Genomic DNA, 72,089 nt, shown 5'->3' on the forward strand with positions numbered 1-72,089 from the left:
GGCCCAAATTGCATTTATCCTATAATTACAATTCCAGTCCCTTAAGTTTAATTAATCTCTTTTAGTCACAAAACTAATTACCAATTAATTATTGACTAATATTAATTAAACAATATGATTTCTCCTTTAATATATTATTCCCATAATATATTAATAAATCATATTTAATCCTTACTCTCCATAATTCATCCTATCAAGTTGCTTTGGTGAAGCCAACCCAAAAGGACCATGCACCATCGGGTCAAGTACATACGAAAATAGTTATGGACTTAGACACTAATCCAACAGTCTTCCACTTGGATAAGTCTAACAACTATTCTGCGTATGACTTCAGATCCCAATCTGCAATCGTAGCTTTCCAAAGCCGCTGTCAACTCTGATCATATCAGATACGCGTGTCCTTAGATAAGGGATCATATATTCCTCCATTCTAGATATCATATGAGATATGATTTAAAATCATTCTCTTTGTACTATATCTCGATTTCTGATTTATGACGACAGACTAATTGAACAAATCAAATTAGCCCTAGCCCGGCCGAGCATTTACGTATGTCATCACTAAACCATCGAGGGGCCCAAAGATATCGCTTTTATTCTTTGAATAAAAGGAACGGATAAACTTTGATACAATGCTTGCTTGCACTCACTAACCAAATCACACACAACAATATATTTTATAACACCAAGTTACTAGTGCGTTTACATATTATCAATGTGCAACCGATTAGCAAGATACAACTCACACATCTCAGTTTGAAGAATATAAGATGTTATCGTCTCACTAATCACTCGAGATAGTGATCCAAGTGAGCGTGGGTTTAATCCAATGCTCAAATCATATTCATAAGCACTCATGAACGTTGCAGCAAACATTTGCTTATGTATAATACTCTTTTAGACAATCCACACACCAATTCATGACAGTCTTCATTCATATCTACTTCCAACATATGAACGACTATGGCCCGTTTGAATAATTCGATTATTCTTAATAAACTCAATTATTCTGGAAGTCAAAACATGCAAGGTGAAACACAAGAATAATACTAATCCCATATGGCCTCAAACCATTGAGTATAAACAAAACACATTTTATTTATCACCATATCGATTACTCATTATTTGTCGTTTCGGGTAATCAACTTTATACTTGAATTATTACACTTGTCCCATGCTCCTAGCATGCACACAATGTTTACCTATGGTTCTTACTTTTGTGAAATAGACAAATTGAACACATTTCCAATCATTCTCATTTTAGAACTCCAAATCCATTTTCATAAGTGAAAGAATATCAAATTCTTGCTACTTATAGAATATGCTAGATTCTAACATCCTATGCAATGATTCTTTCGTAATGTCACTGCACCAAAGTCTCAAAGACTATTGCCAATGATATTACAAAGTCCTCTAACGTAGATTGTTACAAGACAATTCCTTAGATATGATGTCTCTCACTCAAAGTACATTCCTTTGAACATCCTTTTGCATAAAGGTTTCTAATCTAGTCATAGATTTTCAATATTTACTTCCCAATATGGACACACTTCCATATTTTTCCATATGACAACTAATTTCTGAATAGAATCTTATCTATTCGTAATGATGTCGATATTGTCCATCCAATATGGAAACATTTCCATAATTTCCAATACTATACTTCCAACTACTCACAAGCGACCAATCCTCGTTGAACTTTGGATTGTCCTTTGATAGTTGTTTAATTATTTTTAGTCAAAACCGATTCTAGTCCCTTTTCCCTCTAAATGCGCTAGACATTTGGAAAATTTTAGAATGATCAAACATTAAAGCATTTTCAATCCATCCTATACCCGAAGCGTATGGGACACGACGCACAATGTTTTATTTTCTATGTTCTCAAAATTCGAATTGTGAAGAGGAATGCCGTAATCATAATCGAAATTTTAAGAACACACTATATACCTTTGACTAAATTTATTAACATTCCACAACCTAATCCTTTAGATTTGAAATGAAGCATAATATTCTCTCCCTTAATTATAGCAAAACAACTATACAACCCTTACGACTTTGCAAGGTATAACTCTTGTTTTTCTATAATTAATATTGCCAACTTGCAAAACTTTCCATAATAATCATACAATCATAACTTTTATGCTCCCACTATCATGATGATTATTATAAAACTTAACACTTATGCTCCCACTAGCTTCGACATGTATTAATAAACATCTTAACTTTCAGAAAAAACAATACTTATTGAATTTCTTAAGTTCATGTTTCTAATACTTAGTGCTTTGATAATCTTTTATCAAGGCTTCTTGAACTTATACACTTTTGCCTTAGATAGTTCATATGTGTGTCTTGATAATTAAGACTAATTGCCAAACCTCACAATTCAAATTATGGAAAGGGATGCCGTAACCATGATCGAATTCGAGAATGCAATTTTACAATCACTATCTTTTAAAATCTTTCTTAGTGAAAGCATTTTCTCACAATCATTTTCATGAAGGAGGAAATCTTATGACACTTAGATTTAAACAGTGTATGTGTTCCTATCCATGTGAATTTGTTAAAAAACAAAGTTTACGACAAATTCAAACTCATATGGATCGAACTTTCTTAATCTTGATTTCTTGCCTTATGGTAGCACAAGTGCCCACCACGTCTTCCAAGTAGTTAAGCAGCTCACCTTTTCCTATCAATGTACTTTCCATTGATGAAGGTCCTTGCCTTTTATGCATTCAAATGAGAACTCATAGGACTCACATGCATAATTAACTCGATTGGATTGGCACAGAAACAAAATAATGTCTTCACGATAGGTTGTAAACCTCAACTCATGTGATAGTGATAATCGATAAGGTTTATTTGATTTGTTCTTGAAAATTTTAAAGACTATTAAGACTCCCACTGACTCCTTGACATATAAGATTCTCTTGTCAATAAACATTTGTTGACAACCAAATGTTCAAGAGTTAGTGTAGATTTTATCAAAACAAAACACTTCATAATTTTGGTCTTAGTTGGTCTTTGTCTTATCTAAGACATCACAACTTTCCACAATTGATGAATGTTATACTATTCACTCAATGTCACAATCTTGACTTTAAGACTTGTGTTGGAACGAAGTATGATTGACTTCTTTATTTGACCATTTCTTCAATATTTGATTCCTCTTCTTGGACATACAATTGTACCAAGACTCACTTAGAGGATCAATTGAGATATGGTTCTTAATCATTAAGACCTATCATAAAGCATAAAAGCTACTCTCCCTTCTTCTTAGAATGGAGAAACTCTTATCTTTCTGCCTACTTGATTCTTCTTCTTCGTTTGCTATTGATCTAAACCCTTTAATCAATTCAAAATTACACTTAATCTTGTAAGTGTAATCATATTTACTAAGCCTTTAGTAAATCATGACGAATATCTTTGTTACTCTTATGGTGAACTTGATCAACACACAACTTTGTGTACTCGATCTCCTAGTCCTTCACTTGACACTTTGTCAATGAATTAGTCTAATTTCCAAATATGAAATTTCTCATTCATCGTGCAACCAGGTTGTATGATTCCAAGTTTCTGTCCAATTGAAACTTGGGCGATGAGAAACTCTCCCTATTTGGTAAATTCTTGACTTTCCATAACACAATAAGAAACAAATCCATTATTGCTAATAATTTTAACATCAATTTTTCATACACGCCATTGTAAGGATAAATAAATAAAATTTAAAATCAAAAATTTATTTTATTGCGGAAAAGTTTGTCCTTACAATGCAACTCATTGAAAGACTTATGCTAATACATCTTTCTTAGCAATCTAATTCTAACGCTAAGTAGTAGCTCAAGAATCTAATCTTCGAGAAACGCGATCGAAATCCATTCCTTCACGGTTAGATTCTGCTCACTTCTTCCCTTAAGCTTCTTTACTTTTCTTTGATCCTTCTAAACATCAATTGTAATCTTATCACATTATGTATTCAGAATCTAGGATGAAGCTTAAAAGAGTTAGTCAATGGATTTTACCTAAATTAGAGTCATACGTTTCGACTCTCCCATCTCTTAGATCTCTTAGGTAAATAGGGCAACTTCGTCTCCAATGCCCCTTCTCTTGGCAATAAAAGCAAACTGACTCTTTTGGAACAACACATGGAACTACCTCAGACATCGCCTTTCTCTTATGATCAAACTTTTCGATTATTGTATGTCTTTCATTTCCATTGTCTATATCCATAGAGGTCTATAAGGGTCACGTCGTAGCTCATTGTTGATTCAGCAGCAACAAGCATATAGGTGAGATCTATAAGGGTCACGTCGTAGCTCATCATATAGTACTCTCTTACGAACTTACTATATGAGTTGGGAAATGACTGAAGAACCCAATCAACAGCCATCGCTTCACCGACAACGGATCCCATCATTCTTAATCTATCAATGTGTGACTTCATCCCTAAGACGTGTGCACACACCGACTTGCCCTCTTTATGTTTACTTGCTAAAAGGGCTTGAGTGATATTGAACCTTTCAATTTTACAATCTTGTGGGTTAGGGAGAATAATTGGAGGAGGAGGAGGAAGTGAAGCATGATTTCTTGTTCCTCGATCGAATCGTGGAATATCATCTTCATGTGGAATACTTGTTCCACGGGATTTGAGAAGACCATAGTTGTCGAACTTTGACATCGGGAGAAAAACGAATTCAAGTTAGTTGATTGATTGAGTCCTTGGTAAATCACCCAAATGAAATTCCAAGGCTAGGACCCAACACAATATCCTACAACTCGGGAGAGGGATGTCGTAACCCAAATTGCAGAACATTTGAAGGTAAGTGAATGACGATTCACTAATTTACACCATGAAAAACAAAAAATAAATTTAAGTTTTAAATCTATGAAAACTCCTAGATCCTTTGAGATTCATTGAACATTTCAATGACATGTTTAAATCTCGATATGCCCCTCTTGTTTGTGACTGGGATGCCGAGGATCACAAAGCGGGTGTGAATAACCATGCAAACTACATGGTGCCCTCACATGTTACAATCACCTATTCGATGTGCCGGTAAACCACACACGCTCCACCGAACTATGACAAACATTGAGTCACCCTTTGCTACCTTTGCTTAGAACCATTTAGTGTGCCGGTAAACCACACACGCTCCACTAACGTCTTCGCAAGGGCACAAAGTGTAATTTTATGGAATTGCATCAATTCACTTTTTCCTAAGTAACTAAGATTGGGAATTTGAAAAACATTTAGTTACTTTGTATTTCATTATACTTATAATGGAAGGTTTCGTCCTATCCTACCCGTTCGGCTAACGACCCTCCACTAGTCAAGAGTGCGGTGGGTAAGAGTGGATACCCATTCAATCGCCATTTTATAGGCAATTTCCTTAAACACCCCTTATAGACCAGCTTCGTGAATGAGGCCTACTAACGGTAAGACTGACTTTTACTCATACATATATATAATGTTAGACTTTTAATGTTATATATAGTATAGGGTGTATTTTATACTTTTAAAATACTATGTGGTTAACTTTAATAATTACACTTTTAATTCAATTAAATTGTTAACCTAAACTTTTATGGATTTATTAAACCTCTTTTAATTATACTCCTTAATTAATTAATAAAACCATAAGGGTGTGATTTGAACTTTTCAAAACATTACTAGGGTTTCAGAATTTAACATTCCTAATTAAACTTTTAATCAACTTTTAAATTCTAAAACTTGAGGGCAAGTTTTGAAACATTTCAAAACATTAGGGTTTTAACTATTTAAATTTCAAAACTTCAAAACTTTTTGGGTTCAAATTTAAACTATAAAACCTACAGGGGAAAATATGAAACTTTTCATAACAACAAGGATCAAATAACAAATAATCTAAACTAACATTTAATTACATAATTATCCATATTTGATTTGTTTAATGATTTCTTGCAAAACAATTTATCAATTTACTCAAAATAATTAATCAATTATCTTATAAGGAAACAATTATCTTATTAATTGATAATTATCTTTAATTAGATCAAGAATATAGTCATATATATCATAAAATCGGATTTATATTGATCTAACATGATAAGGTAACTATCCATATGCAAAAACAACAAGAAATCCCGAGATAAGCATTATCTGACGAGTTGACTCGTCGAGTCAGGCATGGACTCGTCGAGTCTGCATGGACTCGGCGAGTTCAGCCATGGACTCGGCGAGTTCAGCCATGGACTCGGCGAGTCCAGCCTCCAGAATCCAAAAAATCAAATTTTCTAGTTATAAAATGCATCAATACAATTGAAACCAACCTGGCTCTGATACCACTGATGGGTTTTGGTCAAAAGACATCCTATGTGCTCATACAAACCCTAATGCTTGGATCTAGGTTTCTCTATTGTACATGCTTTGAATCCAAGACTATAAACCCTAATTCTAGCATACAAGTAATCATATTAATATGTAATTAGGTTTAAGATCATACCTTGATTGTTATGTAGCAATAACAATCCCAATTCCTCCTTGAATTGACTTTGGAAGGCTTAGAGTCACAAGTGTCACTCCTCTAATGGCTCACAAACACCATAAGCAAGAGGATGAAGAGGAGAGAGGTTGGAGGCTGCCAAAAACGTGTAGAAACCCTAACAAGAGGCTTAGCCATGTTTTTGAGCCTTAAGGGGTCTTTATATAGTTAGGCTATTAGGGTTATCTAACAAGGAAACCCTAATTTGGATGCTTAAGCCCTAAGCAACCCATAGACACCTTTTAATCAAGCCCTTGGACGATTTCCTTATGGGTTTCACCATAGAATTCGTCCAACCCTTGATACAAGGCAATCCATGGCCCAAATTGCAATTATCCTATAATTACAATTCCAGTCCCTTAAGTTTAATTAATCTCTTTTAGTCACAAAACTAATTACCAATTAATTATTGACTAATATTAATTAAACAATATGATTTCTCCTTTAATATATTATTCCCATAATATATTAATAAATCATATTTAATCCTTACTCTCCATAATTCATCCTATCAAGTTGCTTTGGTGAATGCAACCCAAAAGGACCATGCACCATCGGGTCAAGTACATACGAAAATAGTTATGGACTTAGACACTAATCCAACAGTTTAGACTCTGATATTTAGACATGTGACTTTGATACACTATTTTGATATGATGATTTTGATGGGTTTTGAGCACTATAACATTCCCATGGCGTACATGTAACCCTAATGCTTTGGAACTAGGTTTTTCTCAAGTTATACATGCAAATTATTATCCAGAGCATAAACCCTAGTCTAGTATACAATTTTCAAAAATTATAACTAGAACAAAGTTAGATGAATACCTTTTCCTTGTAGCTTGTAGATCTTGACCTTCAAGAGCTTAGTGCCTCGATTTTTGCACCTTTAATAAGTCACAAACACCAAGTAGCAATTGGAAGAATAAGAGAGAGATGGTGAGGCTTTAAAAATCGGCTAGGGTTCTCTTGCTTAATGTATTGACCGATTTCAAGGAGCCAAGGGGTTCCTTATATAGTTGAGCTGCTAGGGTTTCAAGTAAAAGCCTAATCTGATTGCTTAAGCCTTAAGCAGTCCAATAGATCCTTCCAGAAGGCCCCCTTTGGATGAAATCTATATGGGCTTGTTAAGACCGCTGTTGTACACGATTTAAACAAATAAAAATAATAAATAAAGTGCTTTATTTCACTAATAGATAGTACATGTAAGCTTAGGGACACGTCCTAATCTTTTAACCTCTTTGCATAAGATTTGATCTAATTATTGATGAATGCAATAAACAAAGAAGGGGGGGGGGGGGGGTGTATTTCTGAAAATTAAACTAATAGAAATAAAAAATGACAAAAGAATAATTGAATTTAAAATGGTGAAAATTCAAATAAAAGAAAGCAATTCCAGTTTCGCGGTGACTCCCCTAATCATATAATTAACCTTCAACACAGTATTTGACTATGCACTTGTTTAAACTGGTACTAAGATTCATTAACAAGCTCTAATGACCTTTATTACAAAAATCGTTTAATCAAAATAAGTTCTTTGATTTAAACCTATATTTTTACTAAATTAACCAAACAAGCTCTTGAATAATAAAGAAAAGTTGCATTAGATACAGTGTAATTCCCAGTAAAGTTTAATATCTCTCATAAGCTCGGAGGTGTTAAAACTTGTTTGATAATTTCATATTAGAGTTAACCCTAAGCTCAGAATTAATCCAATACTTGTCACTTTTTACTAATTAATCTAGACAATTACGGATCTAAACAATTAGATGATTGGAATGATTCACAAACAATTTAAGTGGCCAACAGAAACTGAAATCAAAATCAAACATTCAATTTAACACATAACTGATCAAACTAAACAGTAATCATAGTCAAACATAGTGCCTAATGAATAATCATACGAAAAGGTTATGTCTTGCGAAACTGAAATATGAGTTTTTAGCCTGACATGGATAAAAACGGATTACAAACAGTGGAAATAGAATCTAAACGATAAATCTTACTAAAATATGAATTGGAATTGAATCATCTCCTTTAGATCTGCGTTCTTCACTCGAAAACTCCGAAAATCGCCTCTAAATCACCAATTTTAGGGTTACTGGAAGAGTATTAGGCAGTATTTATACGTCTAGCTGTCTAAACGCCGAACTTGCGATCACATGTATCACCCAAAAACGTGTCACGAGATTATTTAATGAAGTACGTTGCCATTTCGATGCAAATTGACCAACCTGCGATCGCAAGGGCCCAACCTGTGATCGCATGTTTCTTTTTTTTTCTTAGATGGTGAATTTTTTGGCTCGACAAAACCTCGTAAACAACCTGCGACCAAACCTACGATCGCAAGGGCAAACCTGCGATCGCAAGGAGACAAGGTGTGATCGCAGGTTGCTTTTTTTTGGCTCTTTTGATTGTTGTTCCTCCTTCCAAGTAGTTCTTCATCATTTCCTGACATCCTTCCTTGGTCTAGACTCCAATTAAGCTCCTAAGCATCCACAATCACATCCTGAACTTGTGCAATCATCCATGTGCTCCAAATGGCCCTGAAAAGTCATAACAAACGTGAGCAGTATGGACATTCTACAAAATAATCATGAAACACGAAATACATAAGAATAATCGGGAATTAGTTAACTTAATTTATAATTAAATACGTAGGAAATTGTGCTTAAAGATGCATATAAAATGCATCTAATAGGGCTACACATAGAATTTTGTCCACCCTTCGCAGGGATCCATAAGCCCAACTTGCAACTATCATATAATTGCAATATCAGTCCTTGTAATTTAATCAGTCTCTTTTGATCACCAACTTAATTTCTAATCATACCAATTAAATAATATGATTTCCTAATTAATATATTAGTCTTATAATATATTAATAAATCAAAAGTAATCTCTTTCTCCATAATTCATTTTATCAAATTGTTATGGTGAAGGCAACCCAAAAGGATCATGTTACTATCAGGTCAATGTAACAGCCTGAAATTTCCAGGTATTTATTATTGGTGTATTTTTGGAGAATTGTGAGTGGACTCGGCGAGTTGGAGCTCAAACTCGCCGAGTAGGATCGCGATTTTGGACGCGGGTTCGCGTCTGGACTCGACGAGTCCAAGAGTGGAGTCAGCGAGTCCACGCTGTGTAATAAACCCCTAATTCCCAGGGTTTGAGACCTATTTAAAGGACCTTATGGCCGTCATTTGTGCTCACCAATCCATAGAGAGAAACCCTAGAGTGCTTGAGCGTTTTGAGAGAGAAAGGAAGCCATTCTTGACCTTTGTGGTGTTGTTTAGCAAGAAGAAGGAGGTCCTAGCCAAGAGGAAGCAAAGGAGGTTGCTATACTGTGGATTTGAAGCTTAGATCATCGCACTTGAGGTATCATTTCAGCTCATCTTCTGTTTTATGAAGTATATTTGGATTTAGGGTTTCCTTTGGCCTTTGTTGGGTTGATTTGATGCCCAAATAGTCCCTTTCTAGTTATGAGGCTTTGGATCTGGATCCATAGAGGTCCATAGAACCTCAGTCATCAAGCTTTATGAAGAGCAATGGAGGTTATGACCTTGAGTTGTGGTATTTGGGGCTAAATCATTATATATGGTCATATAGATGTTGTATGTACATCAAGATAGCAACTTTACGTGATAAATAAGATTGGAAGGACTGGATCTATGAGTTAGTGGAATAGATCTGACCTCAGGAGTGAGTTTGAGTCGTTGCATGGCATGGACTCGCCGAGTCCAAGAACAGACTCGGTGAGTAGCATGAAGATTGCCCAGCACCACTCAGCGAGTGGTCTTGCCGAGTTGAGGGATTGACTCAGTGAGTCAAGGAGAGTCAGAGTGGGTTGACAGGTGGACTGAGTCAAGCTGGGACTCGCCGAGTTGTTCTTGAGACTCGGCGAGTTGAGTTGTGGAGGCCCCACAACTCATGCCAGGTGGAACTTGTCGAGTTAGGAGAATACTCGTAGTGTCAAGTGAGGATCCCAGGGAAATCAGTGTATGCGTATAGACTCGCCGAGTCGTTATAGTTCACTCGCCGAGTCCGGTCAAAGTTGACTGTTGACCATGGACCAGTGTTGACCTATGTTGACTTGTTAAGGGACAGTCAACCTTAGTTGGGAAAGTGTTAATTAGAGATGTATTGTGTTATAGGAGGACTATAGCTCGGGAGATCGAGCACTAGTGATTTCAGGGATTTACAAATTACCGAGATACGCAAGGTGAGTCTTCTCACTATACTTTACCTTGAGTAGGTAAACAGAGTTATGTGATACAGTGCTTGTATGCTATATTTATATGATATGTGTTGCACTGCATTATTCTTTGTGATTTATGTTGTGCATGTTTACATAGTTAAAACCTGAGGGTTCACAGAGTTTGGGTGCACAGACCCACAGAGTTATAGCCTCGAGTGGCTAATATGTGTTATATGTGGTATTTTGGGGAACTCACTAAGCTTTGTGCTTACAATGTTTGGTGTTATTTATTTCAGGTACTAGTGACGACCGTGGGAAGGCGCCGGCTTGATCAGTACACACCCACGGAATTTATGATTTTGAGATCTTGGGATTTTTGTATTACTTGGATTGAATGTTCAAATATGGTTGTTTTATGAATATTAAGTGAATTATGTTTTATAAAATTTGAAAAATTTGTTTTGAAATTTACGGTGTTACAGTCAACTAGATACAAATTATAGTTATGAGATTAGACATATAATCCAACAGTCTCCCACTTGGATAAGTCTAATAACTATAACTGCAAGTACGACTTCAGATTCTGATTAGCAATCGTAACTCTCAAAAGCTGTTGTCGAACTCTGACCTAGTCAATGACACGTCCTTTAGATAAGGGATCATATAATCCTCCGTTCTGCAAGATATCGTGTGGACAATGATATGGAACATAATCATTCTCAATATCCAACAGTTTGTTGCACGACTTCTGATTCGTTTGACATATATGCTTGCACTATTTACTCATCAAATCGTACACAACGACATATTTTATAACATCAAGTCATAGATGCGTTTACGCATTATCAATGCACAACCAACTCGTAAATAACTCATATACCTCAGTTTAAAGTTTATATGATATTATCGTCTCACAATCACCTTCGGCCTAACTGAACCGCCTCGTAGGGCCTTTAGTCTATCCGGACATCCCTGGGTATGTTGGCCTTTAGCACAAAGCAGGACAACCTCAACCCAACCCCCAATCAAACAATAGTTTAGGTTACCACATGTGATGATTGGTCTTTGTGTATGAGGAAATGAAATTGGGTTCTTTATGTTCAGTGCAAGTGGTCATAAGATCCATTGATGTGACATGAAATTAGGTTGTCTGGTCTTTATGTATGAGGAGATGGTTAAGTCTTGGACCAACCCAGTTTAGGCCCAACTAATTAGGGGTTAGATTGTATAAGCTTAAGTGGCTAGGTTATATGTGTTTTAAAGACCTAGCAACACAGCCTAACCCATGACTAGTTGAGACTAAACTGGGTTAGACCAAGCCTAACCTAATTATTCATTGACTGTCGGAGCCTGATCCCAGGGTACACAATCCCTGAGACGGTTCTTGTCCAATATTATCAAAATTGGTAAGAAACTTTGGTTTTTGTCCATATTTAGGTAACCATGTTTTTTTTTTCGTACACATTTGACCAATAAATTTGTTTCACCTATTCATAATATGGTAAAATTACCGTAATTACCAATCATATTATCTTATATTAAACAGGTGAAACAAATTTAATGATAAAATGTTAAACAAACCACAAAGACCAAATCCGTAATTTACTCTAAACAAGATAATATTCTTCTATAAATAAAAAGATAATCAATTACAGTATTAGATAGTAACCTAATGGGTTTGATATTATTAATGGGCTGTGGAACCCCAACAGGCGAACACTAACATGGCCCACAAAAAGTTTTTTTGGCTGTTGCCATTTGGCAGCATGCATAATCCTCTAGTCTCAAGTGTGCTCCACGTGGCATCACCTCCTTAATTTATTTGATATCTTCATTGGAGAACCTTTAGTCGTTATCAAGCCAGTTATTTGACGTTAAAAAAACGCCCGTGGTATTCGAATAGGAACAAAATTGCATTCAAGTCCCCACATGTTATAGGTATTTTTCATATACCACCCTCACACTTCGTTAATCATTCATTATACCATATTTTACCAATTGTAGTTCAAGATTTATCTTCAAGGCAATGAAAGTTACATGGTCATTTCATGGCTGAATTAATGTAATAGTATTTGACATGCAAATCATTAACTTTTTAAATATAAAAATAATAATCCATGTTATTAACACATTACAATGGTCATGACAAAATAATAAATAAGTTTTAGTTGAAACGACATGTAAATAAAAAGTTATACATTTTTTTTAAATTTAAAGATTTTTTTTTTTCTAAACGTATACATATTAATTTATAAGTAATATGATAATTGTTGATTGAATTAATGCTAATTGAGTCAGACACAATTTTGAATTTAACCAAGTAAGAAATATATTAAATGAGCTAAGATCGAATCAAATGGTGCTAAGGATGATATCAAACACCATGAATTTGGCTGACTCATCTTTTTATTAGACTCAATAAAAGACATATCAAACAATTATTTTAGTGAAAATTGAGTAATTGATTTATTTGTTTTCATTGTTCTAATTCAAGGGGTAAAACTTGCAACTTTTAAAACATGAGGGGCAGTTTTTGTAGAATCGCTTTGTATAAATAATACTTTGACGAGAAAAAAAGTCAACCATTTTAGCGCAGACGTTATCCATTGCTGGCCACGGCGAGCTCTGGACGGAGAAACAGAGAAACAAGAACATGTACACGAAGCAAAAGCAATTAGGGCGGAGGCTTGAACGAAGAAATGCATTCAAAAATGTCGATTATGACGCTTCTACATCGACCTCATCATCTTCTTCTTCGTCTTCGCCCTTGTTTGATATTCAATCAGCTAATCAAACTCAATCACTTGATATTCGTTTGTTATCGGATGGAATTAGTCACCGGGTTGAAGGAAATGAAGGCGAGGTCGACCTGATTTGCCGGTCTCTAGGGCTGTCTGGGCCGGAAGATTTTGCAATTCCGGCGGCTGATTGGGAAGCTCACAAAGCTTTCTCTCCAACGGGTAGTAATTATTTCATTGGTTCTAGATTTGGTTGTTTTACTCCGGATTCAACCAATCAATCTCCAAGGAGTGATTTCTCGGAGGGTTTTGAATCTCCAGCTACGGTTAATTACGACGAGGTCCAGCTTGATATTGGATATTTGCGATTAACCAAGGCGGATGAAGTTAGGGTTTCGGTGGACAATGGAGGTAGAAATGGTGGAGATGACGTGATCGGAACTGGAATCAGTGAGATCAAGCGTGTAAACGAGTGTTCGGAAGGTAAAGGTAAAGGTAAAGGTAGAATCAAGGGTATCCGACCGCCGTTACTTGCTCGTCCTCCTGCTATGCCACGAGTGATTGTCGATAATCATGGTTCCGTTGGGGTTTCAGTTCGTCGTTTTGCTCCAGTTATCAGCTCGTTAACTGAAGATACGGCGGCGATTGTAAAACCTCCGGTTGTTAAAAATGCAGTGCCAAATGAAACGATGACATTAAGATCCATTCTTCCTCAATCTATCTTGGATACATCCGATTGTGAGGATGATATTTGCTCTACTGCAACCCCTGAACTCGATTTTTTTGTTTCACCAAATGGATCTGTGAGGTTCAATATCAAAAACTGGCAGAAGGGCGATTTTCTTGGAAGTGGGTCGTTTGGAACTGTTTATGAAGGCTTCAATGAGTAAGTGATGCAATTCTCTATTCCATCTTCACTTTCCAGTTCCTGAGAGGAACTTATACGTTTATTTGCAGGTATGGATTCTTTTTCGCAGTGAAGGAGGTCTCTTTGCTTGATCAAGGAACCCAAGGACAGCAGAGCATTCTTCAACTTGAACAGGTGATTTATAATAACCATAATTTATGGTTTACATAATCATTGACCCTTGATTTGCTGCACATCGAGTTGTTTTCATACTCCACATTGTTTCAGGAGATATTTTTATTAAGTCAATTCCAACATGATAACATAGTTCGATACCTTGGGACAGATAAGGTATGCTTCTTGTTTCTTATCAATGAAACTAGTTTGCTATTTGTAGCATTTAAACCCTAAAAACATGATGAAATGGTGTTTCAGGATGATGGGAAACTATACATCTTTCTTGAACTTGTGCCCAAAGGTTCTTTAGCAAATCTTTATCAAAAGTATCACTTGCGGGATTCCCAAGTGTCTACATACACAAGGCAGATTTTGAGTGGTTTGAGTTATCTTCATGAACGAAATGTAGTACATAGGTAAAACGTCATGCTCCTAAAAAATTTATATACATGTATATGTATATATATATAAATATAAATTTCATATTAATCTTTCAGGGATATAAAATGTGCTAATATATTGGTCGATGTTAGCGGATCTGTAAAGCTTGCAGATTTCGGGTTGGCAAAGGTAAATGCCACATATAGTTATTTATTTATTTATTTATTCTCTATGAGTATATATAAATATATCTACTATATTTAACACCTTTTTTTATCATAGGCGACAAAATTAAATGACATCAAATCTTGCAAGGGGACTCCATATTGGATGGCACCCGAGGTTATTTCTATTCTCTTGATAACATATGTCTGTTGTCTGTTGTTTGCTTTCTGCTGTCTGCTGTCAGTGTCTGAAACAATTTTGTTGTGCATCCCAGGTTGTTAATAATCGAAAAAACAAGGGATACGGACCTGCAGCCGATATATGGAGTCTCGGGTGTACTGTGTTGGAGATGCTAACAAGTCGAGTACCATACTCCCACTTAGAAGGGGTACATACAACACTCACATCAATAATTCCTTTTTTTTTTTTTTTTAATATCTATATAATCCTTTTAGCAAATATTTCTTCTTTTTACTTTTTTTTTAACCAAGTTTATGTTATTGTAGATGCAAGCATTATTCAGAATTGGTAGAGGCGAACTACCTTCCATTCCTAAAACATTGTCTGAAGAGGCCCGAGATTTCATACTTCAATGCTTACAAGTTAACCCAAACAATCGGCCTACTGCTTTCCAATTATCGAATCACTCATTTGTGAAGAGCGCAGTGTGCATGAACTTAAGCCCTGTTTCTCCACTATGTGGGGCCCGGTTACCTTGAGCATATTTGTAGAAATGGTCAAGGGTTATAGTCTCAACAACCATATTGGGTATTGGGCTTTAAGTCAGCCCGTTAGCTAGACCTAGATGGTTGTTGTGTGCATCTGATGAACATCTCACATGATTCTTATTGGATTGAGCTGTGAGTCTGTGACAGAACAGAGATTGCTGGATAAACAACTCGTTTTGCAGCGGTATCTTGTAAATAGTGATTGTGTTTGGTAGTTATGTTTTTTTTGGTAAACGGGGGAGTCATTCACATTGTTTTATGAAATAAGAAAGTAGTAAACTAATGAGATAAATTGCGAAGGATTCAATCTTTTTGTGTGTTCTCCGTGTTTAACTTTATCATAACCAATGTTCTAAAAAGCTCATTAGTTCCGCTATGACGCACCATGTCCAATGCTTGTATTTGACGTCAAACTTTGATAAAATGTCGTCTTAAATTACAAATGTATATATAAATGAATAATAATAGAAAATACATAAGATTTTTAATTATATATAAAACTGCCGCCTTAAGTCACGCTTTACAAACGACATAGCTCGCCACGACTCAAAAAAGTTTGAGGCTTGACATTGTCGTTAAGTTACGTCTTACGTTATTTAGAATCTTGATCATAAGTAATGAGAGAAATCACAAAGTAGTCGACAACTAATGAGTAATGAGAGATATTACAACTATTCATAAATAGTTTCCGGTGGTAGTTGGATTTGTGTTTCAAAAAAGAAAAAACATCATAAATGGTACCTGTGGTTTTTCTAGATCTAAAGTTTAGTCATCGTGGTTTAAAAACATCATAGATGGTCCCTATGTTTTCCGAACTTTTGATGATTAGTCCTTATTGTTAACTCCATTAAGTTTTGTCCGTTAACTAAATGACATTTTCGTCATTTTACTACCACAGGAACCATTTATGATGTTTTCACTTATTTTTTTTAATTAAATATAATTATTTAATATATAAAAGCTCTCTCTCTCTCTCTCTCTCTCTCTCTCTCTTTCTCTCTCTCTTCTGAATCATCGCCTTCGTCTCACCCTCCCTACAATTCACTACACTAACCCACCTCTGCCGGTAAACCAACGCCACCACCAATCAATCGACTCCCACAACCCATATCCTCTCATTGACCTTTCCTTTTCCATCGTGTTTTTACATCTTGAAATCAAATTTGAGAACCACTGAAGCGTCTAAACCCCTTGATTACTCGTCCAACCCAAGGCCAAGGTTCTCAGCTGGTGAGATGGTGGAGCAAGGCTGATGATGGTGGTGAGATGATTTCTTCCCATATTAACTGATAATGCTTCAATGTTTTCTTCTCCCCAAAAACGCACTTCGATTCTCGATGTCAACAAAAATTTTGCCATTATTTAGTGATGAAATCAAATCTGCAAAGAATCTGATGAAACCTCTCCATCTCCGTCGTCGATTTAATGGTAAATCCTCTCAATCTTCATCATCTACGTATTGTTGCTCCTTTTTCTCATATTTCATCCGCACAATTCATCAAATCCATCTACAGCCATGAAAATCCCTCCCAAGAATCATCAATATGTTCCCCCAAATCTCTCATCCACCATCACCTACAATCTCATTATGAATCTCGTGACAAGTTAATTAGGGATTGAAACGATTTCAACTTGATAACTTTGGGTGAATGTTTTGTTTGTGAAGATGATTTCTTTAACATCACAATACCATGTTTCTTTAAACATCTCTTTTTAATTTCAAAAATTAATTTACTCATGTACAACTCTGGTGTAGGTTCTTCTATCTTACGTTGTGACTTTCAAAGATAATGTGCTCCCTTCATTTTATGATCAAGTTCACGTTTTTTAGTATGTTATTTTTGAATGGCATTATCATAATTAATCATGAAATTTAGATTGAAAATTTCACTTTGTGAATATGAATTGAAAAAGAATTCATACTCCTAGACCTTGATATTGTCTTCATCAATCCACACCTTGGAAAATCTGTAAAATATGCAGGTATCCATAATTCCCTATTTTGAAAAATATCTTTGAACCATGTCTTCTCTTCAAGATTAAATTCTTTCATCAACAATTCCCAATTCCTCTCAAAGACATCATGTTTGATATACACGTCCCAAATAAGCTTATTGAATCATTTCTTAAAATTTGTGCTTTTAAGAAATTCCAGATAGCTATAATAATCAAATGTGATTCACATTTTACAAATTAATATTAAAATATATCGAGGCAATACACATGTGTATAATCACATGTGATTATGCATATAAACAACCAACAATCTGATTTAATCACATGTGATTAGCATCTATTATGAACACTTACATTTAATAATACACAACTTTTTAATAATAAGATTGTCTTTGAAGTTAATTTTCTTTTAATAACATATGATTACACATGTCTTGTATACATAATGATATTCAATCACATTTTATTAGCATTTTCCATGAACAATGTATTCTTTTGTTTATCATGATTTGATTTAATCATATGTGATTTTCTTATTAACTTAAAAAGTCTGCGTAGAATCACGAGTGATTATACACATCTGAGTAAACAAAATCAAATATAGACAAAACATACCTTTTAGGCAGTTTCTTCATCATAAGCCATATCCACAATTTTGTGCTTTGAATGAAAAAAAAAAAAAAAAAAAACAGAGTCAACGGCTTGCTTTAGTGTTGCATCTTGATCTTAAAACTAATAATGATTGTTTATTAGAATGAGCCTTCAAAAAATATTGAAGTAATCACTTATATGAATCCACATCATCTATGCTTAACAAATCAGCTCAGGCTATAACATACGATTTATGATGGTCAATAACATTGAATAGAACAAAAACAAATCCATACCTGTTTAAAAAACACATAATCACATATGATTAACCATATTTAGGACTTAGCTATAAATAAAATATAATGATTTTAATCACATATTGAACATTGATAAATCACATTTGATTAGAAGCATAATCACATCAACATGCTTGTTGAGCAATGATTAAACACAATCACATCGAAATACTTGTTGATCATTTATCAATCACATGTGATTACAATCATAATCACCTCATCATACTTGTTGTTAATTAATTAATCACATGTTTAGAAGGATAATAACGTCATCATACTTTTTGAGCATTGATCAATCACATGTGATTAGAAGCTTAATTATATAAGCAAAACTTACTTATTTATGCGAAAGGTTGCATCAAACGACATAACATCTTCAAATTCATTGTAGTATGTTTTCTCTGTTTTATCAGCCCAAAACATTGTATTCAAAACTTTATTTTCATCGCATCTATAAGAAAATAACAATCTGGAGAATTATTTTTCCAATCAGTCATCTTGTTTATGATAAGTTGAGCATCTTTGTAGCCGATGATGGAGCTCATTTCCTTCTTGAAGTTTCTATAATCTATAGTCTTTACCCTTACATGCTGATAATTGTCTTTTAAAGTTGATTTAAGTTTGTAAGCTTTTTGTAGTACTAGTTTTCACTGTGGAAGCCCAAACAATGAACTCCTTGTCAAAATATGACAGATTCCTTATATTATATTTGTAGAGAAATTAAAATAAGACAAAACTGCAAAATTGGTCCTTGTGCTTTCGCAAAAACTGTAAATGGAGTCCAAAAGTTTCGACTTGCATGGAAGGTCCAAAATCAAAAATTTTACGTGGTTTTAGTCCTAAATGATTTTGGTCCCTGGAAAACTTAAAAGGATGGTTTTGCCCTTTTATTTTTTTTGTAATTTTTTTATTTATTTTTAGTACTTTATTATTTAATAAATAAAAAAGTAAACCCCCCAACCCAACCCACCCCACCCCTCTCCGTTGTACCCTTGACTCTTTTTTCTCTTTATTCATATTCATCCTTATATTTGACCTGCAAATAAGATGAAAAAACCCAGATCATCAAGTTCTTGCACGTCCCCACTCCAACCATTTTCTCCTGAAGAAGCCATATTGTCCATAAACCCCAACGGGCCACAACTAGATAAGACACCGTGTATCTCCCCTTTCCTCCTCCTTTTGTAGCTACCAACGCTAACATTATCACCATCACCAACGGAGACCCCACCCCTCTCCCATTTCCTATTTCCTATCTCATAATCTCCCATCTCCCCTCTCAATCTCTGTTTATTGTTTATCTTTCAAGATTTAATTGAGAAAAGCAATGACCGAAAGGAACACCAAGGTTGTTCTCACATACTAATAGATGCAACAAACAAGTACCTTCACCCCAAATAACTTCATGTTTCCTGTGTTACTAAAAGCAGCTTCTACTCTTCCGAATACAAGACTTGGTTTATCCCCCCTTGCCCTGATATCAAAAACACCCTTAGAGAACCATATGTTGGTCAAAACTTCCCTTATCAACATGTAGTCATCGATTCTAATCTTCCGAATACAAGATGATGATAAATCGGGAGGAAAAAATCTTGATTTGAACTTACTTTATTTACAAAGAGGGTAAACTAAGAGTGGATGAAGATGATTAATGTTCTTGTTGAATAGATTTCGCAATGGCAAATCGCCATGAGATCAAGGTTAAAAGTGGTGGCTCTAATAGAGGTTTTTCGATAGTGCCATGTTCATCATCAAGAAGGGGTAAACATGTACCATGTTCATCAACAATTTGGATGCAGGTGCAGGTAGAACGGGTGGTAGCTTTTGAATTGTTCGTTAATGGAAAGAAGGCAGTGAAAAAAGAATTTCTTCACTACAAAGATCGATAAAGGTACCTAGAACCTTTTCCGGTTGGGTTGTGGATGTACGATGACACTCTGGTGTGTATACAAAGAAGACGGTAGGAAGGAGGGATGGTTGAGGTTCCGATGACGATGCGGACAGTGAGAGTTGTGTGTTTTTTAGAGAAAGAGAGTGAGAGAGAAAGTGGGTTAGGGGATTTTATTTTTTATATTTTTATAACTATTAAAATATAAAAGTAAATAAAGAAAATGTAAAAAAATAATATGGGCAAAATAGTTATTTCAACATTTTTAAGACCAAAACCACATGAATTTTTTGATTTTGGACCTTCCATGCAAATCGGAAACCTTTTGGACCATATCTACAGTTTTTACGAAACCACAGGGACCAATTTTACAGTTTTGTCTAAAAGTAAAAAATATTAGTATCTTTTTTATATTTTTATATTAAATCTAATGTATAATATTATATTTTTTTAGTTTAAAAGAAAAACAAAAAATACAAAGCACTAATGACATAATGTCATGTGGCATTTTACGTCACAATCGGCCGTGATGGAGTTGCCACTAGACTCAAATTGCAACCATTAAATGTACATATGTGTATTTTTTAATTATTTTGGAGGATAAATTGTCGCTATTTCTTAGCAATAAACATGGTCTAAATATTTACCTTTTAAGTTTTTTTTTAGTTCACCCCAATATCTCAAACAAGGATAAAACTTTGTAATATTTTCCAAAACATGTTTCAACATTTGATAAACAAATGTATCAACCACTAATTAAATGTTATAATATCACCAAAGGATTTTTATCACAGCGGTATCGATGTTGTCGTTCCTCCTTAAAATTAAGGGTTTAAATTCCGTCATAAACATAGATGTAATTAATGATTAGTTTAAAAGCATATTAGATTTACCATTTCAAAAAAATATATATGATAATATCTTTGCATTAAGAGAGGAAAGATGAAGTGAAGATGAGTAACTTAGTAAGGAGATCATTGCTTCCAACTCATTTATAAGAAGTCATACTAAAGTTGTTAAATACTTAAATTGAATTTGAAGTTAAAATGGCGTGACTTGGTTAGTTGTTTTATTTCAGAACATGGATTTTGCATTCATTTGGTAGTTATAAAAGTAAACCACAAAAATAACTGATTTATACATACGTAATATTGCAATATGACTCCTTTTAACAGCATTATATTACATTGGTAGTTTAATTTCACTATTTAATAAATCAAACAATAACCATTCCATATGTTGTAATAAACTTAGATAGCACACATCTTAACATATATATTGTTAAAGTGATATCGAAACAACAAATTCAAAACAAGATACAACACATGAACACCATACATTCAAGTTTTTTCAAATAGACTAATTACACTAGATATAAAAAGAAATTCATCATATTTGATATTTTGCATAAAAACCCTACTAAAAAGGAGGAATTGTTTTAGTTTTCATAAATCGGGATGTTTGAAGTGGTTAATGAAGCCTTGTGAATGTGTGCTATAGCAAGTGCGGTTTCCGAGACTTGGTTTTTGATTTGTGAAATTGTTGAAAGCATGGATTCTTTGTACTTTGAGATGGAATCAATCGATGCTAAAAGCTCATGAGCACATTTTTGAATTTCTTCTTCGTTTCTCTTCATTGTTTCTTGTAACTTTGCTTTTGAATTCTTCACAAAAATGCATAAATATATATATATATATATATACTTTGTTAGATAATTAGTTGACATTTTAATATAAAAACTAATAGAAAATGAGAAATTACCTTAGCAAGTTCAAGAGCTTCTTTTTCAACAACATCCACTTTATGAGACTCGGCTTCAAAATTTTCTATCAATTTCTGAGCTTCCATTGCACATCGAGAGGTGTGTTCTTGTGTTTCCTTCTTTATCATGTTTAATTGATTTTCCACCTGATCAAACAATTTGTTAAAAAGATAACAAAATATACTTATAACTTCAATGAAATAGTCTTATAATATGTTTAGTTATTTAACTTAAATAATAAGTTTTGGTCCAAAATGGAATCTTTTTTTTTTTGGTTCCTATTTTATATGGTTGGAAATTGGGACTTACTTCATCAATTCGCGATTGAAGTACAGCAATACGATTTCTTTTGGCATCAATTTTTGCATTAATGTCACGGGATAATTGCTGAAGAGATATCAAACTTTCAAGATTTTCCATTGAACTTTTCTTTACATCATCACTAGCAGACTTTAGTGCAGGCTTCAGTGTTGATTTATAATCCATCCCAAGCACCTCAGCAGGTGTTAAACCTTTGTCATTCAATTCATACTGGAAATCGTTTCCTAGTTTCAACCTAAAAATTCAACAAGAAAACAAGAAAAATATATGAATAAGGGTTGTGATAAAGATGATTCATATTTGAAAAAAAGTTTACCTCCTCATAGTCTGGTTGCATTCGATCTGAAGTGCCTCAAGCTCCTTTAAATTTGTCCCCATGACAGCATTAAGATCCCAGCATTTCTCCTCCCATTTGTTCCTTTCAATCTCTGCCTCTCCTATATCTCTTTCCACTGATTGTAACTCTCTCTTCATCCTCTCTGCATCTCTCATATTCATAGCCTGTTCTTCCACTTTCTTCTTCAATTCTTCATTCTCCTCACACATCCTAACCCTCTCCTCTATTTTAGTTCCCAATTCCTTCTCTTTTTCTTCCAATAGCTTCTCCACAGACACAACATGTGTCTGCAACTGTTCGATTAATTCGTTGAACTTCTTAATATCCTTTTCCAACATTCCCTGTTCCTCCTCCTTTGATTCCCTCAGTGATGGCCCAGACTTCATTGCCTCCAGTTTTGCCTCCAGATCCTTCACATCTCCTGATTTGACCTTTATATTCTCCTCCAGAGAGATTTTCTCCTATTGTCAACGTTTCAGGAACCCAAATCAGCATATGAGTAAACTAATTTTTAGGTATTTTGATAATACGAAGAAAAGTGATATTAATACCTGGTGTAACTTCTCCATGAAATTTTCATCTTCCCTTTCCATTGCATCGTCGTCTCCCCTTATGTAAAGCAGGTAAGTATTCAGAGTATAGATGAACATGCTGTCGCCAGAAATCGACTGTGATTGAGTGGAATTTGCAAGGTGCTCGTTATACATTGCAATCTGTACAAGCCAATGAATCACGGCTAAAACAGTAGGAAACATGTGAGGCGTTCCAGGGGATTTTAAGGCCGACTTGTTCATCTTAATCGGGCAATTCAACCATTTCAAAACTACAAACAAATCGTCCTCGATCTTATTACCAGGCGGATATTCGAGGCGAGTGAGAACGAATTTTAGGGTTTCGGTGATGTCTTTGCCAGACGGGAGGGGTTTAAGTTTGAAGAAGATCGGGAAGGAACATGCGGATAGGTAGGAATTGATGGTGGAAACAGCGAGGCTTTGGTAGGAGCGGTCGTTGACAACGACGGTAGAGGCCGGACGGTGGTGATTGACGCCAGCAGAGTAACTAGAAGAGGGACGGCTACTGCAGAAACTACCGTCGGAATCTCGGCGGGTTCCTCCAACGCCAACATTGAACTGCCGTGGATCTACAGATGTTGGAGTGGTGATGCGGTGGTCGCCGACGAAGCGCTCCGTTGGAGGGCGGCGTCCGGCGGGGCCTCTCATGAATGATGATAGACTTGTGTGAAATTAGAGTTTTCCCGCCCTAGAAATTTGGAATCAGGGAGGTGTAGATCGGCGTTCTGTATGATACACTATTTTATACCGCCGTAGGCCCGTACGCATCGGGTAACTGTTTATATTTGATACTTTATTTATAATCTCATGTTTCTCTCCTTATTTATTTATTTATTTATTTTTTAAATTTTTTTATAAGTAAAAATTTGACAGAAACAGATATTTTTAACTTTTTATATGAAAATAGGCAAAACTAAAACAAGAAAATGTTCTCTAACACTCTTAACAAATCGGCTCTTTATGATTATCACTTAATATTTAGATTAACTCTCCTACCAAACACTATCTAATAACAATAGTATTATATAAAAACTATTCATAAATATCATTCACTTTCTTATCCTTTTGTTATCAAAATAATGTATGTGAGGCTATTCAAGAAGTCCGAGAAAAGAAATCCTATACAACCTATTATGATAACTTCGTAAGGTATTATTGCAAAGACGAAGAATACTATTGTTTTATTTTAATAACGGCTATATCAAGAAGTCATTTAGTCAATAGGACTAAGTCACTGGAATTAGTCATATTAGTCCTGGTATTCAGGATGTGTGCTTCACGTGCCTATGTATGTGGGTTTAGTTTGTTTGCTGTAGCTTGTCTCTGTATATATATACTTGTATCATTCATCACTTTGATATATGAAAAAGATTAACTTTCAATTCTCATAAAATCTATATGGTATCAGAGCTTTGGTAGCTCATATCAATTTTTTTTTCTCCTTTTTTCAATTGTTCTTCCTGCGATCACCACCATGTCGCTCAACACCACCAATCAACAATTACTTGCTGCTGCTACCATGGCTTCCACCCATATGAACTTCCAGATTCCTCCACTCAGCATTAAGCTAGATCGTCACAACTACCCCCTGTGGCGCACCACCATCATCTCTGCCCTGGAGTGCTTTGACCTAGACTCCTTCATTCGTAATCCCCAACCTCCATCTGCAACTCTTCCTGCTGCGGCAGTTGAAAGTATAGAGGCTGCCCCTGCACCCACTCCAAATCCGAAATTTGCCACCTGGAAACAACGAGACAGATTCGTCCTTCTCTGGCTCAAATCAACCCTATCTGAGCGGTGTCTTGCATCTGTGGCTCGCTCCCTATACTACCCACAAAATGGAGTTTCGCTCTCTTCCTTGTGTTTTTATCGGCTATAGCGCCTCTCACAAAGGTTACCTCTGTTTCCATCGCCCAACCTTACGCATTTATATCTCACGACATGTAATCTTTAATGAATCTGTCTTTCCATATGCTATAGCTTCCCCCCTCCTAACTCCTCCTTCTCCAATTCCCCACCTGTACCATCCGACACCACTATTCTTACTCATGCTCTACATTTACCAACCACTCCGATCATACCATCTCCTACCGCTTCCCACCCAACTCCCACACCTTCTTCCTCATCCTCTCCCTCTTCTTCCACTCCTTCCCATCGCCGACCCACCATAAGTTCCCAAGCAAAACAAAATGCCCCTCGTTTCTTCCGTCCCGCTGCCAACACACAACATCAAATGGTTACTCGGGCACGAACAAACTCTCTAAAACCAAAAGCATTTCTCCATACCATTTCACCTTCACCCACCACTGAACCCCGTAATGTCCCTTAAGCTCTTCAAAACCCAGCTTGGTTAAATTGCAATGCGATGTGAATTTGATGCTTTAATGCGTAATAAGACTTGGTCTCTCGTACCACGTCCCCCTAAGGCTAACATTGTTGGATGTAAATGGATTTTCAGGATCAAACGCCATTTTGATGGTACCATTGAACGTTACAAGGCCCGCCTAGTCGCTAAAGGTTTCAGCCAAGAAGAGGGTGTCGACTTCTTTGAAACCTTTAGTCCAGTCATCAAGCCAACTACCATTCGCTTAGTCATCTCTGTAGCTCTCTCTCATGGCTGGAATATCCGACAACTCGACATTAATAACGCTTTCTTAAATGGTGTACTTTCCGAAGAGGTTTATATGGAACAACCTCGTGGCTTCGAAGACAAATTACAACCTAATGCCGTTTGCAAACTTCATAAGGCCTTGTACGGACTGAAGCAAGCTCCAAGAGCTTGGTTCAATCAGCTCAAAAACCATCTTGTCACCCATGGGTTTCGAGCCTGCCATTCCGACACATCTTTATTTGTTCACACATCTAACATTGCCATTGTCTATGTTTTAGTTTATGTAGATGATTTGATTATTACAGGAAATAATCCATCCTTTATTCAAAAGATCATCAACAATCTACATCACACATTTGCTCTCAAAGACCTAGGTGATTTACATTACTTTCTTGGAGTGCAAATCACGAAATCAAACCATGGCCTAACTCTTTCCCAGCAAAAATACATCCATGATCTTTTGACCAAAACCAAAATGATAGACTCCAAATCAGTCTTCACACCAGCCGATCCTTCAACCAAACTTGTACTTTCTGGTGACCCTTTTCATGATCCAAAACTGTACAGACAAGTAGTTGGATCCCTTCAATATGCCACTATAACTAGGCCCGATATTGCATATGCAGTCAATCGCGTTTGTCAATTCATGCATTCCCCAACCACCCTCCACTGGCAGGCTGTAAAGCGCATCTTACGATACCTGAATGGCACAATGCATCATTGTCTTCACTTTACACATCCCAACACAGAATGCCTACTAGCTTATTCAGACTATGGATGGTTGTCGGACTCCGATGATAGTCGTTCTCAATATGGATTTGCTGTTTTACATGGACCTAATCTCATAAGTTGGACATCCAGAAAACAACGAGTTGTTGCCAGATCAAGCACTGAAGCAGAATATAGAGCTCTTTCCTACACGACTGCTGAGCTCTTATGGATTCAACAACTCTTACGAGACCTGCATGTTTTGCTTCCTAAACCTCCCATTTTACTGTGTGATAATGTTGGCGCCACATTCATGTGCAAAAATCCAATTCTCAGCACCAGGTCCAAGCACATAACTCTTGATTTTCATTTCGTTAGAGAACAGGTAGACTCCGGGAATCTCAAGATCTGTAATTTATCCTCTGTTGACCAATGGGCAGACATATTCACCAAGCCGTTGCATAAAGAGCGAATTGCCCAACTACGACACAAGCTTCAAGTCAGGCCTGCACTTGAGCTTGCCGGGGAGTAATAACGGCTATATCAAGAAGTCATTTAGTCAATAGGACTAAGTCACTGGAATTAGTCATATTAGTCCTGGTATTCAGGATGTGTGCTTCACGTGCCTATGTATGTGGGTTTAGTTTGTTTGCTGTAGCTTGTCTCTGTATATATATATATATATATATATATATATATATATATATATATATATATATATATATATATATATATATATATATATATATATATATATATATATATATATATATATATATATATATATATATACTTGTATCATTCATCACTTTGATATATGAAAAAGATTAACTTTCAATTCTCATAAAATCTATATATTTTAATTAAGTATCTTATGTTGGTTAATATCATATGAATTTCAATCGTTGTAGATCATTTCCATTTAATTCAAAGATATGAAAGGCACTTAAGAAAATCAAAAGAGGTACTGGGTAGGTGTCGATTAATTATTGCATATAGAGATGTCCTCGAAGTAGAGATACAAAAAAAAAAAAAAAAAAAAAAAAAAAAAAAAAAAAAAAAAAAAACTAAGAAAAATATAAAGTTGCGGAAATTTTTTGAATTCTAACAATAAAATTAACCATTTTGTATTTATTTATTAATTCATGTAACATCTATTGCAATATAATATAAGCTTTCATTTATTAAAATTTAAAGCCAAAAGCTTAACTGAATATTCAAATATGTAAAGCCATTTGGGCCATCTTTACACACACATCCAAGAAAAAAACATTTTTTTTACTGATTCTGGAACGATATTCTATTTCGAAAAAAAATAAAAATAAATCTGGAACTTCAAGAACAAGTCCAAAATACAAAGAACAATTTCGGAATTACAAGAAAAAAATTGTTTTTTTTACTTAAAATTAACAAAAAGTTAAATTAACATAGTAATGTAAATTATATCCAATATTAGTGCATCAAGTTAGACATTTTATTAAAAAACGATGACATCAAACATTTCAAAACGTAGCAATTAGAATACCAAAAAACAATAAAAAGATTTTTTTAGAAAATTAAAAAATAATTAAATAAATAAATACTCCGAAATATGAACAGTACTCCAGTACTAGACATTTTGGATAAAGTGATTATTTTTCAAAAACTAAAAAAATATTTATTTTATTTGAAAACCTCATTTATAATGGTTAGATTATCTAATTGGGTTATTGGCATAAAAACCCTACAAACTTTCAGTTCTGTCCTTAATTGGTCATCGAACTTTTTTTTGACCATATGAGGTCATTTATGTACGTTAATAATGTTTTAGAAAGGTATTTTGTTGATTCTTTAGAAGATGTCTATAACGTCCCAAAAATAAGATCCAAATTTTTTTCATTTCTAGATTAATAAATAGTAAATTATATCATTGTTATAAAACCATGGTAAACAAATTGTATCAATACATCATCAATCATCAGAGTAAATTACAAAATACGGAATCGAGTGGTGTGTGCTCGGCAATCATCCTGGACACTTCCCTTTAGAACCACAAGTACTTGAAACATAAACTGAAAACCGTAAGCACAAAGCTTAGTAAGTTTCCCAAAATACCACATATCATACATAAACAAACACATAATGTCCCTCACCTAAATGAGTGTATCAGGCCCCGGCCACATACCATTTGGTTTATGTTATTGGAATGGGTGGCCCTTAACATTTGTATGAAAGACCCGGAGGTGGCTCCTAGCAAAACTGTACGTAAGACCAGAGTTCGGACTCTGGCAGTTAAGTAGATGGTTAGTTATAGATTGTATGCTAGTTGTCTTTGTGATGTTTGCATAAAAGACCAAGAGGTGGCTCCTCACACTTTTATGTAAGGCCTAGGGTTTTGGCCCCTGGCCTAGCAAGAAAAGACCATGATACGACTTGTAGCATAATGGCAAGACTATGATTGGCACTTATCACATCCTATTGCATGTTTGATATGTCTGATATGTACGACTCGTATGTTATGTATGGTGTGTAGTATTTTGGGAAACTTACTAAGCGTTGTGCTTACTAATGTTGTTTATTGTTTCAGGTACTTCCAGTTCGAAAGGGAAGGGTTCGGTTTGATCGCAGCGCATACACCCACATTTTCCGAAACCTTGAGATTTTGGGGTTGTACACTGATAATTGTTTTTATTATAAAATATCTTCAAGTGTTTGAGTAAATGATAAATGGATGTTTTTGTTGTTTTAAAAATGAAAATTTTACCTTCATATTTTGGGGTGTTACAAGAAGAATGACAAAATGAGCCTGATGAAGCACAGTTGAAGAATCTTCTCGCAGGGTTTTTCCACTCCAAGACTCGCGTAGCTTCGCAGGAGATTTACTGTCACAGCTACAAGGCTCGTCAGGCACGGGATCATCAACGATTTCCAGATTTCATGACCTTCTTGACGGGATGATCCTTGTGAAGACATGGTAGCCAGAGCTGAAACGTTAAGATTGTAAAAGGGGAAAGAAGTGTGACTTCTGGTTTCGAGACATCCCTCTCTTAAATAGAAAGTGAGGTGTCACCCAAGTCATCAACTCTTACCTATGTGGAGTTAGTTTTTATCCACCTATCATTTATATAAACATAAGATGTAACGACACGTGACAAACTACCATTTTAAAACATTATTAACGTACTTAAATGACCTCAGAGAGTCAAAAAAAAAGTTTGATGACCAATTAAGGACAAAAGAGAAAGTTTGTAGGCCTACTTAATTTCCATTCATTTTAGCTATCTTTTGAGATATCATCATTTTTGAAAATAGGTCCCTTCAAATACTTTTGGAGTTCCCGAAAAACTTTTTTTTGAAAAAGTATTCCTAAACATTTTGAGTTAAAAAAAAAAACGTATTTCAAAACTCACTAGGTTTCGATTTTGCTTTTTTTTTTTTGTTTTATAATTTCAAAATATTTCCTACCCCTCCTCACAACTCACATTAACAAACATAGTAAAAATAAAATTTTAAAAAGGAAGAAAGGTACCATGCCCCATTTCTGCTGTGTAGTTTTCAGCGAAGGAAAGCTAAAAGAAATCAGATTTTTACCAATGAAAAACACCCAACCACAGCTGCATTTTTTGGGTCATTTCCATTGCAACCACAAAGAAATTATAATAAGAGCTTTCTCCTCCCTTCTTGTGCATTCTTCACATGGAAAACATCAAGTACCAAGCAAGCAAATTAAGGAAGAGCGTTAGGTATTTTCTATTGATTAAAAAATGAATCCCATCGAACCAAGTGATGTGTTATTTGCAATTGGTCTTTTCTTGAAATCTATAACATTGCAAAGGTTAATGATTTGATAATAGAAAAAATTGTTCGTAAATATGAATTATTTATATTTTTGGGTTATCTTTTGTCAATCAATGGATGAATTGATTATGTTGAAAAATCGTGTTAAAAATGTTACAAAAAGATCAAAAAGGTTCCATTGCCGGGAATCGAACCCGGGTCTCCTGGGTGAAAGCCAGATATCCTAACCGCTGGACGACAATGGATTGATGTCTTCTACAGGCATTTCAATTACTAATCCTTGGTTAACCTGTCAATAGAAGCTGTTTGATTAACCAAAAGTAAAAAACTGACAACTGCTCTTTCGTACGTTTATTTGTTTACCCTTTTCTGACACCAACTAATCGGTTGGTGTTTCAGGTTAGATCAAGTCCCGAGAACAAGAACAAACATTCTTAGCATCTTGTTGTTTGATAAGGTCATACAATGACAAAGGTTTTTTCTAATTGTCCTCCCTCGATTAACAATATATTTTCGATATGTGTTAAGTCTAGTTATTTGTATTTACAAATAACGTTCCATTTACATCTATGAGAAGATTGGGTCATTGGTAGTGTTGCTTTGGATAACATTTCTGTTATCTTTAGAATCTTGTGATAGTAAGATGATTGGGATGATGTGCATGTGAACCCGTTCTTAATACAATACAACAAATATAAGTAACTAGGCAGGGTTTTCATGCCCTTCTCTTAATCTAGGTTTTGTTACTCAACCTTTTCATATTGTAAAAAAATGAGTAACTAGCCTATATATTGACTTGATCTTTTTTTTTTTGTACCTTAGTTTGACTTCCCTTAGGCCCCACTGTCACTGGTTACGTAATACTGCTTTTGACATGCATTGGATGTGGTAAAAGTCGATGATAAGTTTTGGTCTTAATGATGTCAAACAAGTATCAAATGGCTTGTAGTGTTACTTACTGTTAATGTTTCCAAGATAATATCAAACTCCATATGTAGTCAAAAGATAAGCATAACACAAACAATACACTAAGCCAGGTTTTAATATAGCATTTATAAAAAAACAAACATTTGACAACTTAACAACTGTATTTGAAAATTAAACATAGGACAATGGCTTAAATTTATAAAACTATGAACTTTTAGAGGAATCCCATAAAAGGAAACCTCTCCAAAAATAAATGTATGCCACTTAATGTAACAAACACACGGTATTCTTTAGTAAAAGGCGAAAGAATAGGTCGCTATGTGCTTATTACATGGCTGCATGATTTTACTATAGCTGTGGAGGACCCTTTTTATACGACTATTTAGATTACAAGTTTGCATTGACCTAACGATGTGGGATGCAACTGTATGCTCTTTTCTTCCCTCATTCATGCCTAACTATTAATTCCCTTCAAACCTCCTGTTTTTAACTGTGTTATATCCCCTGCATGATAACAAAAACCAATTGCAAATGAGTAAAAATGGATGATGAATATGTTTATTAAAATTTGGTCTTTCTTGAAATCCATTATGCTGCGAAGGTTTTCGTTTGATCATAACAGAAAAAGATTGTTTGTAAACATGAATTAAATAGATGCTTTTCATTATCTTTTTACATTTGGATCGAATAAATTGGATTATGCTCAGAAGATTGTTCGACATACGTGTTTATAAAAGGGTTTTAACAAAGTTTATTTTGTAATAACATTAATAGGTAAAAGAAATTCCATTGCCATGAATCGAACCCTGGTCAATAGACAAGACATCGAAGCTGTTTGATTTACGAAAAATGTCAATCGCAGTTCATACTGTAAGTTTGATAGTCACCAGCAACAGTTCTTGCATGTGTTTTTTTGAAATTACTTGTTTACCCTTTTCTTGAATAACAGACATTTTTATCATCTTGTTGTTTGGTAGAAGACTCATGATATGGGATCTTAGTAGGTATGTTCTTGAAAACCTTTGGATTTTTAGTTTTTACATAGGATTAACAATTAGCAAACCACAAACCACATAGTTACCTTCATATGCTCGTGTCTTGAATGAATTTTCCAATAAATGTCCTCAATGACAGAATAAGTCACAACAGAGTCGTGGAATATTTGTCTTTAGTTTCAAAATGATTTTACAGCTATGTTCCTCTAACAAGAACTTGGATAACTTAAAACTAACGATTGCTAGAGGCATCCCAAAAAGAGACACCTCTCCAAAAATAGGCATATGCCACTTAATGTGAAGAACACACGGTATTCTTTAGTAAAAGGCGAAAGAATAGTTCGCTTTGTGTTCATCACATGGCTGCTTGGTTTCTAAAGTATGGTAAAGGGCCTTCTTTATAGAGTTTATTTAAGTTGTAGAATTCCATTTAACCAGCGATGTGGTAATGCAAGTTGACACTCTTTTCTTTCTTGATGCATGTGTTCATTAAAAATCTGCGAAGGTTTTGATTTGATGAAAAAAAATAAAATAAAATAAAAAAATTGTAATATGAATTCAATTGATGTTTTGGATATAACATTTGGGATTGGATATAACACAGCAAAAAGTTCCATTGCCGGGAATCGAACCCGGGTCTCCTGGGTGAAAGCCAGATATCCTAACCGCTGGACGACAATGGATTTGTGTTCTCTTTACGTCTTTCATTTAATTGTTGTGTAAAGGAGCCAATAAAAGACTGTGAAGCTGTTTGATTTACATAAACCGACAACTACTCTTCATACAATATTTGATAGTCACGAGTAAGAGTCCTTGCATATGATTTTGGAAACTACCTTTTACCTCCTTTTCTAACAACAACCAATCTATTGGTGTTTTAGGTTGGATGGAGTTCGAAGAATAAATTTCTAGCATCTTGTATTCTTGTTGATATGGGATCTTAGTAGGTTTGTTCTTGAAAACGTTTAATATTTTTAGTTTTTATTTAGGATTAAGGTTATAGAATGAGTGAATGACAACATTTTTTCCATTTCACCAATTCTTTTTCCATATGTTATAAGTCAAGTCATTGTACTCACAAAGAATGTTTCACTTGAATTGGTAGTTAACGTGTTGACCTGTTTAACCGCTAAGTTTTTATGACATGATATGTATTTGACAGATCAATAAATGGAGCATGTCATGGAACAGCAATGTACCTTTAACTAAGCTTAAGTGTGTTGACGTGACATATACAAATGTGATTCCTCTAAAAATTTGAATTTAATGCTAGTCTAAGTACTCACACCTACTACTGTACTTTTAAATATATATTTTTCATTCCAAACGGAACTTGAACCCTAGACATCTTTCTGTCAACTCCTAATAAATGTTGATCAAATGCCCTTTCGTTTTGCATTTTAACCTTTGTTGGCAAAACAAAAAAAAATAATTTGCATCCATATATGAATATAATTACATAGAACTAATAATATTTATTAATCGACTCCCTAGTCCAAAATAAATGATACTACGTTGGAATCAACTAAAAAATAGTAAAAAAGTTGAGGGGGGCTTGGGAATTTAATATATTTTTTGTTTTTAAATAATATGTGTGTACATTTTTTTAAAATAAATATTTAAGAGTTTTAAGAGTTATTTGAAATACAAGAGTGGCATGGAGCAAATGTTAGAGGATGCTATAGATGGGCCATTGGGGTTGCTCTTTGTCCATGGTGGGCATATTAGTAAAGTTTTTAGATTTCACATGGAACCCATCTGAATGCATATCAACCCAATCTCAAAACAAAGAGAAGAAATATAAAAGTTTTCTTGACTCTTTCCTATTATATGTTTTGTTACTCGATCGTTTCATCTTGTATATAAAAGAGTAACTAGGTTACATTTTTTGATACGATTTTTTTTTTTAGCTTAGTTAGTCTTTCCTTACGGATTTGAGTAACAAATAAATAGTTATCAATTGGACAATATAAACTTATAACTATCAATTGTTAGAGGCATCCGAAAAGAGAATACCTCCACAAAAATAGGCATATGTCACTTGCTGCAACAAGTACACGGTATTTCAAACTCTACTTTTCCATTTCCTTTGCATTGTTGGAATGAAGTACTTATTTCTTCTCCATAATTATGATGACTTTGTCATTATAATAAATGAAATTTGATGTTTTTAGTTATGGGCAAATTAAATGGTGTCCAAATTCAAAATTTCAAATCAAGTCCCATGTGATGCAAGTGTGGAGATGGATTTTTCATATAGATATACGATTTTTGATAAAAATTTGTTTAAGTTGAACAACTTTTGATCTCTTTTACACATGTGAAAGATCAACCCACATACCCCTCCACCCCATGTTGTATTCTAGTGTCTTGCATAACTTTTCCACCAAATGAAGAAAATATCAATGTCCACAATCACAAAATATGTTACATAGAGTCGATGTCCAGTAATTTACAACACCTTTCCAAACAAGTATCATTTGTTTTTGCCTTTTCATTTGTTTAAGTGTCCCTTTAACTATTTTACTTATATATATCATCCTATTGTCATTTCTATACTGCACAGTAGATGAAATGGAAAGAAATGAGACTGTGATGCTCTAAATGCACAAAGAGTAGAAAGTATATTGCTATTTTTTGCATTTATAACCATCTCATACACTTTCATGTAGTTTAAACATTCAGTACCTAGAATCAAGATCAGCATCTATAAAACTTTATTGCTATTTCTTCATTTTATATATAAATACCAAAAACCAATATACGTAACTAATTTAGGTTGGATTAGATACAAAATTTAGCAATGTAGTTTTGTTGATTTGTTCATTATGGCATCTTACTTCAAAGCTGGGTTTTAATATCAAGAATTTGAAAATCTTAACACTAATAATTAGTGGAGGCATTCCAAAAAAACACCTCTCCAAAAATAAGAGTACGCCATCCTGATATGAAGAACACACGGTATTCTTTAGTAAAAGGCGAAAGAATAGTTCGCTTTGTGCTCATCACATGGCTGCATGATTTGATTAGGATGGTGAAGGGCATTATTTATAGAGCTTAATTGTTTCAATGGTAGATTTTCATTCAACCATCGATGTGGGAATGTAGCAATTCTTCTTTATTATGGATTATTATGTTATGATGACTTTCACTTTGTATTAATAGTAAATGAAATTAAAGTTGGTGTTTTAGTTAGAAGCAAATGGTATCCTTAATCCAAATTCAATCTTTTCAATTTGTAGTTGTTAAAATACAACACCTTTCTCAAATGTCATTTGCTGTGTGCCTGTAGCTTTCATTCACAAACCAACTTTCAAAGATTCTCTATAAATTCCCCATTGATTTATATAAAAACTCTTTCATAACCCATAAAATGTCTAACGTGATGTTATGAACTTAATGGAAACAAGATTAGATTTCTTATTAAGTTATGGGTTGATAATTAAAGTGAGCTAAATAGATAATGATGTCTTAATGGATAAAGTGTTGCTAATATAAATATCGGTTTTTTTTTGCACCCAATGCACTAAATTTGAATAAATGACTATTATACCCTTCTACATAAAAATGGCGTACATTATCACAATAAATAATTTTCAAAATTTAAATAAATTAAAAAATAACATCGTAATTATGCAAAAGACATTTTGGAATGAAACTCATCCATTAAATTTCTAAGACTTATTTGAAGAATAAGATAATTACTTAGACCTACATATATAATAGCTCATGTCCGTTTGTAGTTTATATGATAAGTATAAAAGATAAACCATGTTTTAGATGAGGAAAGTTGATGTGATATATATGAAGATACTATCAATTTTAGTGAGTATGAAGAAGTATATATATAGGGTTAGGATTAAATGCGAATGATATATATTGTGTGAGTGTATGGTATGACAAGTTTTTGACCATTAGATTTAAATGTGTATATGGCTAAGATTATATGGTATATCATAATTACAATGGAACACAACACACATAAACATTTCTTTTTAATAAGAAATTAAAAATAATTATTATAAAGACATAATTTATATTTTGATTAATTCTCAATAAGGAATGTATTGAATGAATTTCTGTAACCGATTGCAACCACATTTAATTTTTGTAAAAAGAGAAGATTAATATTATCCGTGCGTTCTTTAAAAATACGATATAATATATTCTGCATATTTAAATTCTTTAAGAATAACTTCATTATTTAGCATGATTAAATTTTCTAATACCATCAATTGGAGTATATTCTTTTAGAATGAGTGCTACCTTCGTTATTGTATTTCAATTTTGTTTATTATTGTTTGTGTATTCTTTAAGAATATGGTATAGTACAACATATATTATCGAAAATAATAGTTTGAATAAAAAAGTCTGTAACATGATTAATTTGTTATAATTGAAGAATTCTTTGAGAATTCAATAATTCTTAAAGAATACAAGATCTAAAATTATTTATGTTTCAACTTTTTGGATCAATATCCATTAATAGTGACCACAACTAATATTCTTTAAGAATAATATTAACATTCTAGAAAAAAAAATTAAGTGCAAATGGTTTGAAGAATAATTGAACATGGTCTATACAATCAAAAACAGTAGTTAATAAATAACAAAAAAGTAATTAGTATTTTTGCATGTTTGTAACCGAAACCATGATTTAAGGAAAATATACGACTTCATTTTTTGGTTAGTAAATAATTATATCTAAACTTCCAAAATTACCTTTTACTTATTTAATTAATCATTTATTGTTTTTCTAAATTTTCATTGGTTCACACATTCACATAATAATTAAGGTTTATATATGAACCTAACTCTCTCTCTCTCTCTCTCTCTATATATATATATATATATATATATATATATATATATATATATATATATATATATATATAGAGAGAGAGAGAGAGAGAGATCTCCCTGATTTGGTGGAACATGATTTGTTTTAGGGGCAATTACGGAAAATATAATATCAAATCATGTATTGAATTTAAAGGACATGATTTTCCTAACTTAATCCGCTAGGTTAATTTTTTAGCATTAAGTAGAAAAAAAAACTAATATAGCTTAATAGCTTAACCCATTAATTAAGTTTTTTATACATTAAGACCTTTAAGTAGACCTGACAATTCGTGTATTTGTGTCATGAAAACGTATCCACCACGAATTTCACACGATACGATTACATGATGAGAAATAAGTTTTATCTCAATTTTTAAGATATATTCGTGTCGTGTATTCGTGTTGTGTCGTGTCTCTCACAAATTCGTGTATTCGTGTCTCAATTTGTCAGGTCTACCTTTAAGTCAAAAAGAAACAACACATAAATCCAGCCTGATATATAGGAGCCCTCTTTTTAATTTAATGCATACAACATGACTTAATAGGTTAAGCGGATATAACTAAGTAGCATTTATCCATTACGACACCCCTTTTCTGACAAGTTGTGCATAATTTAATCAAGTTGAAGTTTGTTGACAAGGCATCTACTAAAATCTTGAGCCAAAACCTAAGATCATTTTGCATTTAGCTTCACTTTGTAGTTACCTTTACATGCAAAAACAAAAAGAATCTACATCTATATATGATTACATATATAACAACCAATGAAACTTGTTAATCAACTTCATTGTCCTAAATGGGTACTGCTATGTTGAATCAACTAAAAATAAAGTTTAGCAGGGAATTTAAAATATATGTAGTTTTATTCTTAACTTAAAATATAGGTATGAGCTTTTAATAAATGTCGTTAAAAGTTTTGATGATTATTTGAAATGTAGGATTGGCATGGAGCAAACACTCAATGACTCGAAAGATGGGTCCCACCACAGTTGCTCTTGATCCATGGTGGGTAATGATGGGTTTTGAGCATTCTAACACTTCCTAAGTGTACATGCAACCCTAATAACCTTGGATCTATGTTTGTCTAATTTGTCATGCAAAGTTGAATTCCAAGGTTATATTCCTATCTAGCATACATGGGGAACAATTTTAACATAAAGTATAGATAGAATAACTTACCTTGTTGTTGCTTGTGTTCCTTGAAACCTTGTGAGCCTAGCACCCCAAGTGTGATGCCTCAAATGCTTCACACAACACCAAATGCTCTTGGAAGAACTTATGAGAGAACACACACTCTTCAAAATCGGCCAAGCCCTCTATTACTTAGTGTAACCGATTTGGGAGGAGATCATGTTACTTATATAGTGTTGACACATCTAGGGTTAAACCCTAATGTGTCATGACTCTTCATTTCCATGACCCATGGGTTTGTAACTCCCATGGAGCATCCATGGAACATCCTATGGGTGGAACCCAACTTGATGATCCATGGAGCCTTTTAGCCCACTATACAAGATATGGATGATTTACTTAATCAACCCATATATTTAATTAGTTATCTTTTGATCACTTAATTAATTCTAAATTAATTCTTGATCAAACTAATCAAATAATATTATTAATATATTAGAACTTATAATATATTAATAATCTCCAAGTGTTATTTCTCTCATTTAGTCTATCCAATTGCATGGTGCCATGCAACCCAAATGGACCATGCCGGGTCGGGTCAAGTACATACCAGAAATAGTTATGGACTTAGACACCTTATCCAACAGTCTCCCACTTGGATAAGTTTAGTAACTATTACTGCAAGTATGACTTCAGGAACCGATCGGCAATCGTAGCTCTTTACAAGGTTTCTCGAAACTTGAGAAGATGATGGTACGCCATTTAAGATAAGTGATCATATAATCCTCCGTTCTGGATATCAGTCGGACAAATACATGGAACAATGTCTTACTTATTGTCCAACATTTGTTTCCCGATTTCCGATTTGTTTGACAAAGAACTTCATTGAACACATCAATTTAGTTCTGACCGGGCCCGGTGCATAGGTCAAAACAAAATCATCGAGGGGCCCAGATATCAGCTTCTAATCCAAGAAGGAACAGATAAACTTTGACTCATATGTTTGTTCTACTACTCATTGAATTACACACAAGAGCACGATTTTATAACATCGAGTTACCAATGCGTTTTTCGTACAATCAATGCATAACCAACTCGTAAGTAACAAATCATATCTCTAGGTTTAAAGACTTATATGATATTACCGTCTCACGATCACTCGAGATAGAATTCCATGAAGTGATTCCAGTGAGCGTGGGTTGAGTCCAATGCTCAGAACTTATGAGCACTCATGATTGTTGTAGCCTTGTCCCAGACCTCTACAACCAACCATGACAGTCTTGATTCATACCTACTTCCGACATATGACCGACTGTGGAGGTTTGAATAATATGTTATACCAAACAAAATTATTCTGGAAGTCAAAACATGCAAAAGAAATATAGTAAACGATCGACAAGAGATAGCAACACTTTACTCATAAATAAAACACTTTTATTCATCATCAAATGTCAATTACACTTTACAAATTTCAAGATTATCTAACTACTAAATCTAATATCATCCTTCAGCCCTATGCTCCGAGCATGTTGGAGATGCTTAACCCGAGTCAGTCCCTTCGTGAGGGGATCTGCCGGATTCTCATCTGATGATACCCTCTTTGCCACGAGGATTCCTTCTTCGATCCGATGTCTGATGAAATGGTATTTTCTGTCGATGTGTCTGGATCTCCCGTGATCCCTTGGTTCCTTGGCTAAGGCAACAACACTTTCACTATCACAGAAAATTTCCATCGGCTCTTTAATAGCTGGTACAACTCCAAGGTCTCCAATGAAGTTCCTCAGCATAACGCCTCCTTTGCCGCTTCGCTAGCTGCAATATACTCTGATTCACAAGTAGAATCTGCCACTGTCTCTTGCTTGGAACTCTTCCAAGAAATTGCTCCTCCATTTAGGGTAAAGACCCAGCCCGACTGAGAGCGGAAGTTATCCCTATCAGTCTGGAAGCTAGCATCACTATACCCTACAACTCTCAAGTCATCACTCCCACCGAGGGTAAGGACCCAGTCCTTAGTCCTTCGTAGGTACTTGAGAATAGTCTCTACCGCAGTCCAGTGTGCCTTGCCAGGGTTCCCCTGAAACCTGCTAACCATGCTCAAGGCAAAGGCTATATCAGGTCGAGTACACGTCATAGCGTACATGATCGAACCTACAGCCGAAGCATAAGGTATTCGACTCATTTCTGCTATCTCAGCCTCAGTGCTAGGGCTTTGTGTCTTACTCAACTTGGCGCTACTCTGGATGGGCAACTCTCCTTTCTTGGAGTCTTGCATTCTGAATCTCTTCAGAATCTTCTCCAAGTAGGTACTTTGACTAAGTCCAATTAGTCTTTTACTCCGATCTCTCAAGATTCTTATCCCCAAAATATAGGCAGCTTCACCAAGGTCCTTCATAGCGAAACACTTTCCAAGCCAGGACTTTACTTCCTGCAGGGTTGGAATATCGTTTCCTATGAGTAGTATGTCATCCACATACAATACCAAAAAGCTAAATATACTCCCACTAGCCTTGACATATACACAAGATTCATCTTCACTCCTAGAAAAGCCAAATTCCTTGACCTTTTCATCAAAGCAAAGATTCCATCTGCGAGGTGCTTGCTTTAATCCATAAATGGATTTCTCAAGCTTACACACTCTATTGGGGTACTCGTTACTGACAAAACCCTCTGGCTGACTCATGTAAACATCTTCAGCTAACTTCCCATTAAGGAAAGCGGTTTTGACATCCATTTGCCAAATTTCATAGTCATGAAATGCGGCTATGGCTAACAGAACCCGAATAGACTTAATCTTGGCTACCGGAGAAAAGGTCTCATCATAATCCACTCCAGGAATTTGAGAGAAGCCCTTTGCAACCAGTCTAGCCTTATAAGTGTGTACTTTACCATCCATGTCGGTCTTCTTCTTGAAAACCCATTTGCACCCTACAGTCTTTCGACCTGGTACATTCTCAACCAAGTTCCAAACTTGATTGTCATACATGGATTGTATCTCGCTATCCATAGCCTCTTTCCATTTGGCAGACTCGGGGCCCGCCATGGCTTCCTCGTAGCTGTTAGGGTCATCTTGACTTACTAGTGTCTCATCACTAATAAGTGTCTCACCTTCTGCAGTAATATGGAATCCATAGTAATACTCAGGTGCACTCCTAACTCTCGTGGAACGCCTCAGAGGTACAGATTCGTCAATTGGCTCAACAGGAGTTTCCTCCTCAAGTTGAGGGCTAGAGTTTGAAGTTCCTTCACCACTTGACTCTTGAATTTCTTCAAGATCAACTTGCCTCCCACTGTCTCCTTGGCTTATAAACTCTCTTTCTCGAAAGACTCCTCTTCTTGCTACAAAGACCACATTGTCACTAGGTCTGTAGAAGAGGTAACCAAAGGATTGCTGTGGGTAGCCGATGAAAATACACCTCTCGCTTCGGGGTTCGAGCTTATCATGAGTCTCACGTCTCACGAAAGCCTCGCATCCCCAAATCTTGATGTGGTCTAGTTTAGGTACTTTACCAGTCCACATCTCGTGAGGAGTTTTGGCAACTTTCTTTGTAGGGACTAGATTAAGGATATGGGCGGCAGTCTCTAAGGCATACCCCCAGAATGAGATTGGTAGCGAAGCTCGACTCATCATGGAACGAACCATGTCCAACAAGGTTCGATTACGCCTCTCAGACACACCATTCAACTGCGGTGTCCTGGGAGGTGTCAATTGTGAGACAATCCCACATTCCTTTAGATAGTCGAGGAACTCTGAACTAAGATACTCACCACCTCGATCGGATCGAAGCATCTTAATGTTCCTGCCCAATTGATTCTCGACTTCCTGTTTAAATTCCTTAAACTTCTCGAAAGTCTCTGACTTATGCTTGATTAAGTAGACATATCCATATCTACTGTAATCATCGGTAAAAGTCAAATAATAACGATTAGCATCCCTTGTGGCATGTTTGAATGGTCCACACACATCCGTGTGTATAAGGTCCAAAAAACCTTCACCCCTTTCACACGAGCCTGTGAAGGGTGACTTTGTCATTTTTCCAAGTAAGCATGATTCGCAACTATCATTTGACTTTAGGTCAAACGACTCCAAGACTCCATCCTTTTGGAGTTGGCCTATGCGTTTCTTGCTTATATGTCCAAGACGACAATGCCATAATGATGCTTTATCCAAGTTATTATTATTAGTAGAATCAATACACAAAACATTATTTCCTAAGTTATCTACAATAGATACAGCTTCATACACACCATCACAAGGTAATGCTTTAAAATAAAGAACATTATTAAAGAAAGCATTAATCGAACCAACTTCATTATCAAACGAAAAGGTGAAACCTTGTTTGTACAATGCATGAAAGGAAATAATATTTCTTGCCATTTCTGGCGAATAACAACATTTATTCAAATCTAAATTTAACCCACTACTTAGCGATAAAGTATAAACTCCAATCTTGGTGACAGGTGTAACTTTCCTATTCCCCATGATTAAGTTTATTCTTCCTTGCTCCACATTCTCACTTCTTCCTAGTCCCTGCAAGTCACAACAAATATGAATACTGTAACCTGTATCAAGGACCCAAGATTTCGAATGGGGTGAGTTATTAGAAATGATAGTGTAAATACCTGCATGGTTGGGTTTGACTTTCCCATCCTTCACATCTTGCTGGTACTTTGGGCAGTTCCGCTTCCAATGAGATTTTTCATGGCAATAGAAGCATTCAGCCTCTTTTGGGTCAGAAGAAGGAGTAATGAAACCTTTCTTGGTTCCACTTGAAGAAGAGCCATCAAGGGTCCAAGCCTTGGTACCCTTTGAAGATCTCTTTCTCTTCCTCCCTCGACTTTGCCCGATTGCCAAGACCGGAGTTGAGTCTGGAGTAGGAGTGATAGCAACCGACTTCCCCTTAAGACCTGTTTCTGTGGTCTTGAGAAGTCCCTGAAGTTTGCTGAGGGTGACCTCTTCCTTGTTCATGTGATATGTCATGCGGAATTGATCATAGCACGATGGTAAGGAGTGCAAAATGATATCTATTGCAAGCTCCTCAGGGAAGTTCACATTGAGCTTCAGCAAACGATCCACATACCTTTGCATTTTCTGCATGTGGCTCGTGACGGACTCTCCGTCCTTCATCATGGTTGTTATCATGGAGCAGATGACTTCGTACCTCTCTTGTCGTGCACTTTGATGGTATCTTTCCATCAAATCTTGATGCATTTCATAAAGGGTAGAAGTCTTCATAAGACTTTTGGAGTTCAGCTGTCATGGTGGCTAACATGATGCAAGCCACCTTGGTTGCATCTCTTTCATGAGTATGAAAGTCAGCGATCTCCTGGGGAGTTGCAGTGGACTCGTCAATTTCCTTAAGCTCCTTGTCAAGGACATATTCTTTGTCCTCGTAGCGGGTAATCATCCTGATGTTTCTGATCCATTTGTTGAAGTTGGATCCATCAAAGGTGACTTTCCCACATAGACTCATAAGAGTAAAGGAGCCATTAGGATTCGAGCCAGAAGCATTAGTTGAAGACATCTGAAAAAGAAGAACAAGTTTAGTTTAGATTTAAGAGAATCCTTAATAAAACACCCAAATGTAATATTAAGGCTAGGATCCAATCACAATATAATATAACTTAGAAGAGGTATGCCGTAATCTAAGCTATACCATATTTGAAAGGTAGGTGAATGACGATTCACCAATTTCCACCATGAAAACCGAAATATTAAATATTTAGTTTTTATTGGTTTTAGAAATTCCTAGATTCTTTGAGATCCAATGAACTTTTCAAAGGCATGTTTCAATCTCGGGAGTGCCCTCCAGGTTTTGTGACTGGGATGCCGAGGATCACAAAACGAGGTGTGAAGTAACCATGCAAATCGCTTGGTACCCTTAAAGTTTATCACTCAATCGATGTGCCGGTAAACCACACACGCTCCACCGATACTATAATAAACCTTAAGTCACCCTTTACCTACCTTGTTAAGTCCAAGTTAGTGTGCCGGTTAACCACACACGCTCCACCAACGACTCAGACAAAGTGTAAAGTGTAATTTCATGGATTAGCACCTTATTCACATTTTTCCTAAAGTAACTAAGATTGGGAATTTAATAAAACGTCTAGTTACTTTATTATATTCATCATACTTTGAATGAGAATTTATAAGTTCTTGTCTTACCCGTTCGGCTAACGACCCTCCACCAGTCAAGCAAGCGGTGGGTGAGAATATTCACCCATTAAGTCACCATTTTATAGGCAACAACCTTATACCCACCTTATAGACCGGCTTCGTGAATGAGGCGTACTAGCGGTAAGACGACTTTATTCTTATACATATATATATAATTATTAAATTATCATAATATAAGTATAAGGGTTGAATTTTAACTTTTAAAATTCTAGGGGTTGGAACTAAAGTTTTAACTTAACTTTACTTGTTCCAAAACTTGAGGGCAAGTTTTGTAACTTTCAAAACTTTTCATTTCTTGTAACTTATGAGTTTAATAGAGTCATAAAATGAAGACTCTTCATTTTTTATAACTCTTGTGTTTTCTTAATGGTTTTAACTCAAGTGTGACTCTTGGTTTTCCATAACTTAAGGATAAGTTATGGACTCCATTAAAACACATTATGATCAAGAATTAAACTACCAAATAGGTTACAAATAATTCCTATGATCATCTAAAACATCATAAGAACAAGAACATGAGTATGAACACAATAAAAAATTACATAAAACTTTGTAATTTTTGATAACTAGTTGTTGTAAATGAATTAGCAAGACATTACACCACCAAAAACAAGTTTACATTTACTAAAACAGTTTAGGGTAATGTTTCTAATTCATTTTTCCAGCAACTGAATCGAAATTCTGCACTCATTCGACCCTACTCGCCGAGTGCATGAACATGACTCGCCGAGTTGGTTGAAGATACACATGGACTCGACGAGTCCCCCCTATAGACTCGACGAGTCCATTCGCAGACAGCAAATTTCCGATTCTGTTTTCAACTTTTAAGCACAAATAAGAACAAACAAGCCTAGGCTCTGATACCACTGATGGGTTTTGAGCATTCTAACACTTCCTAAGTGTACATGCAACCCTAATAACCTTGGATCTATGTTTGTCTAATTTGTCATGCAAAGTTGAATTCCAAGGTTATATTCCTATCTAGCATACATGGGGAACAATTTTAACATAAGGTATAGATAGAATAACTTACCTTGTTGTTGCTTGTGTTCCTTGAAACCTTGTGAGCCTAGCACCCCAAGTGTGATGCCTCAAATGCTTCACACAACACCAAATGCTCTTGGAAGAACTTATGAGAGAACACACACTCTTCAAAATCGGCCAAGCCCTCTATTACTTAGTGTAACCGATTTGGGAGGAGATCATGTTACTTATATAGTGTTGACACATCTAGGGTTAAACCCTAATGTGTCATGACTCTTCATTTCCATGACCCATGGGTTTGTAACTCCCATGGAGCATCCATGGAACATCCTATGGGTGGAACCCAACTTGATGATCCATGGAGCCTTTTAGCCCACTATACAAGATATGGATGATTTACTTAATCAACCCATATATTTAATTAGTTATCTTTTGATCACTTAATTAATTCTAAATTAATTCTTGATCAAACTAATCAAATAATATTATTAATATATTAGAACTTATAATATATTAATAATCTCCAAGTGTTATTTCTCTCATTTAGTCTATCCAATTGCATGGTGCCATGCAACCCAAATGGACCATGCCGGGTCGGGTCAAGTACATACCAGAAATAGTTATGGACTTAGACACCTTATCCAACAGGTAATTGGTTATATTATTAAAGTTCAAGATTTATGTGAAGATTAGATCATTGCTAGTGTTGCTTCAGATAACATTCTTCAAATATGGTAGATGGTTGAAAACATCTACCATGATAAGATGATTGGGTTGATCTGAATGCATGTCAAACTCAATCTCAAAACAGGGACAACAAATATTACTTAGTTCGCAAGGTTTTATTGCCCTTAGCTTAATCTATCTAGGATTTGTTACTCAACATTTTAATCGTGTAAATATATGAGTAACTAGTTTACTTACGTTGAGTCAATTCAGTTCACATGGCTTCTTTATTTCATTAGTCAGGTGGAGGGCCATATTTATATATACACGTATTTTTCAAACTCTACATTTCCATTTCTCTTGCAATGTAGGAATGTAGTAGTACTTCTTTCTTCTCCATGATATGATGACTTTGTCTTAATACAAATGAAAGTTGGTGTTTTTAGTTATGGGCAAATGGTTTCGAATACAAAAAATTTCAAATTGATTTTAGATTTAATGGTAACACAATTTCGCCGACAAGTGAAACTTGATTGTCTCAAGGATGATCGATTCCTCTTATCGAGTTCAGTGTGATGCAAGTGTGGATAAATATTTTTCACAAAGATATACAATTTCCATTAGAATTTGTTTAAGTTGAAGTGTCGAACAACTTTTGATCACTTTTATCCATGTGAATTAAAGATCAACCCACATATCCCTCTACCCTAGTTGTATATTGAATATTTATGTTGGTTTCTAATAACTTTTTTCTGGCTTTTAATCTAGGAGAATCTTGATGTATTTAAGCAAATCATATCGTGTTTGTATAATATTTGGCAAACCACAAACAGTTACCTTCATATGCTAATACCTTGCATGAATTTTCCAATAAATGAAGAAAATATTAATGTCCATAATCACGTAACATGTCATTAGAGGCTAATAATATATCTTTAGAGTAAATTACATCTTCAGTTTCAAAATGTTTTTACAACTGAGTTTCAATATCAAGAATTTGGACAACTTAGAACTGTTAATTTTTGGAGGCATTCCAGAATAGAAACACCTCTCCAAAAATAGGCATATGCCATGTAATGTAACAAGCACACGATATTCTTTAGTAAAAGGCGAACGAATAGTTCATTGTGTGGTTATTACACGACTGCATGATTATATTAGGTTGTTGTAAGGTCTTCTTTATAGAGCTTATTAATTTAAATTGTAGATTTCTGTTCTAGTAGGGATGTGGGAATGCAAATAGATAGTCATTTCTTCTTCTATGCATACATTTGGGATTTAGTTATTAATACTTCTACCTACTGATAAATTGGATTATGCTGAAAAGCTCGATAAAGTACATATGTGTTAAAAGAGTTACTTACTTGAAACATAAAAAAAAAAATCGTCCATTTGCAGGGAATCGAACTCGGGTCTCCTTGGGTGCAAGCCAGATATCCTTGATTACACATGTGTTACCCTTTTTCTACAAGTTGTGTGATAACTTAATCTAATAAAAATTTGAACCAAAACCTAAGCTCATTTTGCTTTTAGCCTCACTTAGTAGTTACCCTTATAGGCAAAACAAAAGGAATCTACAATCTTTATATAATTACATAACAACCAATGAAACTTGTTAACCAACTCCATTGTCCTAAACGAGTAATGCTATGTTGAGTCAACTAAAAAAGAGTAAAACAGTCTAGTGATTGATTGGGAATTTAAAACATATATAGTTTTATTCTTTATATAAAAATATGGGTATGGGTTTTTTTTAATAAATTTTGTTAAAATTTTGAGAAATACAAGATTGGCATGGACATGATACGTAGTATTGGACATTATAGAAACATGTCGTACTGCTTTTGACATACATTGAACCATACACGGATCAACGACACAAAATATGCAATTTTTTTCCCACACACACACAAAAAAAAAAAAAAAAAAAAGAACGAGATGGGGCAAAACCTCGATCTCGATCTCTTGTCTGCACAAAAGACATGAATGTCTATATTGTCATTATTGAAAATAGCTTCTATGGCATACCCGAGTTAATTATAAAATGGTTTCATGACCCATTTTATGACATGAATGTCTATATTGTCATTATTGAAAATAGCTTCTATGGCGTACCCGAGTTAATTATAAAATGGTTTCACGACCCATTTTATGTCAAAGAAGTATCAAATGGCTTGTAGTGTTTATAAATTCTGAGACATTATCAAACTTCATCTTTATCCAATACATTGGTAAAACACAACCTATTTTGCAAACAAGCATTCGGGATACAAATTTACATTTTCAAATGCACAATAGCAACTTAAAATTTAAAATGTTAGAAGCATCCCAAAAATGGGATGCCTCTCCAAAAATAGGTGTATGCCATTTAATGTGACGAGCACACGGTATTCTTTAGTAAAAGGCGAAAGAATAGTTCGCTTTGTGCTCATCACATGGCTGCATGGATTCAAATGAATGGTGAATGCCTTCTTTATAGAGCTTAATTGTTTCAATGGTAGATTTCCATTTAACTAGCGATGTGGGAATGCAATTGAAACTCTATTGACTTTACTCGCTGACTCTTTCCCATCAAACTTCCCGTAGTCCCTGCAATGGCCTGTATGCTAAAGGTAAACCAATTAATAAGAGGTTGGGTTGGCTTAGGTTCACTTAATCACTTGGTAAATTTTTTGTTCCAAAGACAGGAAAACTAAGTGATCACTAAAATCCAAGGATGAATGTGTTTATGAAATCAGAAAAGTTTTTACATTTTCTTGATTTTATCTAATATGTCATTACATTTTTTTAGACTAATATAATTTGATTTTTTTGTTGAAGTCATTATTTACCTACTAAAATTGGTTAGCAAGCTACAAATGATTACTATCCGGTCATGTTGAAAAGAGTATAGTTCAAAAGAGTCCATTGTCCTCTCCAAAACAATCCAAAATAGTCCCCCATGATACACCCTCAAATGAAAAAAAAAACAATCATTTTATCAATGTTTTTTTTAAAAAAAAAAATTGCAATGACTCACAAATAGCACGATAGCCCCTTGAATTTTGGGATATATATAAAGAAACAGGAACCAATCGTGTGTAGAAGACATGATTCTTTGTTTGATTACCAAAATATAGCTAAGATTTTGATTTGACGAAAGATAAAAAAAATGTTTTTAAAAATAAAAATTCTTTCAATGTTTTGGGATATTATTATTACATTTGCGCTTGAATTAATATTACTTCTCTCAATGGATAGAATGAATAAATATTAAAAAAAAAAAAAAAGGAAAGTACATGCGAAAAAGTTCCATTGTCGGGAATCGAACCCGGGTCTCTTGGGTGAAGGCAAACATCCTAACCGCTTTGTGTGAATTTCCTCGGGCCCAAAACCCGGCCTGTTTTGGGATTTTTTTTTTTTTTTTTTTTGCCTTTTCATTTGTTTAAATGTCCTTGTAATTATTTTACTAATATATCATCCTACCTTCATTTCTATAATGCACCTATACATGAAATGGAAAGAAATTAGAGTATTATTGCTCTAATGCATAAATAAATGAAAGTAGTTTGCTACTTTTTGCAGTTATAATCATCCGAGACACTTTTCTACAATTTAAATATATTCAATATCTAGAACCAAGATCTCCATCTATAAAAGTTTATATAAATACATAAAACTAACATAAGTGTTTAGTTTAGGATGGATTAGATGCAGAAAAGCAATGTAGTTTCATCGATTTGTTTTTTATAGCATCTTATTTTCAATTTTTCCTCAACATAGACAGCTCAAGTTTATAATTACATACCTCAAAGCTAGTTATCACTATCAAGAATTTGAAAATCTTAATACTAATAATTGATGGAGGCATTCCAAAAAAGAACACCTCTCCAAAAATAGGAGTATGCCACTTTATATGAAGAACACACGGTATTCTTTAGTAAAAGGCGAAAGAATAGTTCGCTTTGTGCTCATCACATGGCTGCATGATTTCAAAAAGATATTGAAGGGTCTTCTTTATAGAGCTTGTTTAAGCTGTAGATTTCCATTCAACTAGAGATGTGGGAATGTAGCAATATTTGTTTATTTGCCATTATTATATTATGATCACTTTGTGTTAATAGTAAATGAAAGTTGGTGTTTTAGTTAGAAGCAAATGGTCCTCCAGCTACTATGATAAAGAAATCGATGTTGCAAGAATCTTTAATGGTTAAACAAATGAAAAATCAATCAATGTTACTAATCAATTACCAATCTCTTCAATCTGTAGTTGTTGAAATACAAAACCTTTCTCAAATGGCCTTTGCTGTGAACTTAATGGAAACAAGACTAAATCCATTAAGACACCCTTTTGACTCCTTTACCCTTATCTTCTTCTTTCTCTCTCCCACAACCACACAATCTCTTATCAATTTCATATCATGTGCCTAAACTTGTTTAATATATTTTTTCTGTTAAATCCTGTTTGCAATGCTCAGATTATTATTTTTCCAAAATTAAACTTCTGTATAAGTTTGTAGGGAAAAGGTGTAGTTAACCTTTATTACAGTTGGATTTTTAGTATGATAATCACATAAACTGTGCAAACTTGCATAATTTTCTTTTGAATTATTAAATAATATGTTTATTTTAATATGTATATAGCTTTACGGCTATATAGTTTGTTTAATCTATAACGAATATCTGAAGTTAGTTTTATTATTTTAACTTTTTTTTACAACAAGTGAAATATATTTAAACTAGCAAAAAGCTACAAAATTACAAAAAAGTAGCTACAAAAATGTTATTAAGCCAATCAACCGAGATGTCCCAAATGCCCCATGTTCCAGTTCCGAATTTTGTTTATTATTATTATTATTATTATTATTATTATTATTATTATCTGGTTTATTTTCGGGAGATTTAGTTTTTTTTATTATTTAAGGTTTATTTTCGTTTGTTTTGTATCCTGTCATTATCATAAAATGGGTAAAACCTTAAAAAAACATGAACCCATCGTGTGTAGAAGATACGATTCCTTTTTTAATTGTTTGATAGAGAAAAAAAAAAAATGTTTGTAATTTGTAAATATATAAAATTTGTTTTTACATTTGGGCTTTAATTAATATTACTTCTGTAAATGGATAAATTAAATTAGGCTGAAAAAAAAAGAACAGAAAAAGTTTCATTGCCGGGAATCGAACCCGGGTCTCCTGGGTGAAAGCCAGATATCCTAACCGCTGGACGACAATGGATTGATGTTTTGCTTAGGTATTTTCTAATATTTATAATATTATTATTACTCTGAAAGTAGAAATCTTATGTCATTTTAGGTTTACTCTAAAAATTCACTTTATCGCAAAAAATCTCTTTCCTCTTAAAATAAGATACCAAGATCAATTTCGTCAATCACTTAAAAATAACTTAAAAATAGGAAAAGTAACTTTTGCAACACTAGCAAAACTCCTCAAATGGGTTAAAAGTTAAAACTCAAAACTATTGTTTATTGATATTTTTAGTAACGAAAAACTTTTTATACTATGCTTATTGTATAGATGATTAATTAGTAGCTAAATATTTTATTTCACCTATATATACAAGTAGTCAAAACTAGCAATTCCCAGTCACCACAGAGAAAGACTAAAACCGATACCAATTTTTTTTATAACGAAATTCAAGATGTTATAAAATATCTTTTTGGGTTTCCTTTTAGAACTATAGATTGTTTAGCTTGAAAATAACTCACTATGTTAACTATATGTGAGTTTTTCATAAATAATTTCACAAGAAACTCCAATAGTAGCCACTTAAGAGGGTATTTAGGATTACTTATCGAATTCATTTTGTGAACTTTTGTTTTTTTTTTTTTAAATCAAAAGTTTAAAAAGATGTTTGACAATTCCAAAAGTTATTTTAGATGGACTTTTTTACAAGAATAGAAAAAAAAGTTGTTTTAAAAATCAATAATTAATGATTTTTGGTGACTTTTGATTTTTTGGTTTTTACCCCTTTAAAAGTTAATCTCCACGTTAATTTTTTTTAAGTCATAAATCAAAAAAAGTCTTTCTATCAAAAGCACTTTTTACATTAAAAAACAATCACAAACACCCCCTAAATATCTTGGACACAAAAAAACAAAAGGCCATAAACCACATTTATATTAAAATTGTTCAAATTCTTAGACCTTCAAGTATTTACTCATGGGGGGGGGGGGGGGGGGGGGTAGTGACAATATGACAAAAAAATCCATGTGGGTAGCAGGGGTAACCAATGTTTAGAAACATGGGTTGACCCAACCAGTCAAACTGATTGGATCATGACCTGGTGAATAAGTTGATTCAAATGGAAGCAGGTATTTACCTATTTATAACTACAAATATTCTCCATGATGCTTGTTCTTTTAAGTTTAATTAAGTGTTTTAGTTATGTTTGTAAATATCTTCTCGTGAACATCTTATTGTTGATATTCTTATGACAATCAAATCGTTCTCAATAATGTGTGTGTGCAAGGGTGGAACACAAGACCTCAAACTAGGGGCCGAAACATAATTTCCTATTCATTTTGTTAACAAGCCATAAGGAGTTTTAATATTATAAAACCTTTTTATACATAAAAATTACAGTTACAATAATTAAAAATTCAATATATTGAACAAACTCTAACTACAATGTATTTAAATACCACCTTAAATGATATGTATTATGAAAATAAAAACAACAATTAACATTAACATAAAATTATGTAACATATCAAAATATTTTACATAAATAAAGTAACAAACAGGTAGGTTAAAAGCATACAACACATACTTCAATAACTTATGAGGTGGGCAGTAGAGAAAAAAAAAAGTGGGTACGAACATAATCGAGGTGGTGACAGGCTGAGAGAAGGCACTAACCACAACGAGTAAAGTGAGGACTAAGGAAGTGCAACAATGACTTTTACGATAGATCGACTGATAGAGAAGCGACAAGGAGAGGAGAGCCAGAAAGGCATAGTTCTCCGACGTCCACTGCTTTTTCAGTTTTTTCAATCATCTCATATTTTACAATTTTATCAAATTGATTTCACGTTTAACACCAATGTGGTAGTGGATTTTATATTTGAACTTTTCTAATTTATTGTGTTATTTCTACTATTTCATGATGCACCTCCCTTTATTTTTGGAATTTATGGAACTTCATATGCTATATTCTAGGGTTGAACAAATTTATTCGATCGGGTTGCAATTATTTTCCCATAAATTTCTTGGGCTAAAATTACACCTATAATTTAAAATAAACAATCCTTTTTAGATGAAACTAGTAATTTGATGAACAAAAATTAGTTGTTTTTGGGTACTCTGTTTAATTTATCAATTTGTCAAGCTAATTGTTGTAGAATTTGCTTTATAATAATAAATTACATTGTGTTTACTAGGCTTCTAAGAGGTAGAGAAGAAATGGTTCCCCGTCTAACGGTTTTACCAATATGGGTGGCGAACTTAAATATATTTTAAGTTCTTGGAGAGCATCTTCATGTTCTTCTATGGCCTTCCTAAGTGGTCTGCCTTTATGTTTATATATATATATATATATATATATATATATATATATATATATATATATATATATATATATCATTTTTTGAGATAGGAATGGGCTTTTTTACTGAAAAACTATCACACCCTCGAACCAGGATGACGGAAACGTTTGGGGCGGATGACGTCATTGCATAGTATATCATAACAACTGAATATAAAATGAAGCATAGCAATTCAAATCATAATACATTTAGAAATACATGGTTACATAGTTTTACACATCGTGCTTGTTCAAAAGTTACACAATAATGACTCATAAATAATATTCCATAATTACAAAAAAATCCATGTGGGTAGTAGGGGTAACCAATGTTTAGAAACATGGGTTGACCTAACCAGTCAAACCGATTGGATCATGACAAACCGATTGGATCATGACCTGGTGAATAAGTTGATTCAAATGGAAGCAGGTATTTACCTATTTATAACTACAAATATTCTCCATGATGCTTGTTCTTTTAAGTTTAATTAAGTGTTTTAGTTATGTTTGTAAATATCTTCTCGTGAACATCTTATTGTTGATATTCTTATGACAATCAAATCGTTCTCAGTAATGTGTGTGTGCAAGGGTGGAACACAAGACCTAAAACTAGGGGGCCGGAACATAATTTCCTATTCATTTTGTTAACAAGCCATAAGGATTTTTAATATTATAAAACCTTTTTATACATAAAAATTATAGTTAAAATGTAACGACCCGTTCCCGGTATCTTAATTATTGTTAATTGTCTAAGTTTTCAAGAGGGACTCGGCGAGTTCTAGCCTGACTCGCCGAGTTGGGTCGCGTATTTTGGTGCACACGGGAGCCGGGGACTAGGCGAGTCCATATCCCGGACTCGGCGAGTCCGTCCGTCTAGGTGAAACCCTAAATCCCCGGGTTTTCCCACTATTTAAACCACATTATAGCCTCATTCTCGCCACTTTCACCCTGAGAACACAGTGAGAGAACCCTAATCCTCCCTTGAGAGCTTATAAGTGATTTGGTGCCATTCTTGTGAAGGTGTGAAGAAGGAGAAGAAGAAAGAAGCAAGGAAACGAGTTGTAGTGCAAAGATCCAAGGGCAAATCTGAGTTTATTGAGGTATTTTCGGAGTTCCCTTCTTGTTATATGCTTTAAAATTCCATTAGAGCTCTTCTAAGAGCTATTTGATGTTTGTTCCAAGCCTTATGTTTGCATGAATGTCTTAATAAGTCGAAATACCTTTGGATCTGAATGTTGGGGTGTTGTAGAGCCCAGATCTACTGTCTTTTTGGAGTTACATTGCATATTAGCCATGGATCTACGCATTTTGTGCATCTTTTAGCCTTATTTCCCTTATTCATGAGGTTGTGCACGTAAAGTTGGAAACTTTACGTGGTAAAACAGCTTATTGGACCCAGATCTATCATTTGCATGTGTTGGATTCAAGAGAAATCGAGTAAAAACTAGTTGCATGGCAGCGACTCGGCGAGTCGGGTCGCGAGTCCCCGATTCCTTCATTTTTAGCAGTGCCGAGTGCACCCAGTGAGTTAGAGAGTGGACTTAGCGAGTTGGGGGTAGGCTCAGTGATGGAGGGACTCGACGAGTTGTTCATACAACTCGGCGAGTCCAAGGCAATCTCCTTAGGATCAAGAACAACTCGTCGAGTCTGTTCATACGACTCGGCGAGTCGGATGAAGATTGTCTGAGTTCTTGGATCAAGAGGGTACTCGTCGAGTCGATGCCACACTCGACGAGTCGCAGTGAGTATGAGTTGGAAGTGAGAGTGAGACTCGCCGAGTTGGGCGGCCCAACTCGGCGAGTCAGCCCCAAAAGTAAGTTGACTTTGACCAAGGGTAAAAGAGTCATTTTACCCCAAGAGCAGTGTTTAGTATTTGATTGAGTGTGTTCATGGACTTGTAGCCGAGGAGATTCAGGAGCAGCAGCCGTTAGCTTTCAGAGACACACACTCAGCCGCCAGTTTACGAGGTGAGTTTCCTTCCAGTAGGGACGGGTCTAAGGCCTCAATGCCGGCCCGTCCAGTTAGCAGTAGTTTCCGGACTTGATCCGATGCAGTAGTTAGTATGTTTGATGCCTTCGTGGCTCAGACAGGATTTGTGAGCTATGTTTTATGTGTTATGTATTATGTGTTCCGGGCTACGGCCCGATGTAGTATGCAGTATATGTGTTCGTGCTAGTTGTTATGATATGCTATGCTATGCTCAGTTCCGGACTTCAGTCCGATGCAGTCAATTCCGGACTTCGGTCCGATGCAGTCAGTTCCGGACTTCGGTCCGATGCAGCCAGTTCCGGACTTCGGTCCGATGCAGTTAGTTCCGGACTTTGGTCCGATGCAGGGGACAAGGTCCCAGTCAGTTCCGGACTTCGGTCCGATGCAGTTAGTTCCGGACCTTGGTCCGATGCAGGGGACAAGGTCCCATTCAGTTCCGGACTTCGGTCTGATGAAGTTTCCGGGCTTCGTCCCGATGCAGTGGGCAAGGCCCGATATGTGTTTATATGATATTGTTATTGTATGGTATGTGGTATTTTGGGGGGGGGGGGGGGGGGAGCTCACTAAGCTTCGTGCTTACAGTTTCAGTTTTGGTTTCAGGTACTTCCGCAAGCAAAGGGAAGAGCTCGGGATGACGGCATCGCACACACCACCGCCTCAGCTTTAGCCTGGGATTGATTTAGTTGTTTGATTTGATGTAGTATGATACAGTTTTCCGCACAGTATTTTATTATGTTTTGGAATACATCACGCATGGTTTTATTATATGATACTCTGATTACAGTTTTGATTATATTAAAAACAAAAAATTTTGGGTCGTATTTTTGGGTCGTTTCATAAAATAATTAAAAATTCAATATATTGAACAAACTCTAACTACAATGTATTTAAATACCACCTTAAATGATATGTATTATGAAAATAAAAACAACAATTAACATTAACATAAAATTATGTAACATATCAAAATATTTTACATCAATAAAGTAATAAACAGGTAGGTTAAAAGCATACAACACATACTTCAATAACTTATGAGGTGGGCAGTAGAGAAAAAAAAAGTGGGTACGAACATAATCGAGGCGGTGACAGGCTGAGAGAAGAGCACTAACCACAACGAGTAAAGTAAGGACTAAGGAAGTGCAACAATGACTTTTACGATAGATCGACTGATAGAGAAGCGACAAGGAGAGGAAAGCCAGAAAGGCATAGTTCTCCGACGTCCACTGCTTTTTCAGTTTTTTCAATCTTCTCATATTTTACAATTTTATCAAATTGATTTCACGTTTAACACCAATGTGGTAGTGGATTTTATATTTGAACTTTTCTAATTTATTGTGTTATTTCTACTATTTCACGATGCACCTCCCTTTATTTTTGGAATTTATGGAACTTCATATGCTATATTCTAGGGTTGAACAAATTTATTCGATCGGGTTGCAATTATTTTCCCATAAATTTCTTGGGCTAAAATTACACCTATAATTTAAAATAAACAATCCTTTTTAGATGAAACTAGTAATTTGATGAACAAAAATTAGTTGTTTTTGGGTACTCTGTTTAATTTATCAATTTGTCAAGCTAATTGTTGTAGAATTTGCTTTATAATAATAAATTATATTGTGTTTACTAGGCTTCTAAGAGGTAGAGAAAAAATTGTTCCCCGTCTAACGGTTTTACCAATATGGGTGGCGAACTTAAATATCTTTTAAGTTCTTGGAGAGCATCTTCATGTTCTTCTATGGCCCTCCTAAGTGCTCTACCTTTATGTGTGTATATATATATATATATATATATATATATATATATATATATATATATATATGTGTGTGTGTGTGTATATATATATATATATATATGTATCATTTTTTGAGGTAGGAATGGGCTTTTTAACTGAAAAACTATCACACCCTCGAACCAGGATGACGAAAACGTTTAGGGGCGGATGACGTCATTGCATAGTATATCATAACAACTGAATATAAAATGAAGCATAGCAATTCAAATCATAATACATTTAGAAATATATGGTTACATAGTTTTACACATCATGCTTGTTCAAAAGTTACACAATAATGACTCATAAATAATATTCCATAATGAAAAAAAAAATCCATGTGGGTAGTAGGGGTAACCAATGTTTAGAAACATGGGTTGACCCAACCAGTCAAACCGATTGGATCATGACAAACCGATTGGATCATGACCTGGTGAATAAGTTGATTCAAATGGAAGTAGGTATTTACCTATTTATAACTACAAATATTCTCCATGATGCTTGTTCTTTTAAGTTTAATTAAGTGTTTTAGTTATGTTTGTAAATATCTTCTCGTGAACATCTTATTGTTGATATTCTTATGACAATCAAATCGTTCTCAGTAATGTGTGTGTGCAAGGGTGGAACACAAGACCTAAAACTAGGGGGCCGGAACATAATTTCCTATTCATTTTGTTAACAAGCCATAAGGAGTTTTAATATTATAAAACCTTTTTATACATAAAAATTACAGTTAAAATAATTAAAAATTCAATATATTGAACAAACTCTGACTACAATGTATTTAAATACCACCTTAAATGATATGTATTATGAAAATAAAAACAACAATTAACATTAACATAAAATTATGTAACATATCAAAATATTTTACATAAATAAAGTAATAAACAGGTAGGTTAAAAGCATACAACACATACTTCAATAACTTATGAGGTGGGCAGTTGAGAAAAAAAAAGTGGGTACGAACATAATCGAGGCGGTGACAGGCTGAGAGAAGAGCACTAACCACAACGAGTAAAGTGAGGACTAAGGAAGTGCAACAATGACTTTTACGATAGATCGACTGATAGAGAAGCGACAAGGAGAGGAGAGCCAGAAAGGCATGGTTCTCCGACGTCCACTGCTTTTTCAGTTTTTTCAATCTTCTCATATTTTACAATTTTATCAAATTGATTTCACGTTTAACACCAATGTGGTAGTGGATTTTATATTTGAACTTTTCTAATTTTTTGTGTTATTTCTACTATTTCATGATGCACCTCCCTTTATTTTTGGAATTTATGGAACTTCATATGCTATATTCTAGGGTTGAACAAATTTATTCGATCGGGTTGCAATTATTTTCCCATAAATTTCTTGGGCTAAAATTACACCTATAATTTAAAATAAACAATCCTTTTTAGATGAAACTAGTAATTTGATGAACAAAAATTAGTTGTTTTTGGGTACTCTGTTTAATTTATCAATTTGTCAAGCTAATTGTTGTAGAATTTGCTTTATAATAATAAATTATATTGTGTTAACTAGGCTTCTAAGAGGTAGAGAAGAAATGGTTCCTCGTCTAACGGTTTTACCAATATGGGTGGTGAACTTAAATATCTTTTAAGTTCTTGGAGAGCATCTTCATGTTCTTCTATGGCCCTCCTAAGTGCTCTACCTTTATGTATATATATATATATATATATATATATATATATATATATATATATATATATATATATATATATCATTTTTTGAGGTAGGAATGGGCTTTTAACTGAAAAACTATCACACCCTCGAACCAGGATGACGGAAACGTTTAGGGGCGGATGACGTCATTGCATAGTATATCATAACAACTGAATATAAAATGAAGCATAACAATTCAAATCATAATACATTTAGAAATACATGGTTACATAGTTTTACACATCGTGCTTGTTCAAAAGTTACACAATAATGACCCATAAATAATATTCCATAATGCAGCAACACTTGATCTCACAATAGTTGAATACCTGTTACTGGTTCCTTGAAAATACAAGTGATTTAAAAAAAAAACGTCAACAATAATGTTGGTGAGTTCATAAGTATTTTTGTATGAAAAAGGTTTGCAACTACTTTGTTTAAAATGATTTTGTATGTTTCCATAAAATCCAATGTTTTCTATAAAATTGTTTGTTTGTCTAATAACCAAGACTAAAAAATGTATGTGTGTCCTTTGTATCTTTCTCTTGTAAGTATGAAAATGTATGCTCCCAGAAAATCCGATATTTTCTAATGTATCAAAACTATAGTCTTAAAACCCTAAGACCAGAAGTTTAGCTTTAGTGTACTGAAAAATAGTATGTAGTTTTATTTTTAATAAAACCAGTGAAGTGTGAGCTTCCCGTAAACCAAGATAGTATTGTTAATTCGTATGTGAGTTATTATAACCATGCTTGATGTGATTGTTCTGCCTGTACGACGTTCTTTAGGTTTCAGTATTGTTAGGTTTTATACAAACAATCCTATGTGTGCATGCAACCCTATAATTGGATCTATGTTTCCACTATTAGTTACACAACTTTATGAACACAAAAAGAAACCTGGCATGCTACTACTTTTTTTTGAGATCCACATAGAAGAATAAAATACATACCTTTTGTTGTTATATAGTAATAACAACTAGTTCCTTGAATCTCCTTAGCTTTGAAAGCAAGTACCACAAATGTAATACCTCTAATGGCTCACGAACACCAAGAGCAAGATGATGACTTAGGAGAAGAGGAGAAACGTCTAAAAACCTTAATGAAACTCTTGGCCACGTTTTTGGTGCTCTAGGGGTCCTTAAATAATGAGGCTATTAGGGTTATCAAACAAGGAAACTCTAATTTGACTGCTTAGGCCCTAAGCAGCTCATAGACTCCCTTCTTAGAGGCCTTGGACGATTTCTAATGGGTTTCCCCATAAAACTCGTCCACCCCTCTAATATGGAGTCCATTAGCCCAATATTCAACTATCACACAATTGACAATTCTAGTTCCCTTTATTTAATTAATGTCTTGTATCCACAAAATTAATTCTTATTAATTCTCGACTATTATTAATTAAACAATATGATTTCTCTTTTAATATATTATTCATATAATATATTAATAAATCATAATTAATCCTCTTTCTCCATAAATCATCCTATCAAGTTGCTTTGGTGAAGGCAACCCAAAAGGATCATGCACAATCGGGTCAAGTACATGCCAAAACAGTTATGGACTTAGACACTAATCCAACAGTCTCCCACTTGGATAAGTCTAATAACTATTTTGCGTATGACTTTAGATCCTGATTAGCAATCGTAGCTTTCAAAAGCCATTGTCAACTCTGATCTTATCGTAAGCGTGTCCTTTAGATAAAGGATCATATAATTCTCTATTCTTAAGATATCGTATAGACATAAGACATGAATTTTAATCATTCTCTCTATACTGTTTTCCGACTTCCGATTTATGACGACTGACAACAGACTACAATTGACCACATCAACTTAGTCTCGGCTTGGCCAAGCACTTAGGTACCATCACTAAATCATAAAGGGGACCACATATATCGATTTTATCCCACTTTGGGTAAAAGGAATGGATAAAATTCGACTCATATGCTCGCTTGCATTCACTCATCGAATCACACACAACAATAAGTTTTATAACACCGAGTTACTGGTGCGTTTACTTATCATCAATGTGCAACCAACCAGCAAATAACAACTCACACGTCTCGGTTTCAAGAATATACAATATTATCGACTCACAATCACTCGTGATAAAATCCATGAAGTGATTCTTGTGAGCGTGGGTTTAATCCAATGCTCAAAATCATATTCATAAGCACTCATGAATGTTGCAGCAAACCTTTGCTATGTCTAATACACTTTAGACAATCAACAAACCAATTCATGAAAGTCTTCATTCATACATACTTCCAATATATGAACGAATGTGGACCATTCGAATAATTTGATTATTATGAAATAATTAATTATTCAGGATGTCAAAACATGCAAAGTGAAACACAAGAATAATACTAATCCTATATGGTCCCAAACCTTTGAGTATAAATAAAACACCATTTATTTATCACCATATAGATTACTCATTATTTGTTGTTTCGGTTAATTAACTTATTACTTGAATTATTACGACAATTGTCCCATGCTCTTAGCATGCACACAATGTTTGCTTATGGTCCTTACTTTGTGAAGTAGATCAAATGAACACATTTCCAATCATACTCATTTCGCAACTCCCAATCCTTATCACAAGTATAAGAATATCAAATTCTTGCCACTTATAGAATATGTTATATTTTAATGTTTCATGCAACGATCCTTTCGTAATGTCACTGCACTAAAGTCACGAAGACTATTGCCAATGAAATTAAAAAGTCCTCTATTGGAGATTTTTGCAAGATAATTCCATAGATACGAAGTCTCATATTCAAGGTACATTCCTTTGAATATCCTTCTGCATAAACATTTCTAATCTAGACATATAGATTCTTAACGTCCAACTACCAATATGGAAACATTTCCACATTTGCCATATGACAACTCATTATCAAATCTTGTAATAATAATGTCAGTATGGTCCATCCACTACTATACTTCCAACTATTCACAAACAACCAATCCTTGGCGAACCTAATATTGTCCTTTGATAGTTGTTTAATAAACTTAGTCATGTCCAGTTCTAGTCCTTTTTCCCTCTTAATTCTCTAGGCATTTGGAAAATTTTAGAACGGTAAATTATTACAGCATATGCGATCGATCCTATACTCGAAGCGTATGGAACACGAAGCATAATGTCTTACATAAAGACGTTATACTTTATCAGTCTTTTGCCATAATATTTCTATTTGCCATGTTCTCAAAACTCGAATTAAGAAAAGGGATACCATAATCATAATCGAATTTTGAGAATGCAATTATGATATTTGAGTAAATTTGATTAAAATTTCTCGATTTATGCTCTTAGATTTCGAAACGAAGTACAATATTCTCTCCCTTAATTATAACAAAACAAGTTTTCAACCCTTGCAACTTTGCAAATTAAAACACTTGTTTTATATAATTAATATTTCTAACTTACAACCTACCATAATTATCATGCTCCCACTATCATGATGATTATTATCATATAAGCATAACACTTATGCTCCCACTAGCTTTGACATGTATTCAGAAAACAGCTGAACTTCCAAAAAATATTACCTATTGAATTTCTGAAGTTCATATTTCTAATACCAGATGCTCCGATAAGCCTTTATCTAAGCTTCTTAAACTTATACACCTTTGCCTTAGATAGATCATATGTGTGTCTAAACAATTCAGAACTTATATCAATAAGTCCCAAATGTTAGACTAATTGCTAAATCTCACAATTCGAACTATGGAAAGGGATGCCGTAACCATAATCGAATTTGAGAATTCAATTTTCACAATTGCTATCTTCTTAAAATCTCTCTCAGTGAAATCATTTCCTCACAGTCATTTTCATGAAGGATGGAATCTTATGACACTTAGATTTTATGGTGTATGTGTTCCTATCCATGTGAATTTGCCAAAACCAAGTTTGCAACAAATCCAAACTCATATGGACTGAACTTTCTTAATCTTGATTTCTTGCCTTATGGTAACACGAGTGCCCACCATGTCTTCCAAGTAGTTTAGCAACTTATCCTTACATATCAATGTACTTTCCATCGATTAAGGTACTTTGTCTTTACGCATTCAAATGAGAACTCATCGAACTCACATGCATAATTAACTCAATTGGAATGGCACAGAAACAAAATAATGTCAACACGATAGGTTGTAAACCTTAAGTCGTGTGCTAGTGATGATCGATAAGGTTTATTCTCGATTTGTTATTGAAAGATCATTAAAACTCTCACTGACCTCTTGACATATATGATTCTCTTGTCAGCAAACTTTTCTAGACAAAACAAATATTCAAGAGTTAGTGTAGTTCTTATCAAGACAAAACACTTCACATAATTGGTTCTAGTTGGTCTTTGTCTTATCCAAGACAGCACAACTTACCAATTTCAAATGTGCAATAATAAGAAAACTTTTCCAAATTTCACATTTGTTGAATGTTATAAACCTCCTTAAGACTTGTCACTCAATTCACGATCTTGGAGTATAACTCTAAGACTTGATATTGAAATGAAGTATGATTGACTTCTTGATTTAACCATTTCCACAATTCTCGATTCCTCTTCTTAGACATACAAATGCACTAAGACTCACTTATAGGATCAATTGAGATATGGTTCTTAATCATTAAGACTTATCATAAAACACAATAAAAGGTACTCTCCCTTCTTCTTAGAATAGAGAAACTCATATCCTTCTGCCTACTTGATTCTTCTTTATTCGTTCTGCTATTCATTAAAACTCTTTCAATCAACTCAGAATTACACTCAATCTTATAAGTATAATCATATTTACTAAACTTTTATTAAGTCATGATGAATATCTTATCTCTCTTTATGGTGGATTTGATCAACGCACAACCTCGTGTACTCGATCTCCTAGTCCTTTAATTGACACATTGTCAAAGAATTAGTCTAATTTCCAAATATAAAAGTTTTCATTCATCACGCAACCAAGTTGTATGATTCCAAGTTTCTGTCGGATTAAAACTTGGGCGATGAGAAACTCTCCCTATTTGGTAAATTCTTGACATCTCCACAAATAACATAATTAAGAATCAAATCCATTATTTCGAATAATAGAAATCTTCAAACATCAATTTTTCATACATGCCATTGCAAGGATAAATAAATAAGATAAAATCAAATTTTATTTTATTGCGGAAAAATTTGTCCTGACAGTGCAATTCAATTGAGAAACTATGTTATTACATATTTCTTAGCAATCTATTCTAACTCCAAGTAGTAGCTCAAAAATCTAATCTTCAAGCAATGTGATTGAAATCCATTTCTTCACAATTAAATTCAGCTCACTTCTTCCCTTAAGCTTCCTCTCTTTTCATCGATCCTACAAAACATCAAAATATAATCTTATCACATCATGTATTAAGAATCTAGAATAGGAACTTAAAAGAGTTAGTTAATGGATTTTACCTTAAGTAGATCCATACGTCTTGACTCTCCCATCTCTTAGACCTCTCAGGTAAATAGGGCAGCTTTGTCTCCAATACCCATTCTTTTGGCAATAAAAGCAAATTGACTCTTTTGGAATGGCACAAGGAACTATCTCAGAGTTTACCTTTTCTGGATTTCCAATGTCACCATTTTCAATGTCCATTGAAGTTTGGAATTATGATTCACCAGACAAATTTGCTTGACTAGCACGCCAAATCATTGCTGATTCAGCAACTATAAGCAAATAGGTGAGATCAATGAGGGTCACGTCATGATCCATCATATAGTACTCTCTAACGAACTCACTATATGATTCAGGAAGCGACTGAAGAACCCAGTCAACAGCCAACTCACCTAAAATCTTGACACCCAACATCCTTAACCTATCAATGTGTGACTTAATCTCTAAGACGTGTGCACACACATGTTTCCCATCTTCGTGTTTACTTGCCAAAATGGCTTGAGTGATCTTGAACTTTTCAAGCCTTCGAACTTGTGGGTTAGGGAGAATAATTAGAGGAGGTGGAGGAAGTGAAGCATGATTTCTTGTTCCTCGATCATATCGTGGAACATCATCTTCATTTGGAAAGCTTGTTTCATGGAATTTGGGAAGACCATGATTGTCATAACTAGACATCTACAAAACAGGAGAAAATTCAAGTTAAGTTGATTAGAATCCTTGATGTAACACCCAAATGAAACATCGAGGCTAGGATCCAACACAATACTCTACAACCTAGAAGAGGGATGTCGTAATCTAGTTGCAGAATATTTGAAGGTAGGTAAATGACGATTTACCAATTTCCACCATGAAAAACGAAAAGGAAATTTAAGTTTTAAATGTATTGAAAACTCCTAGATCTTTTGAGATTCATTGAACTTTTCAATGGCATGTTTAAATCTCGATATGCCCCTCGATTTGTGATTGGGATGCCGAGGATCGCAAAACAGGGTGTGAATAACCATGCAAATGTACATGGTGCCCCCAATGTTACAGTCGCCTATTCGATGTGTCGGTTAACCACACACGCTCCACCAAACTATGACAAACATCGAGTCACCCTTTGCCACCTTTTCTTATAACTCAATTAGTGTGCTAGTTAACCACGCACGCTCCACTAATGTCTTAGCAAGGGTACAAAGTGTAATTTCATGGAATTGCATCAATTCACTTTTGCCTAAAGTAACTATGATTTGGGAATTTGTAAAAGAATTTAGTTACTTTGTACTTCATTATACTTATAATGGAAGGTTTCTGTCAAATCCTACCTGTTCGGCTAACGACCCTCCACTAGTCAAGTGTGCGGTGGGTAAGAGTGGATATCCATTCAATCGTCATTTTATATGCAATTTCCTTAAACACCCCTTATAGACCATCTTCGTGAATGAGGCCTACTAACGGTAAGACTGACTGTTTACTCATACATATATATAATATTAGACTTTTAATGTTATATATAATATAGGGTGTATTTTACACTTTTAAAGTACTAGGTGGTTCAATTTAGTAAATTATATTTTTAATTTAATTAAATGTAAACCAAAACTTTATGTGTTTATTAAATCTCTTTTAATTATACACTTTAATAAATTAATAAAACCATAAGGGTGTGATTTGGACTTTTCAAATTACTAGGGTTTTACAATTTAGACTTTCAAAAATTAAACTTTTAATCAAAATTTAAATTCCAAAACTTGAGGGAAAGTTTTGAAACTTTTCAAAACATAAGCAAGAACACTCTAGATCAAATTACAAATAATAATAATTAACCAATTAATTAGTAATTATCTAAATATGACCAAATTCAATTTCTTGCAAGATAATCTATCAAATAATTCAAATAAATCAAATTTATCACATAAGGGAATGATTATCTAATTAATTTGACAATTATCTTCTATTTTGGTAAGGATATCTTTTAAATTAAACAATTAATTTAACCTAATCCCTTAAATCCCATAGAATTCGAAATTATGGGATGGGATAATTCAAAATCTTCAATTACCAAATTTAAAATATTTAAAGGATAATTACAAGATATGGAATTATCCAAATCCCTAAAATTTAAAATCTAATCTTGGGGATGGAGGCAATTTCGAAATCCAAGGGTTGGAAAACCCTAGAATTCGAAATCTTGGAGGCTAAGGAAATGGTTTGGGAAACCCTAGTCAAATTTCGAAAATCATGGTTCAAGAACCCTAATTTTGAAAATTCATGCCTCCTAGGGTTTATTGGCCATAAACCCTAATATGTCAAGTTCATACATTTGTATAATGCTAATTGAAAATGGCCCTGATACCACTGTTAGGTTTTATACAAACAATCTTATGTGTGCATGCAACCCTAGAATTAGATCTATGTTTCCACTATTAGTTACACAACTTTATGAACACAAAAAGAAACCTGACAGGCTACTACTATTTTCGAAATCCACATATAAGAATAGAATACATACCTTTTGTTGTTATATAGTAATAACAACTAGTTCCTTGAATCTCCTTAGCTTTGAAAGCAAGTACCACAAGTGTAGTACCTCTAATGGCTTACAAACACCAATAGCAAGATGATAACTTAGGAGAAGAGGAGAAGCACCAAAAACGTCTAGAAACCTTAAGGAAACTCTTGGCCACGTTTTTGGTGCTATAGGGGTCCTTAAATAGTGAGGCTATTAGGGTTATCAAACAAGGAAACCCTAATTTGACTGCTTAGGCCCTAAGCAGCCCATGGACTCCCTTCTTAGATGCCTTGGACGATTTCTAATGGGTCTCCCCATAAAACTCGTCCACCCCTTTAATATGGAATCCATTAGCCTTATATTTAACTATCACACAATTGACAATTCTAGTTCCCTTTATTTAATTAATATCTTTTAGCCACAAAATGAATTCTTGTTAATTCTCGATTATTATTAATTAAACAACATGATTTCTCTTTTAATATATTATTCATATAATATATTAATAAATCATAATTAATCCTCTTTGTCCATAAATCATCCTATCAAGTTACTTTGGTGAAGGCAACCCAAAAGGACCATGCACAATCGGGTCAAATACATGTCAAAATAGTTATGGACTTAGACACTAATCCAACAGGAATAAGTAAGATATTTCTCACCCTAGATTGACCCGTCTAGCTGTAGCGAACAACTAAGGTGTGGGGTTGTCAATCTCGTATAGATCTATACACAACTATCTCACTCTTCCTCCAGGAGATTCTAATTATAATGCAGGACTTAAAGTGTACGCTAGGTAGGTACGGTGAAGAGAATGTTTCACTAGAACATTAACAGATTTACGTGAACTACGACTCCCTTTTTCTTGTATAATGGATTAATTACTTTATTGAAAATTTATGACATGCGTTTTATGACACCCAAACTAATACCATTTGTAGTTGGCCTTGTATGCCGTTTTGTGTAAACTATTTATATAAACTTTATATAAATATCGAGTTGAAAACTCATCTGGTAGTAATATATGTTGTTAAGACATAATATTCTTGGGTTTTAACCCACCAAAACAGTGATGACTAAAAATATGACCACTTTTACTAGAAAAGCTATTTTTAGCAAAATGACTTATAGAAACTTGTAGCTTTTATAATTCATCTTTTCTTGTTGATACTTGTATCACATAATGAGTTTTATTTTTTTACATCAACTTATACAACACGATTTTTGTGTAGATAAAATAGTTCCAACCACATCTTATGCAAACATTATTTCACATTCAAATAATAAAGATGAGACTAGCAAATATCCGTAAGATAAACATGTTTTGATCTGTATCCCCCCCCAAGCATGAAAAACTAAAAAAATGGGGGTATGAAGCTCACCTTGAGTGATTCTTGTGTGTAGCTTGAAGTGTTGTGAAGATATTTTTGAGCCTAAAGCACTAGTATATGCTTGATGAACTCCTTGAAGCTTATGATACCCTAAGGATATCAACACACAATAATGTGTGTAAAGAGGATGAAATTTACATAATAATGTGTAGAATCACTTGGGGTTCACGAATTTGCTTACCAAGATTTTAAGGCCCACTTTGATGATGATGATCTTGGTAAATCTTGGCTATTGTTATTGAGAGAAAAATTTTGAAATATAAATGTTGAAGGAAATAAGGTAATGAAAGAAAGTGGTGAATGAAAGGGAGAAGTGTTCTGTGGGTGTGGTTTTATGGAAGAGGTAGATGGGTAAGTTAATGGATGTTTGAAAGATAAATAAGTGTGTTGCATGGTATGTACCGAGTAAAATGGTCTAAAGTTGAAATACCATCTTTTGAGGTCAAACTATACGCCTACTGAAAGCTCATGAAAGAATCCACTGGAAACTCCTTTATTTGGCCGTAAACCCCTTTTAAACACCCTTTCTTGACTGAAATCACCCCATACTAACATGATTTCGGCCTTAGTGGACCTTCCTTGTAGTTTTCGGCCATGATGGACTCACCCTTTAGGGTTTTCGGTCTTAATGGGATCCATTAAAATCATTTTCGGTCAAGGGGGTTCTCTTGGCCGAAAACCTTAAAGAAAAGGTCCACTTTTGCTTTATGTATTACTATTTGTCTTATTTTGACCTTTAAATATTTGTCACCATCATGGTTCTCGAAGTGTGCTCATATATGTACTCATACAAACAACGTTCTTCTTGATTTACAATAATCAAGGGTGAGGAGGTTACATAGTGTATTATTTTTTATATTAATACATCTTAGACTATCCTTGACTCAAAATTTTCTAGTTGTCAAAAAAGCAAACTGATTAGTGGTACTCGGTTTGGTTATCGGTTCTTTCAATCCACCATTTTTGGTTTTAATTATTTCAGTTTGGGTCTGTTCTTGTAACATCTCGATGATGATGTGCTTCTAATTTTGACCATATAATTGAATTATATTGTGTTTTGGTCTGTAAGTTTAAGAAAGAGTGAAAAAAGGGCCTATAGTGGCATTTTGGTAAACTGGGACTTTGAGGAGTAAAATGTGCATACGTGTGTACGTTGAGCGTACTAGGGCACGCCTTAGTATGCTGGGCGTACACCTCGTACGCAGGGCGTATGTGGATAGCATGCAGACCCTAATTTTTAGGGTTTTTGGCTCACATTTAAGCATCCTTAAGGCCTCGCATCTCATTCTTACCCAACCTCCTTATGTGAAATTAACCCCTAAGCAACCTTAAGAGTAAGAGATCAATTTTGGAGCATTTAAGAGAGTTTTGAAGAAATAAGAAGGTGGTGAGGAGATCTTGGAGTTGAGTGCATTTTGGATCTGGGATTTCTACCTTGATTGCAACCTCCAGGAGGTGTAAAGCTCGCAACTTTACCATTCCATCTTGTAGATATATATTCTTACTCTTTTATGCCACTTTTTGGTCCCAAATGGTGATTCTTGTACATGGCCTGTTATTGACCTATTAAGTCGTCCTTTCAGACCTTAGGAAGGGTCTCGAGCCATAAAAATGGCGTCTTAATGGTTGGTTTTGCTCCATGAACTCTCTAGAAGGTCTTAATGTATCAATACATTGAGTTAAGCACTTAATGGACATGCAAGGTCATAAAGTTGGAAACTTTATGACTCTTGAGGATGATTTAGCCTTTGATTTGAAAATGAGATGTAAGAGCTTAAGGCATTAATCTATTAATGGAGTTTGAGAAATTTGGATGTATGCCCTGCGTAACCTAAGTACACAGCATGTACGTGGTTAACTTACCCGACTGCGGTCAAGGCTTGAGTATGCCCAAATTAACGTTGGTGTATGCCCCGTGTACGTGTTATGTATCGACTTGGTTGAGTTGACTCAGATGGGTTGTAAATTGACTTATGGCTTTTGACCAGTTTGACTTTGACTTTGACAAAATTTGACCAAGGGGTATTTTGGATAATTTGAATGGTATTTGAGAAATTGGTCATGTAACGACCCGTTCCCGGTATGTTGATTTATTGGTAATTATAGTGAGTTTTTCAAGAGGGACTCGGCGAGTTCTAGCCTGACTCGCCGAGTAGGGTCGCGTCTGAGGGCACGCGTGAGCCGGGGACTCGACGAGTCCATATCCCCGACTCGGCGAGTCCATCTGTCTGGGTGAAACCCTAAAATCCCCGGGTTGCCCACTATTTATACCACCTTATAGCCCCCATTCTCGCCTCCCTCACCCTGAGAACGCAGTGATAGAGCCCCAAACCTCCATTGAAGAGCTTATATGTGTTTTGGTGCCATTTTGTGAAGGTGTGAAGAAGGAGAAGAAGGAAGAAGCAAGGAGAAGTGTTGAAGTGCAAAGATCCAAGGCCAAATCAGAGTTAATTGAGGTATTTTCGGAGTTCCATCTTGTTTATGCTTTAAACTTCCATTAGAGCTCTCCTAAGGGCTAGTTGATGCTTGTTCCAAGCCTTACACTTGCATGAACGTCTTAATGAGTCGATATATCTATGGATCTGAATGTTGGGGTGTTGTAGAGCCCAGATCTACTGTCTTTTTGGAGTTATATTGCATGATAACCATAGATCTACCCATTTTATGCATCTTTTAGCCTTATTTCCCTTATTCATGAGGTTGTGCACGTAAAGTTGGAAACTTTACGTGGTAAAACAGCTTATTGGACTAAGATCTATCAATTGTATGCATTGGATTCAAACAAAATCAAGTAAAAATCAGTTGCATGGCGGCGACTCGGCGAGTCGGAAGAACGACTCGACGAGTCGGGTCGCGAGTCCCGAGTCCTTCAGTTTTATCAGTGTCGAGTGGACGAGGTGAGTCAGGAAGTGGACTCAGCGAGTTGAGATTAGACTCAGTGATGGAGGGACTCGACGAGTTTGTTCATACAACTCGGCGAGTCCAAGGCAATCTTCTTGGGATCAAGAACAACTCGTCGAGTCTGTTCATACGACTCGACGAGTCGGATGAAGATTGTCTGAGTTCTTGGATCAAGAGGGTACTCGTCGAGTCGATGCCAGACTCGACGAGTAGCAGTGAGTAAGAGTGAAAAGTAAGAGTGGGACTCGACGAGTTGGGTGGCCCAACTCGGCGAGTCAGCCCAAAAGATAATTGACTTTGACTGAGGGTAAAAGAGTCATTTTACCCCAAGCGCAGTGTTTAGTATTTGATTGAGTGTGTTTATGGACTTGTAGCCGAGGAGATTCAGGAGCAGCCGCCGTTAGCTTCCCGAGCCACACACTCAGCAGCCAGCTTACGAGGTGAGTTTCCTTCCAGTAGGAACGGGTCTAAGGCCACAATGCCGGCCCGTTCAGTTAGCAGTAGTTTCCGGATTTAGGTCCGATGCAGTAGTTAGTATGTTCGATGCCTTCGTGGCTCGAACAGGATTTGTGTGCTATGTTTCATGTGTTAAGTATTATGTGTTCCGGGCCACGGCCCGATGTAGCATGTCG

General features: G+C 34.8%; 2 protein-coding genes and 9 non-coding genes across 11 annotated transcripts; 1 reads left to right on the plus strand and 10 right to left on the minus strand.

Annotated features, from left to right (window-relative positions):
* The first annotated feature begins 13,312 nt into the window (after positions 1-13,312).
* LOC145017354 (mitogen-activated protein kinase kinase kinase 1-like) lies at positions 13,313-16,069 on the plus strand. Its single transcript, XM_078975400.1, has 8 exons — positions 13,313-14,340; positions 14,412-14,496; positions 14,590-14,652; positions 14,737-14,894; positions 14,976-15,048; positions 15,142-15,201; positions 15,299-15,412; positions 15,531-16,069. The coding sequence occupies exons 1-8, from the start codon at positions 13,370-13,372 to the stop codon at positions 15,741-15,743; spliced, it is 1,737 nt and encodes a 578-aa protein (XP_078831526.1). The 5' UTR covers positions 13,313-13,369; the 3' UTR covers positions 15,744-16,069.
* A 5,649-nt stretch (positions 16,070-21,718) lies between these two features.
* On the minus strand, positions 21,719-24,199 carry LOC145017824 (kinetochore protein). Its single transcript, XM_078975780.1, has 5 exons — positions 23,455-24,199; positions 22,883-23,364; positions 22,555-22,801; positions 22,245-22,391; positions 21,719-22,146 (listed from the first exon to the last, which is right to left on the minus strand). The coding sequence occupies exons 1-5, from the start codon at positions 24,121-24,123 to the stop codon at positions 21,922-21,924; spliced, it is 1,770 nt and encodes a 589-aa protein (XP_078831906.1). The 5' UTR covers positions 24,124-24,199; the 3' UTR covers positions 21,719-21,921.
* A 6,545-nt stretch (positions 24,200-30,744) lies between these two features.
* On the minus strand, positions 30,745-30,816 carry TRNAE-UUC (transfer RNA glutamic acid (anticodon UUC)). Its single transcript has one exon. It is a non-coding gene; the product is annotated as a tRNA-Glu (tRNA).
* A 902-nt stretch (positions 30,817-31,718) lies between these two features.
* On the minus strand, positions 31,719-31,835 carry LOC145018963 (U5 spliceosomal RNA). The gene has a single exon (XR_013667289.1). It is a non-coding gene; the product is annotated as a U5 spliceosomal RNA (small nuclear RNA).
* Positions 31,836-32,740: 905 nt separating this feature from the next.
* Positions 32,741-32,858, minus strand: LOC145018961 (U5 spliceosomal RNA). Its single transcript, XR_013667286.1, has one exon. It is a non-coding gene; the product is annotated as a U5 spliceosomal RNA (small nuclear RNA).
* A 246-nt stretch (positions 32,859-33,104) lies between these two features.
* Positions 33,105-33,176, minus strand: TRNAE-UUC (transfer RNA glutamic acid (anticodon UUC)). Its single transcript has one exon. It is a non-coding gene; the product is annotated as a tRNA-Glu (tRNA).
* Positions 33,177-35,390: 2,214 nt separating this feature from the next.
* LOC145018964 (U5 spliceosomal RNA) lies at positions 35,391-35,508 on the minus strand. Its single transcript, XR_013667290.1, has one exon. It is a non-coding gene; the product is annotated as a U5 spliceosomal RNA (small nuclear RNA).
* Positions 35,509-47,322: 11,814 nt separating this feature from the next.
* Positions 47,323-47,440, minus strand: LOC145018967 (U5 spliceosomal RNA). Its single transcript, XR_013667292.1, has one exon. It is a non-coding gene; the product is annotated as a U5 spliceosomal RNA (small nuclear RNA).
* A 1,176-nt stretch (positions 47,441-48,616) lies between these two features.
* LOC145018959 (U5 spliceosomal RNA) lies at positions 48,617-48,735 on the minus strand. The gene has a single exon (XR_013667284.1). It is a non-coding gene; the product is annotated as a U5 spliceosomal RNA (small nuclear RNA).
* Positions 48,736-50,139: 1,404 nt separating this feature from the next.
* Positions 50,140-50,257, minus strand: LOC145018960 (U5 spliceosomal RNA). The gene has a single exon (XR_013667285.1). It is a non-coding gene; the product is annotated as a U5 spliceosomal RNA (small nuclear RNA).
* A 1,178-nt stretch (positions 50,258-51,435) lies between these two features.
* On the minus strand, positions 51,436-51,507 carry TRNAE-UUC (transfer RNA glutamic acid (anticodon UUC)). Its single transcript has one exon. It is a non-coding gene; the product is annotated as a tRNA-Glu (tRNA).
* Between the last annotated feature and the right edge of the window lie 20,582 nt (positions 51,508-72,089).

This window comes from Lactuca saligna, chromosome 9, assembly GCF_052625555.1.
Source record: "Lactuca saligna cultivar CGN05327 chromosome 9, ASM5262555v1, whole genome shotgun sequence".
NCBI lineage: Eukaryota > Viridiplantae > Streptophyta > Magnoliopsida > Asterales > Asteraceae > Lactuca > Lactuca saligna.

Bases quoted from the DNA above. Each gene is read 5' to 3' on its own strand.
- LOC145017354 (XM_078975400.1), top strand. From the start codon at position 13,370: ATGTACACGAAGCAAAAGCAATTAGGGCGGAGGCTTGAACGAAGAAAT. The intron at 14,895-14,975 runs GTAAAACGTCAT...TTAATCTTTCAG, and splicing joins GAACGAAATGTAGTACATAG to GGATATAAAATGTGCTAATA. The intron at 15,049-15,141 runs GTAAATGCCACA...TTTTTATCATAG, and splicing joins CAGATTTCGGGTTGGCAAAG to GCGACAAAATTAAATGACAT.
- LOC145017824 (XM_078975780.1), bottom strand. From the start codon at position 24,123: ATGAGAGGCCCCGCCGGACGCCGCCCTCCAACGGAGCGCTTCGTCGGC. The intron at 23,365-23,454 runs GTATTAATATCA...CGTTGACAATAG, and splicing joins TCATGGAGAAGTTACACCAG to GAGAAAATCTCTCTGGAGGA. The intron at 22,392-22,554 runs GTAAGTCCCAAT...TTGTTTGATCAG, and splicing joins TTCAATCGCGAATTGATGAA to GTGGAAAATCAATTAAACAT.